Below are 67,583 nucleotides of genomic sequence, written 5' to 3' on the forward strand. Positions count from 1 at the left end.
GTTTTGAGTACATTGAAGCCTTTGGGGTCCGCCATTATGGAATTATGCAAATTAACCCCTTTCCCGGGGTCCGATTTTGGGAGACTTTTTTTCTGGAGATGTCAGTAACCTATAGAGCGACTTAACAAAGCAAAAAAACATTTTGTTGCAATTTTTTGAGGTTATATTGACCCGACTACATACCAGATTTTGGAGAGATTACAAATAAGAGACGCAAAATAATAGAACAGCAGGTAAAGATTTACTTTTCCACAAATATATTATCACGATCCAAAAATTACAAATCAAAAGAAAAAAAGAAAAGAAAAAAAGCTGGATTGGATTGGCATTAAAGACATGTTGTGGTCCTCCTCGACAATCTCTTTGTCACTGCCAACCTTTGTGGTCCTCGGAATCACCACAACCTTTGTTGTTGTTGTTGTTTGTGTTCACCACCAACTTTGGTTGTTGTTGTTGTCGTAGTCCACTTCATGTAACACCTATTAACAAGAAAAAAACGAAAGCTCAAATTGGATTGGGCATTAAACAACATTACATAGAACAAACAAACAGTAAAAACAAACAACAAACAAAAAACGTAGAACAAACAAACAATAAACAAACAAAGGAGAAACGTAGCATAGAACAAACAAACACGAAAAAACTTCAACGATAAATTGAACAACCTTGTTGTGGTCTTCCTCGACAACCTATTTGTTGTTGTGTCCACTGCCAACCTTTGTCGTCCTCCACACCACCACAACCTTTGTTGTTGTTGTTGTTTTTGTTGTTGTGTCCATCACCAACTTTGGTTGTTGTTGTTGTTGTTGTCGTAGTCCACTTCCTGTTACACCTATTAACAAGAAAAAAAGAAAGCTTAAATTGGATTGGGCATTAAACATGAACTAACATACCAAACAAACAACAAACAAACATATCAAACAAACAAAGAACAAACAATCTAAAAACAAACATGAAAAAACTTCAACGATAAATTGAACAAACATGGAACAAACACAACCTTGTTGTGGTCGTCCTCGACAACGTCTTTGTTGTTGTGTCCACTGCCAACCTTTGTGGTCCTCGGCATCACCACAACCTTTGTTGTTGTTGTTGTTTGTATCCACCACCAACTTTGGTTGTCCACTTCACCTATTAACAAGAAAAAAAAAGAAAGCTCAAATTGGATTGGGCATTAAACAACATTACATAAAACAAATAAACAACAAACAAACATTGCCAACCTTTGTGGTCCTATGCATCACCACAACCTTTGTTGTTGCTGTTGTTGTTGTTGTTTGTGTCCACCACCAACTTGGTTGTTGTTGTCGTAGTCCACTTCATGTAACACCTATTAACAAGAAAAAAACGAAAGCTCAAATTGGATTGGGCATTAAACAACATTACATAGAACATACATCAAACAAAAAACAAACAAAAATACACTAAAGGAACAACAAAAAAACATATCAAACAAACAAAGAAGAAACATAACATAGAACAAAGAAACTAAAAACAAACATGATAAAAACTTCAATATTATTGAACAAACATGGAACAAACACAACCTTGTTGTGGTCCTCCTCGACAACGTCTTTGTTGTTGTGTCCACTGCCAACCTTTGTGGTCCTCGGCATCACCACAACCTTTGTTGTTTGTTGTTGTTTGTTGTTGTGTCCACCACCAACTTTTGTTGCCGTTGTTGTTGTTATTGTCAACTTCGTCTTACACCTATTAACAATAAAAAAAGAAAGCTTAATTGGATTGGGCATAAAACAACATTACATAGAACAAACACAGAACAAACAAACAACAAACAAACATATCAAACAGAAGAAACAGAACATTGTAGAACAAACAAACTAAAAACAAACATGAAAAATGATACCAAACACAACCTTGTTCTTTGTTGTTTTCTTCACTGCCAACCTTTCTGGTCCTCGGCTCTACCACAACCTTTGTTGTTGTTTTTGTTGTTGTGTCCATCACCAACTTTGGTTGTTGTTGTTGTTGTCGTAGTCCACTTCCTGTTACACCTATTAACAAGAAAAAAAGAAAGCTTAAATTGGATTGGGCATTAAACAACATTACATAGAACAAACAAACAGTAAAAACAAACAACAAACAAAAAACGTAGAACAAACAAACAATAAACAAACAAAGGAGAAACGTAGCATAGAACAAACAAACACGAAAAAACTTCAACGATAAATTGAACAACCTTGTTGTGGTCTTCCTCGACAACCTATTTGTTGTTGTGTCCACTGCCAACCTTTGTCGTCCTCCACACCACCACAACCTTTGTTGTTGTTGTTGTTTTTGTTGTTGTGTCCATCACCAACTTTGGTTGTTGTTGTTGTTGTTGTCGTAGTCCACTTCCTGTTACACCTATTAACAAGAAAAAAAGAAAGCTTAAATTGGATTGGGCATTAAACATGAACTAACATACCAAACAAACAACAAACAAACATATCAAACAAACAAAGAACAAACAATCTAAAAACAAACATGAAAAAACTTCAACGATAAATTGAACAAACATGGAACAAACACAACCTTGTTGTGGTCGTCCTCGACAACGTCTTTGTTGTTGTGTCCACTGCCAACCTTTGTGGTCCTCGGCATCACCACAACCTTTGTTGTTGTTGTTGTTTGTATCCACCACCAACTTTGGTTGTCATAGTCCACTTCACCTATTAACAAGAAAAAAAAAGAAAGCTCAAATTGGATTGGGCATTAAACAACATTACATAAAACAAATAAACAACAAACAAACATTGCCAACCTTTGTGGTCCTATGCATCACCACAACCTTTGTTGTTTTTGTTGTTGTTGTTGTTTGTGTCCACCACCAACTTGGTTGTTGTTGTCGTAGTCCACTTCATGTAACACCTATTAACAAGAAAAAAACGAAAGCTCAAATTGGATTGGGCATTAAACAACATTACATAGAACATACATCAAACAAAAAACAAACAAAAATACACTAAAGGAACAACAAAAAAACATATCAAACAAACAAAGAAGAAACATAACATAGAACAAAGAAACTAAAAACAAACATGATAAAAACTTCAATAATAAATTGAACAAACATGGAACAAACACAACCTTGTTGTGGTCCTCCTCGACAACGTCTTTGTTGTTGTGTCCACTGCCAACCTTTGTGGTCCTCGGCATCACCACAACCTTTGTTGTTGTTTGTTGTTGTGTCCACCACCAACTTTTGTTGCCGTTGTTGTTGTTATTGTCAACTTCGTCTTACACCTATTAACAATAAAAAAAGAAAGCTTAATTGGATTGGGCATAAAACAACATTACATAGAACAAACACAGAACAAACAAACAACAAACAAACATATCAAACAGAGAAGAAACAGAACATTGTAGAACAAACAAACTAAAAACAAACATGAAAAATGATACCAAACACAACCTTGTTCTTTGTTGTTTTCTTCACTGCCAACCATTCTGGTCCTCGGCTCTACCACAACCTTTGTTGTTGTTTTTGTTGTTGTGTCCATAACCAACTTTGGTTGTTGTTGTTGTTGTCGTAGTCCACTTCCTGTTACACCTATTAACAAGAAAAAAAGAAAGCTTAAATTGGATTGGGCATTAAACAACATTACATAGAACAAACAAACAGTAAAAACAAACAACAAACAAAAAACGTAGAACAAACAAACAATAAACAAACAAAGGAGAAACGTAGCATAGAACAAACAAACACGAAAAAACGATAAATTGAACAACCTTGTTGTGGTCTTCCTCGACAACCTATTTGTTGTTGTGTCCACTGCCAACCTTTGTCGTCCTCCACACCACCACAACCTTTGTTGTTGTTGTTGTTTTTGTTGTGGTGTCCATCACCAACTTTGGTTGTTGTTGTTGTTGTTGTCGTAGTCCACTTCCTGTTACACCTATTAACAAGAAAAAAAGAAAGCTTAAATTGGATTGGGCATTAAACAACATTACATAGAATAAACAAACCAAACAAACATTGAACTAACATACCAAACAAACAACAAACAAACATATCAAACAAACAAAGAACAAACAATCTAAAAACAAACATGAAAAAACTTCAACGATAAATTGAACAAACATGGAACAAACACAACCTTGTTGTGGTCGTCCTCGACAACGTCTTTGTTGTTGTGTCCACTGCCAACCTTTGTGGTCCTCGGCATCACCACAACCTTTGTTGTTGTTGTTGTTTGTATCCACCACCAACTTCGGTTGTCATAGTCCACTTCATGTAACACCTATTAACAAGAAAAAAAAAGAAAGCTCAAATTGGATTGGGCATTAAACAACATTACATAAAACAAATAAACAACAAACAAACATTGCCAACCTTTGTGGTCCTATGCATCACCACAACCTTTGTTGTTTTTGTTGTTGTTGTTGTTGTTGTTTGTGTCCACCACCAACTTGGTTGTTGTTGTCGTAGTCCACTTCATGTAACACCTATTAACAAGAAAAGAACGAAAGCTCAAATTGGATTGGGCATTAAACAACATTACATAGAACATACATCAAACAAAAAACAAACAAAAATACACTAAAGGAACAACAAAAAAACATATCAAACAAACAAAGAAGAAACATAACATAGAACAAAGAAACTAAAAACAAACATGATAAAAACTTCAATAATAAATTGAACAAACATGGAACAAACACAACCTTGTTGTGGTCCTCCTCGACAACGTCTTTGTTGTTGTGTCCACTGCCAACCTTTGTGGTCCTCGGCATCACCACAACCTTTGTTGTTGTTTGTTGTTGTGTCCACCACCAACTTTTGTTGCCGTTGTTGTTGTTATTGTCAACTTCGTCTTACACCTTTAACAATAAAAAAAGAAAGCTTAATTGGATTGGGCATAAAACAACATTACATAGAACAAACACAGAACAAACAAACAACAAACAAACATATCAAACAGAGAAGAAACAGAACATTGTAGAACAAACAAACTAAAAACAAACATGAAAAATGATACCAAACACAACCTTGTTCTTTGTTGTTTTCTTCACTGCCAACCTTTCTGGTCCTCGGCTCTACCACAACCTTTGTTGTTGTTTTTGTTGTTGTGTCCATAACCAACTTTGGTTGTTGTTGTTGTTGTCGTAGTCCACTTCCTGTTACACCTATTAACAAGAAAAAAAGAAAGCTTAAATTGGATTGGGCATTAAACAACATTACATAGAACAAACAAACAGTAAAAACAAACAACAAACAAAAAACGTAGAACAAACAAACAATAAACAAACAAAGGAGAAACGTAGCATAGAACAAACAAACACGAAAAAACGATAAATTGAACAACCTTGTTGTGGTCTTCCTCGACAACCTGTTTGTTGTTGTGTCCACTGCCAACCTTTGTCGTCCTCCACACCACCACAACCTTTGTTGTTGTTGTTGTTTTTGTTGTTGTGTCCATCACCAACTTTGGTTGTTGTTGTTGTTGTTGTCGTAGTCCACTTCCTGTTACACCTATTAACAAGAAAAAAAGAAAGCTTAAATTGGATTGGGCATTAAACAACATTACATAGAATAAACAAACCAAACAAACATTGAACTAACATACCAAACAAACAACAAACAAACATATCAAACAAACAAAGAACAAACAATCTAAAAACAAACATGAAAAAACTTCAACGATAAATTGAACAAACATGGAACAAACACAACCTTGTTGTGGTCGTCCTCGACAACGTCTTTGTTGTTGTGTCCACTGCCAACCTTTGTGGTCCTCGGCATCACCAAAACCTTTGTTGTTGTTGTTGTTTGTATCCACCACCAACTTCGGTTGTCATAGTCCACTTCATGTAACACCTATTAACAAGAAAAAAAAAGAAAGCTCAAATTGGATTGGGCATTAAACAACATTACATAAAACAAATAAACAACAAACAAACATTGCCAACCTTTGTGGTCCTATGCATCACCACAACCTTTGTTGTTTTTGTTGTTGTTGTTGTTGTTGTTTGTGTCCACCACCAACTTGGTTGTTGTTGTCGTAGTCCACTTCATGTAACACCTATTAACAAGAAAAGAACGAAAGCTCAAATTGGATTGGGCATTAAACAACATTACATAGAACATACATCAAACAAAAAACAAACAAAAATACACTAAAGGAACAACAAAAAAACATATCAAACAAACAAAGAAGAAACATAACATAGAACAAAGAAACTAAAAACAAACATGATAAAAACTTCAATAATAAATTGAACAAACATGGAACAAACACAACCTTGTTGTGGTCCTCCTCGACAACGTCTTTGTTGTTGTGTCCACTGCCAACCTTTGTGGTCCTCGGCATCACCACAACCTTTGTTGTTGTTTGTTGTTGTGTCCACCACCAACTTTTGTTGCCGTTGTTGTTGTTATTGTCAACTTCGTCTTACACCTTTAACAATAAAAAAAGAAAGCTTAATTGGATTGGGCATAAAACAACATTACATAGAACAAACACAGAACAAACAAACAACAAACAAACATATCAAACAGAGAAGAAACAGAACATTGTAGAACAAACAAACTAAAAACAAACATGAAAAATGATACCAAACACAACCTTGTTCTTTGTTGTTTTCTTCACTGCCAACCTTTCTGGTCCTCGGCTCTACCACAACCTTTGTTGTTGTTTTTGTTGTTGTGTCCATAACCAACTTTGGTTGTTGTTGTTGTTGTCGTAGTCCACTTCCTGTTACACCTATTAACAAGAAAAAAAGAAAGCTTAAATTGGATTGGGCATTAAACAACATTACATAGAACAAACAAACAGTAAAAACAAACAACAAACAAAAAACGTAGAACAAACAAACAATAAACAAACAAAGGAGAAACGTAGCATAGAACAAACAAACACGAAAAAACGATAAATTGAACAACCTTGTTGTGGTCTTCCTCGACAACCTGTTTGTTGTTGTGTCCACTGCCAACCTTTGTCGTCCTCCACACCACCACAACCTTTGTTGTTGTTGTTGTTTTTGTTGTTGTGTCCATCACCAACTTTGGTTGTTGTTGTTGTTGTTGTCGTAGTCCACTTCCTGTTACACCTATTAACAAGAAAAAAAGAAAGCTTGGATTGGGCATTAAACAACATTACATAGAATAAACAAACCAAACAAACATTGAACTAACATACCAAACAAACAACAAACAAACATATCAAACAAACAAAGAACAAACAATCTAAAAACAAACATGAAAAAACTTCAACGATAAATTGAACAAACATGGAACAAACACAACCTTGTTGTGGTCGTCCTCGACAACGTCTTTGTTGTTGTGTCCACTGCCAACCTTTGTGGTCCTCGGCATCACCACAACCTTTGTTGTTGTTGTTGTTTGTATCCACCACCAACTTCGGTTGTCATAGTCCACTTCATGTAACACCTCTTAACAAGAAAAAAAAAGCTCAAATTGGATTGGGCATTAAACAACATTACGTAAAACAAATAAACAACAAACAAACATTGCCAACCTTTGTGGTCCTATGCATCACCACAACCTTTGTTGTTGTTGTTGTTGTTGTTGTTTGTGTCCACCACCAACTTGGTTGTTGTTGTCGTAGTCCACTTCATGTAACACCTATTAACAAGAAAAAAACGAAAGCTCAAATTGGATTGGGCATTAAACAACATTACATAGAACATACATCAAACAAAAAACAAACAAAAATACACTAAAGGAACAACAAAAAAACATATCAAACAAACAAAGAAGAAACATAACATAGAACAAAGAAACTAAAAGCAAACATGATAAAAACTTCAATATTAAATTGAACAAACATGGAACAAACACAACCTTGTTGTGGTCCTCCTCGACAACGTCTTTGTTGTTGTGTCCACTGCCAACCTTTGTGGTCCTCGGCATCACCACAACCTTTGTTGTTTGTTGTTGTTTGTTGTTGTGTCCACCACCAACTTTTGTTGCCGTTGTTGTTGTTATTGTCAACTTCGTCTTACACCTATTAACAATAAAAAAAGAAAGCTTAATTGGATTGGGCATAAAACAACATTACATAGAACATACATCAAACAAAAAACAAACAAAAATACACTAAAGGAACAACAAAAAAACATATCAAACAAACAAAGAAGAAACATAACATAGAACAAAGAAACTAAAAACAAACATGATAAAAACTTCAATATTAAATTGAACAAACATGGAACAAACACAACCTTGTTGTGGTCCTCCTCGACAACGTCTTTGTTGTTGTGTCCACTGCCAACCTTTGTGGTCCTCGGCATCACCACAACCTTTGTTGTTTGTTGTTGTTTGTTGTTGTGTCCACCACCAACTTTTGTTGCCGTTGTTGTTGTTATTGTCAACTTCGTCTTACACCTATTAACAATAAAAAAAGAAAGCTTAATTGGATTGGGCATAAAACAACATTACATAGAACAAACACAGAACAAACAAACAACAAACAAACATATCAAACAGAAGAAACAGAACATTGTAGAACAAACAAACTAAAAACAAACATGAAAAATGATACCAAACACAACCTTGTTCTTTGTTGTTTTGTTCACTGCCAACCTTTCTGGTCCTCGGCTCTACCACAACCTTTGTTGTTGTTTTTGTTGTTGTGTCCATCACCAACTTTGGTTGTTGTTGTGTCCATCACCAACTTTGGTTGTTGTTGTTGTTGTCGTAGTCCACTTCCTGTTACACCTATTAACAAGAAAAAAAGAAAGCTTAAATTGGATTGGGCATTAAACAACATTACATAGAACAAACAAACAGTAAAAACAAACAACAAACAAAAAACGTAGAACAAACAAACAATAAACAAACAAAGGAGAAACGTAGCATAGAACAAACAAACACGAAAAAACTTCAACGATAAATTGAACAACCTTGTTGTGGTCTTCCTCGACAACCTATTTGTTGTTGTGTCCACTGCCAACCTTTGTCGTCCTCCACACCACCACAACCTTTGTTGTTGTTGTTGTTTTTGTTGTGGTGTCCATCACCAACTTTGGTTGTTGTTGTTGTTGTTGTCGTAGTCCACTTCCTGTTACACCTATTAACAAGAAAAAAAGAAAGCTTAAATTGGATTGGGCATTAAACAACATTACATAGAATAAACAAACCAAACAAACATTGAACTAACATACCAAACAAACAACAAACAAACATATCAAACAAACAAAGAACAAACAATCTAAAAACAAACATGAAAAAACTTCAACGATAAATTGAACAAACATGGAACAAACACAACCTTGTTGTGGTCGTCCTCGACAACGTCTTTGTTGTTGTGTCCACTGCCAACCTTTGTGGTCCTCGGCATCACCAAAACCTTTGTTGTTGTTGTTGTTTGTATCCACCACCAACTTCGGTTGTCATAGTCCACTTCATGTAACACCTATTAACAAGAAAAAAAAAAGAAAGCTCAAATTGGATTGGGCATTAAACAACATTACATAAAACAAATAAACAACAAACAAACATTGCCAACCTTTGTGGTCCTATGCATCACCACAACCTTTGTTGTTGTTGTTGTTGTTTGTGTCCACCACCAACTTGGTTGTTGTTGTCGTAGTCCACTTCATGTAACACCTATTAACAAGAAAAAAACGAAAGCTCAAATTGGATTGGGCATTAAACAACATTACATAGAACATACATCAAACAAAAAACAAACAAAAATACACTAAAGGAACAACAAAAAAACATATCAAACAAACAAAGAAGAAACATAACATAGAACAAAGAAACTAAAAACAAACATGATAAAAACTTCAATATTAAATTGAACAAACATGGAACAAACACAACCTTGTTGTGGTCCTCCTCGACAACGTCTTTGTTGTTGTGTCCACTGCCAACCTTTGTGGTCCTCGGCATCACCACAACCTTTGTTGTTTGTTGTTGTTTGTTGTTGTGTCCACCACCAACTTTTGTTGCCGTTGTTGTTGTTATTGTCAACTTCGTCTTACACCTATTAACAATAAAAAAACGAAAGCTTAATTGGATTGGGCATAAAACAACATAACATAGAACAAAGAAACTAAAAACAAACATGATAAAAACTTCAATATTAAATTGAACAAACATGGAACAAACACAACCTTGTTGTGGTCCTCCTCGACAACGTCTTTGTTGTTGTGTCCACTGCCAACCTTTGTGGTCCTCGGCATCACCACAACCTTTGTTGTTTGTTGTTGTTTGTTGTTGTGTCCACCACCAACTTTTGTTGCCGTTGTTGTTGTTATTGTCAACTTCGTCTTACACCTATTAACAATAAAAAAAGAAAGCTTAATTGGATTGGGCATAAAACAACATTACATAGAACAAACACAGAACAAACAAACAACAAACAAACATATCAAACAGAAGAAACAGAACATTGTAGAACAAACAAACTAAAAACAAACATGAAAAATGATACCAAACACAACCTTGTTCTTTGTTGTTTTGTTCACTGCCAACCTTTCTGGTCCTCGGCTCTACCACAACCTTTGTTGTTGTTTTTGTTGTTGTGTCCATCACCAACTTTGGTTGTTGTTGTGTCCATCACCAACTTTGGTTGTTGTTGTTGTTGTCGTAGTCCACTTCCTGTTACACCTATTAACAAGAAAAAAAGAAAGCTTAAATTGGATTGGGCATTAAACAACATTACATAGAACAAACAAACAGTAAAAACAAACAACAAACAAAAAACGTAGAACAAACAAACAATAAACAAACAAAGGAGAAACGTAGCATAGAACAAACAAACACGAAAAAACTTCAACGATAAATTGAACAACCTTGTTGTGGTCTTCCTCGACAACCTATTTGTTGTTGTGTCCACTGCCAACCTTTGTCGTCCTCCACACCACCACAACCTTTGTTGTTGTTGTTGTTTTTGTTGTGGTGTCCATCACCAACTTTGGTTGTTGTTTGTTGTTGTTGTCGTAGTCCACTTCCTGTTACACCTATTAACAAGAAAAAAAGAAAGCTTAAATTGGATTGGGCATTAAACAACATTACATAGAATAAACAAACCAAACAAACATTGAACTAACATACCAAACAAACAACAAACAAACATATCAAACAAACAAAGAACAAACAATCTAAAAACAAACATGAAAAAACTTCAACGATAAATTGAACAAACATGGAACAAACACAACCTTGTTGTGGTCGTCCTCGACAACGTCTTTGTTGTTGTGTCCACTGCCAACCTTTGTGGTCCTCGGCATCACCACAACCTTTGTTGTTGTTGTTGTTTGTATCCACCACCAACTTCGGTTGTCATAGTCCACTTCATGTAACACCTATTAACAAGAAAAAAAAAGAAAGCTCAAATTGGATTGGGCATTAAACAACATTACATAAAACAAATAAACAACAAACAAACATTGCCAACCTTTGTGGTCCTATGCATCACCACAACCTTTGTTGTTTTTGTTGTTGTTGTTGTTGTTGTTTGTGTCCACCACCAACTTGGTTGTTGTTGTCGTAGTCCACTTCATGTAACACCTATTAACAAGAAAAGAACGAAAGCTCAAATTGGATTGGGCATTAAACAACATTACATAGAACATACAAACAAAAAACAAACAAAAATACACTAAAGGAACAACAAAAAAACATATCAAACAAACAAAGAAGAAACATAACATAGAACAAAGAAACTAAAAACAAACATGATAAAAACTTCAATATTAAATTGAACAAACATGGAACAAACACAACCTTGTTGTGGTCCTCCTCGACAACGTCTTTGTTGTTGTGTCCACTGCCAACCTTTGTGGTCCTCGGCATCACCACAACCTTTGTTGTTTGTTGTTGTTTGTTGTTGTGTCCACCACCAACTTTTGTTGCCGTTGTTGTTGTTATTGTCAACTTCGTCTTACACCTATTAACAATAAAAAAAGAAAGCTTAATTGGATTGGGCATAAAACAACATTACATAGAACAAACACAGAACAAACAAACAACAAACAAACATATCAAACAGAAGAAACAGAACATTGTAGAACAAACAAACTAAAAACAAACATGAAAAATGATACCAAACACAACCTTGTTCTTTGTTGTTTTCTTCACTGCCAACCTTTCTGGTCCTCGGCTCTACCACAACCTTTGTTGTTGTTTTTGTTGTTGTGTCCATCACCAACTTTGGTTGTTGTTGTTGTTGTCGTAGTCCACTTCCTGTTACACCTATTAACAAGAAAAAAAGAAAGCTTAAATTGGATTGGGCATTAAACAACATTACATAGAACAAACAAACAGTAAAAACAAACAACAAACAAAAAACGTAGAACAAACAAACAATAAACAAACAAAGGAGAAACGTAGCATAGAACAAACAAACACGAAAAAACTTCAACGATAAATTGAACAACCTTGTTGTGGTCTTCCTCGACAACCTATTTGTTGTTGTGTCCACTGCCAACCTTTGTCGTCCTCCACACCACCACAACCTTTGTTGTTGTTGTTGTTTTTGTTGTTGTGTCCATCACCAACTTTGGTTGTTGTTGTTGTTGTTGTCGTAGTCCACTTCCTGTTACACCTATTAACAAGAAAAAAAGAAAGCTTAAATTGGATTGGGCATTAAACATGAACTAACATACCAAACAAACAACAAACAAACATATCAAACAAACAAAGAACAAACAATCTAAAAACAAACATGAAAAAACTTCAACGATAAATTGAACAAACATGGAACAAACACAACCTTGTTGTGGTCGTCCTCGACAACGTCTTTGTTGTTGTGTCCACTGCCAACCTTTGTGGTCCTCGGCATCACCACAACCTTTGTTGTTGTTGTTGTTTGTATCCACCACCAACTTTGGTTGTCATAGTCCACTTCACCTATTAACAAGAAAAAAAAAGAAAGCTCAAATTGGATTGGGCATTAAACAACATTACATAAAACAAATAAACAACAAACAAACATTGCCAACCTTTGTGGTCCTATGCATCACCACAACCTTTGTTGTTTTTGTTGTTGTTGTTGTTTGTGTCCACCACCAACTTGGTTGTTGTTGTCGTAGTCCACTTCATGTAACACCTATTAACAAGAAAAAAACGAAAGCTCAAATTGGATTGGGCATTAAACAACATTACATAGAACATACATCAAACAAAAAACAAACAAAAATACACTAAAGGAACAACAAAAAAACATATCAAACAAACAAAGAAGAAACATAACATAGAACAAAGAAACTAAAAACAAACATGATAAAAACTTCAATAATAAATTGAACAAACATGGAACAAACACAACCTTGTTGTGGTCCTCCTCGACAACGTCTTTGTTGTTGTGTCCACTGCCAACCTTTGTGGTCCTCGGCATCACCACAACCTTTGTTGTTGTTTGTTGTTGTGTCCACCACCAACTTTTGTTGCCGTTGTTGTTGTTATTGTCAACTTCGTCTTACACCTATTAACAATAAAAAAAGAAAGCTTAATTGGATTGGGCATAAAACAACATTACATAGAACAAACACAGAACAAACAAACAACAAACAAACATATCAAACAGAGAAGAAACAGAACATTGTAGAACAAACAAACTAAAAACAAACATGAAAAATGATACCAAACACAACCTTGTTCTTTGTTGTTTTCTTCACTGCCAACCATTCTGGTCCTCGGCTCTACCACAACCTTTGTTGTTGTTTTTGTTGTTGTGTCCATAACCAACTTTGGTTGTTGTTGTTGTTGTCGTAGTCCACTTCCTGTTACACCTATTAACAAGAAAAAAAGAAAGCTTAAATTGGATTGGGCATTAAACAACATTACATAGAACAAACAAACAGTAAAAACAAACAACAAACAAAAAACGTAGAACAAACAAACAATAAACAAACAAAGGAGAAACGTAGCATAGAACAAACAAACACGAAAAAACGATAAATTGAACAACCTTGTTGTGGTCTTCCTCGACAACCTATTTGTTGTTGTGTCCACTGCCAACCTTTGTCGTCCTCCACACCACCACAACCTTTGTTGTTGTTGTTGTTTTTGTTGTTGTGTCCATCACCAACTTTGGTTGTTGTTGTTGTTGTTGTCGTAGTCCACTTCCTGTTACACCTATTAACAAGAAAAAAAGAAAGCTTGGATTGGGCATTAAACAACATTACATAGAATAAACAAACCAAACAAACATTGAACTAACATACCAAACAAACAACAAACAAACATATCAAACAAACAAAGAACAAACAATCTAAAAACAAACATGAAAAAACTTCAACGATAAATTGAACAAACATGGAACAAACACAACCTTGTTGTGGTCGTCCTCGACAACGTCTTTGTTGTTGTGTCCACTGCCAACCTTTGTGGTCCTCGGCATCACCACAACCTTTGTTGTTGTTTGTTGTTGTGTCCACCACCAACTTTTGTTGCCGTTGTTGTTGTTATTGTCAACTTCGTCTTACACCTATTAACAATAAAAAAAGAAAGCTTAATTGGATTGGGCATAAAACAACATTACATAGAACAAACACAGAACAAACAAACAACAAACAAACATATCAAACAGAGAAGAAACAGAACATTGTAGAACAAACAAACTAAAAACAAACATGAAAAATGATACCAAACACAACCTTGTTCTTTGTTGTTTTCTTCACTGCCAACCATTCTGGTCCTCGGCTCTACCACAACCTTTGTTGTTGTTTTTGTTGTTGTGTCCATAACCAACTTTGGTTGTTGTTGTTGTTGTCGTAGTCCACTTCCTGTTACACCTATTAACAAGAAAAAAAGAAAGCTTAAATTGGATTGGGCATTAAACAACATTACATAGAACAAACAAACAGTAAAAACAAACAACAAACAAAAAACGTAGAACAAACAAACAATAAACAAACAAAGGAGAAACGTAGCATAGAACAAACAAACACGAAAAAACGATAAATTGAACAACCTTGTTGTGGTCTTCCTCGACAACCTATTTGTTGTTGTGTCCACTGCCAACCTTTGTCGTCCTCCACACCACCACAACCTTTGTTGTTGTTGTTGTTTTTGTTGTTGTGTCCATCACCAACTTTGGTTGTTGTTGTTGTTGTTGTCGTAGTCCACTTCCTGTTACACCTATTAACAAGAAAAAAAGAAAGCTTGGATTGGGCATTAAACAACATTACATAGAATAAACAAACCAAACAAACATTGAACTAACATACCAAACAAACAACAAACAAACATATCAAACAAACAAAGAACAAACAATCTAAAAACAAACATGAAAAAACTTCAACGATAAATTGAACAAACATGGAACAAACACAACCTTGTTGTGGTCGTCCTCGACAACGTCTTTGTTGTTGTGTCCACTGCCAACCTTTGTGGTCCTCGGCATCACCACAACCTTTGTTGTTGTTGTTGTTTGTATCCACCACCAACTTCGGTTGTCATAGTCCACTTCATGTAACACCTATTAACAAGAAATAAAAAGAAAGCTCAAATTGGATTGGGCATTAAACAACATTACGTAAAACAAATAAACAACAAACAAACATTGCCAACCTTTGTGGTCCTATGCATCACCACAACCTTTGTTGTTGTTGTTGTTGTTGTTGTTTGTGTCCACCACCAACTTGGTTGTTGTTGTCGTAGTCCACTTCATGTAACACCTATTAACAAGAAAAAAACGAAAGCTCAAATTGGATTGGGCATTAAACAACATTACATAGAACATACATCAAACAAAAAACAAACAAAAATACACTAAAGGAACAACAAAAAAACATATCAAACAAACAAAGAAGAAACATAACATAGAACAAAGAAACTAAAAACAAACATGATAAAAACTTCAATATTAAATTGAACAAACATGGAACAAACACAACCTTGTTGTGGTCCTCCTCGACAACGTCTTTGTTGTTGTGTCCACTGCCAACCTTTGTGGTCCTCGGCATCACCACAACCTTTGTTGTTTGTTGTTGTTTGTTGTTGTGTCCACCACCAACTTTTGTTGCCGTTGTTGTTGTTATTGTCAACTTCGTCTTACACCTATTAACAATAAAAAAAGAAAGCTTAATTGGATTGGGCATAAAACAACATTACATAGAACAAACACAGAACAAACAAACAACAAACAAACATATCAAACAGAAGAAACAGAACATTGTAGAACAAACAAACTAAAAACAAACATGAAAAATGATACCAAACACAACCTTGTTCTTTGTTGTTTTGTTCACTGCCAACCTTTCTGGTCCTCGGCTCTACCACAACCTTTGTTGTTGTTTTTGTTGTTGTGTCCATCACCAACTTTGGTTGTTGTTGTGTCCATCACCAACTTTGGTTGTTGTTGTTGTTGTCGTAGTCCACTTCCTGTTACACCTATTAACAAGAAAAAAAGAAAGCTTAAATTGGATTGGGCATTAAACAACATTACATAGAACAAACAAACAGTAAAAACAAACAACAAACAAAAAACGTAGAACAAACAAACAATAAACAAACAAAGGAGAAACGTAGCATAGAACAAACAAACACGAAAAAACTTCAACGATAAATTGAACAACCTTGTTGTGGTCTTCCTCGACAACCTATTTGTTGTTGTGTCCACTGCCAACCTTTGTCGTCCTCCACACCACCACAACCTTTGTTGTTGTTGTTGTTTTTGTTGTGGTGTCCATCACCAACTTTGGTTGTTGTTGTTGTTGTTGTCGTAGTCCACTTCCTGTTACACCTATTAACAAGAAAAAAAGAAAGCTTAAATTGGATTGGGCATTAAACAACATTACATAGAATAAACAAACCAAACAAACATTGAACTAACATACCAAACAAACAACAAACAAACATATCAAACAAACAAAGAACAAACAATCTAAAAACAAACATGAAAAAACTTCAACGATAAATTGAACAAACATGGAACAAACACAACCTTGTTGTGGTCGTCCTCGACAACGTCTTTGTTGTTGTGTCCACTGCCAACCTTTGTGGTCCTCGGCATCACCACAACCTTTGTTGTTGTTGTTGTTTGTATCCACCACCAACTTCGGTTGTCATAGTCCACTTCATGTAACACCTATTAACAAGAAAAAAAAAGAAAGCTCAAATTGGATTGGGCATTAAACAACATTACATAAAACAAATAAACAACAAACAAACATTGCCAACCTTTGTGGTCCTATGCATCACCACAACCTTTGTTGTTTTTGTTGTTGTTGTTGTTGTTGTTTGTGTCCACCACCAACTTGGTTGTTGTTGTCGTAGTCCACTTCATGTAACACCTATTAACAAGAAAAGAACGAAAGCTCAAATTGGATTGGGCATTAAACAACATTACATAGAACAAACACAGAACAAACAAACAACAAACAAACATATCAAACAGAGAAGAAACAGAACATTGTAGAACAAACAAACTAAAAACAAACATGAAAAATGATACCAAACACAACCTTGTTCTTTGTTGTTTTCTTCACTGCCAACCTTTCTGGTCCTCGGCTCTACCACAACCTTTGTTGTTGTTTTTGTTGTTGTGTCCATAACCAACTTTGGTTGTTGTTGTTGTTGTCGTAGTCCACTTCCTGTTACACCTATTAACAAGAAAAAAAGAAAGCTTAAATTGGATTGGGCATTAAACAACATTACATAGAACAAACAAACAGTAAAAACAAACAACAAACAAAAAACGTAGAACAAACAAACAATAAACAAACAAAGGAGAAACGTAGCATAGAACAAACAAACACGAAAAAACGATAAATTGAACAACCTTGTTGTGGTCTTCCTCGACAACCTGTTTGTTGTTGTGTCCACTGCCAACCTTTGTCGTCCTCCACACCACCACAACCTTTGTTGTTGTTGTTGTTTTTGTTGTTGTGTCCATCACCAACTTTGGTTGTTGTTGTTGTTGTTGTCGTAGTCCACTTCCTGTTACACCTATTAACAAGAAAAAAAGAAAGCTTGGATTGGGCATTAAACAACATTACATAGAATAAACAAACCAAACAAACATTGAACTAACATACCAAACAAACAACAAACAAACATATCAAACAAACAAAGAACAAACAATCTAAAAACAAACATGAAAAAACTTCAACGATAAATTGAACAAACATGGAACAAACACAACCTTGTTGTGGTCGTCCTCGACAACGTCTTTGTTGTTGTGTCCACTGCCAACCTTTGTGGTCCTCGGCATCACCACAACCTTTGTTGTTGTTGTTGTTTGTATCCACCACCAACTTCGGTTGTCATAGTCCACTTCATGTAACACCTCTTAACAAGAAAAAAAAAGCTCAAATTGGATTGGGCATTAAACAACATTACGTAAAACAAATAAACAACAAACAAACATTGCCAACCTTTGTGGTCCTATGCATCACCACAACCTTTGTTGTTGTTGTTGTTGTTTGTGTCCACCACCAACTTGGTTGTTGTTGTCGTAGTCCACTTCATGTAACACCTATTAACAAGAAAAAAACGAAAGCTCAAATTGGATTGGGCATTAAACAACATTACATAGAACATACATCAAACAAAAAACAAACAAAAATACACTAAAGGAACAACAAAAAAACATATCAAACAAACAAAGAAGAAACATAACATAGAACAAAGAAACTAAAAGCAAACATGATAAAAACTTCAATATTAAATTGAACAAACATGGAACAAACACAACCTTGTTGTGGTCCTCCTCGACAACGTCTTTGTTGTTGTGTCCACTGCCAACCTTTGTGGTCCTCGGCATCACCACAACCTTTGTTGTTTGTTGTTGTTTGTTGTTGTGTCCACCACCAACTTTTGTTGCCGTTGTTGTTGTTATTGTCAACTTCGTCTTACACCTATTAACAATAAAAAAAGAAAGCTTAATTGGATTGGGCATAAAACAACATTACATAGAACATACATCAAACAAAAAACAAACAAAAATACACTAAAGGAACAACAAAAAAACATATCAAACAAACAAAGAAGAAACATAACATAGAACAAAGAAACTAAAAACAAACATGATAAAAACTTCAATATTAAATTGAACAAACATGGAACAAACACAACCTTGTTGTGGTCCTCCTCGACAACGTCTTTGTTGTTGTGTCCACTGCCAACCTTTGTGGTCCTCGGCATCACCACAACCTTTGTTGTTTGTTGTTGTTTGTTGTTGTGTCCACCACCAACTTTTGTTGCCGTTGTTGTTGTTATTGTCAACTTCGTCTTACACCTATTAACAATAAAAAAAGAAAGCTTAATTGGATTGGGCATAAAACAACATTACATAGAACATACATCAAACAAAAAACAAACAAAAATACACTAAAGGAACAACAAAAAAACATATCAAACAAACAAAGAAGAAACATAACATAGAACAAAGAAACTAAAAACAAACATGATAAAAACTTCAATATTAAATTGAACAAACATGGAACAAACACAACCTTGTTGTGGTCCTCCTCGACAACGTCTTTGTTGTTGTGTCCACTGCCAACCTTTGTGGTCCTCGGCATCACCACAACCTTTGTTGTTTGTTGTTGTTTGTTGTTGTGTCCACCACCAACTTTTGTTGCCGTTGTTGTTGTTATTGTCAACTTCGTCTTACACCTATTAACAATAAAAAAAGAAAGCTTAATTGGATTGGGCATAAAACAACATTACATAGAACAAACACAGAACAAACAAACAACAAACAAACATATCAAACAGAAGAAACAGAACATTGTAGAACAAACAAACTAAAAACAAACATGAAAAATGATACCAAACACAACCTTGTTCTTTGTTGTTTTGTTCACTGCCAACCTTTCTGGTCCTCGGCTCTACCACAACCTTTGTTGTTGTTTTTGTTGTTGTGTCCATCACCAACTTTGGTTGTTGTTGTGTCCATCACCAACTTTGGTTGTTGTTGTTGTTGTCGTAGTCCACTTCCTGTTACACCTATTAACAAGAAAAAAAGAAAGCTTAAATTGGATTGGGCATTAAACAACATTACATAGAACAAACAAACAGTAAAAACAAACAACAAACAAAAAACCTAGAACAAACAAACAATAAACAAACAAAGGAGAAACGTAGCATAGAACAAACAAACACGAAAAAACTTCAACGATAAATTGAACAACCTTGTTGTGGTCTTCCTCGACAACCTATTTGTTGTTGTGTCCACTGCCAACCTTTGTCGTCCTCCACACCACCACAACCTTTGTTGTTGTTGTTGTTTTTGTTGTGGTGTCCATCACCAACTTTGGTTGTTGTTGTTGTTGTTGTCGTAGTCCACTTCCTGTTACACCTATTAACAAGAAAAAAAGAAAGCTTAAATTGGATTGGGCATTAAACAACATTACATAGAATAAACAAACCAAACAAACATTGAACTAACATACCAAACAAACAACAAACAAACATATCAAACAAACAAAGAACAAACAATCTAAAAACAAACATGAAAAAACTTCAACGATAAATTGAACAAACATGGAACAAACACAACCTTGTTGTGGTCGTCCTCGACAACGTCTTTGTTGTTGTGTCCACTGCCAACCTTTGTGGTCCTCGGCATCACCAAAACCTTTGTTGTTGTTGTTGTTTGTATCCACCACCAACTTCGGTTGTCATAGTCCACTTCATGTAACACCTATTAACAAGAAAAAAAAAAGAAAGCTCAAATTGGATTGGGCATTAAACAACATTACATAAAACAAATAAACAACAAACAAACATTGCCAACCTTTGTGGTCCTATGCATCACCACAACCTTTGTTGTTGTTGTTGTTGTTTGTGTCCACCACCAACTTGGTTGTTGTTGTCGTAGTCCACTTCATGTAACACCTATTAACAAGAAAAAAACGAAAGCTCAAATTGGATTGGGCATTAAACAACATTACATAGAACATACATCAAACAAAAAACAAACAAAAATACACTAAAGGAACAACAAAAAAACATATCAAACAAACAAAGAAGAAACATAACATAGAACAAAGAAACTAAAAACAAACATGATAAAAACTTCAATATTAAATTGAACAAACATGGAACAAACACAACCTTGTTGTGGTCCTCCTCGACAACGTCTTTGTTGTTGTGTCCACTGCCAACCTTTGTGGTCCTCGGCATCACCACAACCTTTGTTGTTTGTTGTTGTTTGTTGTTGTGTCCACCACCAACTTTTGTTGCCGTTGTTGTTGTTATTGTCAACTTCGTCTTACACCTATTAACAATAAAAAAACGAAAGCTTAATTGGATTGGGCATAAAACAACATAACATAGAACAAAGAAACTAAAAACAAACATGATAAAAACTTCAATATTAAATTGAACAAACATGGAACAAACACAACCTTGTTGTGGTCCTCCTCGACAACGTCTTTGTTGTTGTGTCCACTGCCAACCTTTGTGGTCCTCGGCATCACCACAACCTTTGTTGTTTGTTGTTGTTTGTTGTTGTGTCCACCACCAACTTTTGTTGCCGTTGTTGTTGTTATTGTCAACTTCGTCTTACACCTATTAACAATAAAAAAAGAAAGCTTAATTGGATTGGGCATAAAACAACATTACATAGAACAAACACAGAACAAACAAACAACAAACAAACATATCAAACAGAAGAAACAGAACATTGTAGAACAAACAAACTAAAAACAAACATGAAAAATGATACCAAACACAACCTTGTTCTTTGTTGTTTTGTTCACTGCCAACCTTTCTGGTCCTCGGCTCTACCACAACCTTTGTTGTTGTTTTTGTTGTTGTGTCCATCACCAACTTTGGTTGTTGTTGTGTCCATCACCAACTTTGGTTGTTGTTGTTGTTGTCGTAGTCCACTTCCTGTTACACCTATTAACAAGAAAAAAAGAAAGCTTAAATTGGATTGGGCATTAAACAACATTACATAGAACAAACAAACAGTAAAAACAAACAACAAACAAAAAACGTAGAACAAACAAACAATAAACAAACAAAGGAGAAACGTAGCATAGAACAAACAAACACGAAAAAACTTCAACGATAAATTGAACAACCTTGTTGTGGTCTTCCTCGACAACCTATTTGTTGTTGTGTCCACTGCCAACCTTTGTCGTCCTCCACACCACCACAACCTTTGTTGTTGTTGTTGTTTTTGTTGTGGTGTCCATCACCAACTTTGGTTGTTGTTGTTGTTGTTGTCGTAGTCCACTTCCTGTTACACCTATTAACAAGAAAAAAAGAAAGCTTAAATTGGATTGGGCATTAAACAACATTACATAGAATAAACAAACCAAACAAACATTGAACTAACATACCAAACAAACAACAAACAAACATATCAAACAAACAAAGAACAAACAATCTAAAAACAAACATGAAAAAACTTCAACGATAAATTGAACAAACATGGAACAAACACAACCTTGTTGTGGTCGTCCTCGACAACGTCTTTGTTGTTGTGTCCACTGCCAACCTTTGTGGTCCTCGGCATCACCAAAACCTTTGTTGTTGTTGTTGTTTGTATCCACCACCAACTTCGGTTGTCATAGTCCACTTCATGTAACACCTATTAACAAGAAAAAAAAAGAAAGCTCAAATTGGATTGGGCATTAAACAACATTACATAAAACAAATAAACAACAAACAAACATTGCCAACCTTTGTGGTCCTATGCATCACCACAACCTTTGTTGTTTTTGTTGTTGTTGTTGTTGTTGTTTGTGTCCACCACCAACTTGGTTGTTGTTGTCGTAGTCCACTTCATGTAACACCTATTAACAAGAAAAGAACGAAAGCTCAAATTGGATTGGGCATTAAACAACATTACATAGAACATACATCAAACAAAAAACAAACAAAAATACACTAAAGGAACAACAAAAAAACATATCAAACAAACAAAGAAGAAACATAACATAGAACAAAGAAACTAAAAACAAACATGATAAAAACTTCAATAATAAATTGAACAAACATGGAACAAACACAACCTTGTTGTGGTCCTCCTCGACAACGTCTTTGTTGTTGTGTCCACTGCCAACCTTTGTGGTCCTCGGCATCACCACAACCTTTGTTGTTGTTTGTTGTTGTGTCCACCACCAACTTTTGTTGCCGTTGTTGTTGTTATTGTCAACTTCGTCTTACACCTATTAACAATAAAAAAAGAAAGCTTAATTGGATTGGGCATAAAACAACATTACATAGAACAAACACAGAACAAACAAACAACAAACAAACATATCAAACAGAGAAGAAACAGAACATTGTAGAACAAACAAACTAAAAACAAACATGAAAAATGATACCAAACACAACCTTGTTCTTTGTTGTTTTCTTCACTGCCAACCTTTCTGGTCCTCGGCTCTACCACAACCTTTGTTGTTGTTTTTGTTGTTGTGTCCATAACCAACTTTGGTTGTTGTTGTTGTTGTCGTAGTCCACTTCCTGTTACACCTATTAACAAGAAAAAAAGAAAGCTTAAATTGGATTGGGCATTAAACAACATTACATAGAACAAACAAACAGTAAAAACAAACAACAAACAAAAAACGTAGAACAAACAAACAATAAACAAACAAAGGAGAAACGTAGCATAGAACAAACAAACACGAAAAAACGATAAATTGAACAACCTTGTTGTGGTCTTCCTCGACAACCTGTTTGTTGTTGTGTCCACTGCCAACCTTTGTCGTCCTCCACACCACCACAACCTTTGTTGTTGTTGTTGTTTTTGTTGTTGTGTCCATCACCAACTTTGGTTGTTGTTGTTGTTGTTGTCGTAGTCCACTTCCTGTTACACCTATTAACAAGAAAAAAAGAAAGCTTGGATTGGGCATTAAACAACATTACATAGAATAAACAAACCAAACAAACATTGAACTAACATACCAAACAAACAACAAACAAACATATCAAACAAACAAAGAACAAACAATCTAAAAACAAACATGAAAAAACTTCAACGATAAATTGAACAAACATGGAACAAACACAACCTTGTTGTGGTCGTCCTCGACAACGTCTTTGTTGTTGTGTCCACTGCCAACCTTTGTGGTCCTCGGCATCACCACAACCTTTGTTGTTGTTGTTGTTTGTATCCACCACCAACTTCGGTTGTCATAGTCCACTTCATGTAACACCTCTTAACAAGAAAAAAAAAGCTCAAATTGGATTGGGCATTAAACAACATTACGTAAAACAAATAAACAACAAACAAACATTGCCAACCTTTGTGGTCCTATGCATCACCACAACCTTTGTTGTTGTTGTTGTTGTTGTTGTTTGTGTCCACCACCAACTTGGTTGTTGTTGTCGTAGTCCACTTCATGTAACACCTATTAACAAGAAAAAAACGAAAGCTCAAATTGGATTGGGCATTAAACAACATTACATAAAACAAATAAACAACAAACAAACATTGCCAACCTTTGTGGTCCTATGCATCACCACAACCTTTGTTGTTTTTGTTGTTGTTGTTGTTGTTGTTTGTGTCCACCACCAACTTGGTTGTTGTTGTCGTAGTCCACTTCATGTAACACCTATTAACAAGAAAAGAACGAAAGCTCAAATTGGATTGGGCATTAAACAACATTACATAGAACATACATCAAACAAAAAACAAACAAAAATACACTAAAGGAACAACAAAAAAACATATCAAACAAACAAAGAAGAAACATAACATAGAACAAAGAAACTAAAAACAAACATGATAAAAACTTCAATAATAAATTGAACAAACATGGAACAAACACAACCTTGTTGTGGTCCTCCTCGACAACGTCTTTGTTGTTGTGTCCACTGCCAACCTTTGTGGTCCTCGGCATCACCACAACCTTTGTTGTTGTTTGTTGTTGTGTCCACCACCAACTTTTGTTGCCGTTGTTGTTGTTATTGTCAACTTCGTCTTACACCTATTAACAATAAAAAAAGAAAGCTTAATTGGATTGGGCATAAAACAACATTACATAGAACAAACACAGAACAAACAAACAACAAACAAACATATCAAACAGAGAAGAAACAGAACATTGTAGAACAAACAAACTAAAAACAAACATGAAAAATGATACCAAACACAACCTTGTTCTTTGTTGTTTTCTTCACTGCCAACCTTTCTGGTCCTCGGCTCTACCACAACCTTTGTTGTTGTTTTTGTTGTTGTGTCCATAACCAACTTTGGTTGTTGTTGTTGTTGTCGTAGTCCACTTCCTGTTACACCTATTAACAAGAAAAAAAGAAAGCTTAAATTGGATTGGGCATTAAACAACATTACATAGAACAAACAAACAGTAAAAACAAACAACAAACAAAAAACGTAGAACAAACAAACAATAAACAAACAAAGGAGAAACGTAGCATAGAACAAACAAACACGAAAAAACGATAAATTGAACAACCTTGTTGTGGTCTTCCTCGACAACCTGTTTGTTGTTGTGTCCACTGCCAACCTTTGTCGTCCTCCACACCACCACAACCTTTGTTGTTGTTGTTGTTTTTGTTGTTGTGTCCATCACCAACTTTGGTTGTTGTTGTTGTTGTTGTCGTAGTCCACTTCCTGTTACACCTATTAACAAGAAAAAAAGAAAGCTTGGATTGGGCATTAAACAACATTACATAGAATAAACAAACCAAACAAACATTGAACTAACATACCAAACAAACAACAAACAAACATATCAAACAAACAAAGAACAAACAATCTAAAAACAAACATGAAAAAACTTCAACGATAAATTGAACAAACATGGAACAAACACAACCTTGTTGTGGTCGTCCTCGACAACGTCTTTGTTGTTGTGTCCACTGCCAACCTTTGTGGTCCTCGGCATCACCACAACCTTTGTTGTTGTTGTTGTTTGTATCCACCACCAACTTCGGTTGTCATAGTCCACTTCATGTAACACCTCTTAACAAGAAAAAAAAAGCTCAAATTGGATTGGGCATTAAACAACATTACGTAAAACAAATAAACAACAAACAAACATTGCCAACCTTTGTGGTCCTATGCATCACCACAACCTTTGTTGTTGTTGTTGTTGTTGTTGTTTGTGTCCACCACCAACTTGGTTGTTGTTGTCGTAGTCCACTTCATGTAACACCTATTAACAAGAAAAAAACGAAAGCTCAAATTGGATTGGGCATTAAACAACATTACATAGAACATACATCAAACAAAAAACAAACAAAAATACACTAAAGGAACAACAAAAAAACATATCAAACAAACAAAGAAACATAACATAGAACAAAGAAACTAAAAGCAAACATGATAAAAACTTCAATAATAAATTGAACAAACATGGAACAAACACAACCTTGTTGTGGTCCTCCTCGACAACGTCTTTGTTGTTGTGTCCACTGCCAACCTTTGTGGTCCTCGGCATCACCACAACCTTTGTTGTTTGTTGTTGTTTGTTGTTGTGTCCACCACCAACTTTTGTTGCCGTTGTTGTTGTTATTGTCAACTTCGTCTTACACCTATTAACAATAAAAAAAGAAAGCTTAATTGGATTGGGCATAAAACAACATTACATAGAACATACATCAAACAAAAAACAAACAAAAATACACTAAAGGAACAACAAAAAAACATATCAAACAAACAAAGAAGAAACATAACATAGAACAAAGAAACTAAAAACAAACATGATAAAAACTTCAATATTAAATTGAACAAACATGGAACAAACACAACCTTGTTGTGGTCCTCCTCGACAACGTCTTTGTTGTTGTGTCCACTGCCAACCTTTGTGGTCCTCGGCATCACCACAACCTTTGTTGTTTGTTGTTGTTTGTTGTTGTGTCCACCACCAACTTTTGTTGCCGTTGTTGTTGTTATTGTCAACTTCGTCTTACACCTATTAACAATAAAAAAAGAAAGCTTAATTGGATTGGGCATAAAACAACATTACATAGAACAAACACAGAACAAACAAACAACAAACAAACATATCAAACAGAAGAAACAGAACATTGTAGAACAAACAAACTAAAAACAAACATGAAAAATGATACCAAACACAACCTTGTTCTTTGTTGTTTTGTTCACTGCCAACCTTTCTGGTCCTCGGCTCTACCACAACCTTTGTTGTTGTTTTTGTTGTTGTGTCCATCACCAACTTTGGTTGTTGTTGTGTCCATCACCAACTTTGGTTGTTGTTGTTGTTGTCGTAGTCCACTTCCTGTTACACCTATTAACAAGAAAAAAAGAAAGCTTAAATTGGATTGGGCATTAAACAACATTACATAGAACAAACAAACAGTAAAAACAAACAACAAACAAAAAACGTAGAACAAACAAACAATAAACAAACAAAGGAGAAACGTAGCATAGAACAAACAAACACGAAAAAACTTCAACGATAAATTGAACAACCTTGTTGTGGTCTTCCTCGACAACCTATTTGTTGTTGTGTCCACTGCCAACCTTTGTCGTCCTCCACACCACCACAACCTTTGTTGTTGTTGTTGTTTTTGTTGTGGTGTCCATCACCAACTTTGGTTGTTGTTGTTGTTGTTGTCGTAGTCCACTTCCTGTTACACCTATTAACAAGAAAAAAAGAAAGCTTAAATTGGATTGGGCATTAAACAACATTACATAGAATAAACAAACCAAACAAACATTGAACTAACATACCAAACAAACAACAAACAAACATATCAAACAAACAAAGAACAAACAATCTAAAAACAAACATGAAAAAACTTCAACGATAAATTGAACAAACATGGAACAAACACAACCTTGTTGTGGTCGTCCTCGACAACGTCTTTGTTGTTGTGTCCACTGCCAACCTTTGTGGTCCTCGGGCATCACCACAACCTTTGTTGTTGTTGTTGTTTGTATCCACCACAAACTTCGGTTGTCATAGTCCACTTCATGTAACACCTATTAACAAGAAAAAAAAAGAAAGCTCAAATTGGATTGGGCATTAAACAACATTACATAAAACAAATAAACAACAAACAAACATTGCCAACCTTTGTGGTCCTATGCATCACCACAACCTTTGTTGTTTTTGTTGTTGTTGTTGTTGTTGTTGTTGTTTGTGTCCACCACCAACTTGGTTGTTGTTGTCGTAGTCCACTTCATGTAACACCTATTAACAAGAAAAGAACGAAAGCTCAAATTGGATTGGGCATTAAACAACATTACATAGAACATACATCAAACAAAAAACAAACAAAAATACACTAAAGGAACAACAAAAAAACATATCAAACAAACAAAGAAGAAACATAACATAGAACAAAGAAACTAAAAACAAACATGATAAAAACTTCAATAATAAATTGAACAAACATGGAACAAACACAACCTTGTTGTGGTCCTCCTCGACAACGTCTTTGTTGTTGTGTCCACTGCCAACCTTTGTGGTCCTCGGCATCACCACAACCTTTGTTGTTGTTTGTTGTTGTGTCCACCACCAACTTTTGTTGCCGTTGTTGTTGTTATTGTCAACTTCGTCTTACACCTATTAACAATAAAAAAAGAAAGCTTAATTGGATTGGGCATAAAACAACATTACATAGAACAAACACAGAACAAACAAACAACAAACAAACATATCAAACAGAGAAGAAACAGAACATTGTAGAACAAACAAACTAAAAACAAACATGAAAAATGATACCAAACACAACCTTGTTCTTTGTTGTTTTCTTCACTGCCAACCTTTCTGGTCCTCGGCTCTACCACAACCGTTGTTGTTGTTTTTGTTGTTGTGTCCATAACCAACTTTGGTTGTTGTTGTTGTTGTCGTAGTCCACTTCCTGTTACACCTATTAACAAGAAAAAAAGAAAGCTTAAATTGGATTGGGCATTAAACAACATTACATAGAACAAACAAACAGTAAAAACAAACAACAAACAAAAAACGTAGAACAAACAAACAATAAACAAACAAAGGAGAAACGTAGCATAGAACAAACAAACACGAAAAAACGATAAATTGAACAACCTTGTTGTGGTCTTCCTCGACAACCTGTTTGTTGTTGTGTCCACTGCCAACCTTTGTCGTCCTCCACACCACCACAACCTTTGTTGTTGTTGTTGTTTTTGTTGTTGTGTCCATCACCAACTTTGGTTGTTGTTGTTGTTGTTGTCGTAGTCCACTTCCTGTTACACCTATTAACAAGAAAAAAAGAAAGCTTGGATTGGGCATTAAACAACATTACATAGAATAAACAAACCAAACAAACATTGAACTAACATACCAAACAAACAACAAACAAACATATCAAACAAACAAAGAACAAACAATCTAAAAACAAACATGAAAAAACTTCAACGATAAATTGAACAAACATGGAACAAACACAACCTTGTTGTGGTCGTCCTCGACAACGTCTTTGTTGTTGTGTCCACTGCCAACCTTTGTGGTCCTCGGCATCACCACAACCTTTGTTGTTGTTGTTGTTTGTATCCACCACCAACTTCGGTTGTCATAGTGCACTTCATGTAACACCTCTTAACAAGAAAAAAAAAGAAAGCTCAAATTGGATTGGGCATTAAACAACATTACGTAAAACAAATAAACAACAAACAAACATTGCCAACCTTTGTGGTCCTATGCATCACCACAACCTTTGTTGTTGTTGTTGTTGTTTGTGTCCACCACCAACTTGGTTGTTGTTGTCGTAGTCCACTTCATGTAACACCTATTAACAAGAAAAAAACGAAAGCTCAAATTGGATTGGGCATTAAACAACATTACATAGAACATACATCAAACAAAAAACAAACAAAAATACACTAAAGGAACAACAAAAAAACATATCAAACAAACAAAGAAACATAACATAGAACAAAGAAACTAAAAGCAAACATGATAAAAACTTCAATATTAAATTGAACAAATATGGAACAAACACAACCTTGTTGTGGTCCTCCTCGACAACGTCTTTGTTGTTGTGTCCACTGCCAACCTTTGTGGTCCTCGGCATCACCACAACCTTTGTTGTTTGTTGTTGTTGTGTCCACCACCAACTTTTGTTGCCGTTGTTGTTGTTATTGTCAACTTCGTCTTACACCTATTAACAATAAAAAAAGAAAGCTTAATTGGATTGGGCATAAAACAACATTACATAGAACATACATCAAACAAAAAACAAACAAAAATACACTAAAGGAACAACAAAAAAACATATCAAACAAACAAAGAAGAAACATAACATAGAACAAAGAAACTAAAAACAAACATGATAAAAACTTCAATATTAAATTGAACAAACATGGAACAAACACAACCTTGTTGTGGTCCTCCTCGACAACGTCTTTGTTGTTGTGTCCACTGCCAACCTTTGTGGTCCTCGGCATCACCACAACCTTTGTTGTTTGTTGTTGTTTGTTGTTGTGTCCACCACCAACTTTTGTTGCCGTTGTTGTTGTTATTGTCAACTTCGTCTTACACCTATTAACAATAAAAAAAGAAAGCTTAATTGGATTGGGCATAAAACAACATTACATAGAACAAACACAGAACAAACAAACAACAAACAAACATATCAAACAGAAGAAACAGAACATTGTAGAACAAACAAACTAAAAACAAACATGAAAAATGATACCAAACACAACCTTGTTCTTTGTTGTTTTCTTCACTGCCAACCTTTCTGGTCCTCGGCTCTACCACAACCTTTGTTGTTGTTTTTGTTGTTGTGTCCATCACCAACTTTGGTTGTTGTTGTGTCCATCACCAACTTTGGTTGTTGTTGTTGTTGTCGTAGTCCACTTCCTGTTACACCTATTAACAAGAAAAAAAGAAAGCTTAAATTGGATTGGGCATTAAACAACATTACATAGAACAAACAAACAGTAAAAACAAACAACAAACAAAAAACGTAGAACAAACAAACAATAAACAAACAAAGGAGAAACGTAGCATAGAACAAACAAACACGAAAAAACTTCAACGATAAATTGAACAACCTTGTTGTGGTCTTCCTCGACAACCTATTTGTTGTTGTGTCCACTGCCAACCTTTGTCGTCCTCCACACCACCACAACCTTTGTTGTTGTTGTTGTTTTTGTTGTGGTGTCCATCACCAACTTTGGTTGTTGTTGTTGTTGTTGTCGTAGTCCACTTCCTGTTACACCTATTAACAAGAAAAAAAGAAAGCTTAAATTGGATTGGGCATTAAACAACATTACATAGAATAAACAAACCAAACAAACATTGAACTAACATACCAAACAAACAACAAACAAACATATCAAACAAACAAAGAACAAACAATCTAAAAACAAACATGAAAAAACTTCAACGATAAATTGAACAAACATGGAACAAACACAACCTTGTTGTGGTCGTCCTCGACAACGTCTTTGTTGTTGTGTCCACTGCCAACCTTTGTGGTCCTCGGGCATCACCACAACCTTTGTTGTTGTTGTTGTTTGTATCCACCACAAACTTCGGTTGTCATAGTCCACTTCATGTAACACCTATTAACAAGAAAAAAAAAGAAAGCTCAAATTGGATTGGGCATTAAACAACATTACATAAAACAAATAAACAACAAACAAACATTGCCAACCTTTGTGGTCCTATGCATCACCACAACCTTTGTTGTTTTTGTTGTTGTTGTTGTTGTTGTTTGTGTCCACCACCAACTTGGTTGTTGTTGTCGTAGTCCACTTCATGTAACACCTATTAACAAGAAAAAAACGAAAGCTCAAATTGGATTGGGCATTAAACAACATTACATAGAACATACATCAAACAAAAAACAAACAAAAATACACTAAAGGAACAACAAAAAAACATATCAAACAAACAAAGAAGAAACATAACATAGAACAAAGAAACTAAAAACAAACATGATAAAAACTTCAATAATAAATTGAACAAACATGGAACAAACACAACCTTGTTGTGGTCCTCCTCGACAACGTCTTTGTTGTTGTGTCCACTGCCAACCTTTGTGGTCCTCGGCATCACCACAACCTTTGTTGTTGTTTGTTGTTGTGTCCACCACCAACTTTTGTTGCCGTTGTTGTTGTTATTGTCAACTTCGTCTTACACCTATTAACAATAAAAAAAGAAAGCTTAATTGGATTGGGCATAAAACAACATTACATAGAACAAACACAGAACAAACAAACAACAAACAAACATATCAAACAGAGAAGAAACAGAACATTGTAGAACAAACAAACTAAAAACAAACATGAAAAATGATACCAAACACAACCTTGTTCTTTGTTGTTTTCTTCACTGCCAACCTTTCTGGTCCTCGGCTCTACCACAACCTTTGTTGTTGTTTTTGTTGTTGTGTCCATAACCAACTTTGGTTGTTGTTGTTGTTGTCGTAGTCCACTTCCTGTTACACCTATTAACAAGAAAAAAAGAAAGCTTAAATTGGATTGGGCATTAAACAACATTACATAGAACAAACAAACAGTAAAAACAAACAACAAACAAAAAACGTAGAACAAACAAACAATAAACAAACAAAGGAGAAACGTAGCATAGAACAAACAAACACGAAAAAACGATAAATTGAACAACCTTGTTGTGGTCTTCCTCGACAACCTGTTTGTTGTTGTGTCCACTGCCAACCTTTGTCGTCCTCCACACCACCACAACCTTTGTTGTTGTTGTTGTTTTTGTTGTTGTGTCCATCACCAACTTTGGTTGTTGTTGTTGTTGTTGTCGTAGTCCACTTCCTGTTACACCTATTAACAAGAAAAAAAGAAAGCTTGGATTGGGCATTAAACAACATTACATAGAATAAACAAACCAAACAAACATTGAACTAACATACCAAACAAACAACAAACAAACATATCAAACAAACAAAGAACAAACAATCTAAAAACAAACATGAAAAAACTTCAACGATAAATTGAACAAACATGGAACAAACACAACCTTGTTGTGGTCGTCCTCGACAACGTCTTTGTTGTTGTGTCCACTGCCAACCTTTGTGGTCCTCGGCATCACCACAACCTTTGTTGTTGTTGTTGTTTGTATCCACCACCAACTTCGGTTGTCATAGTCCACTTCATGTAACACCTCTTAACAAGAAAAAAAAAGAAAGCTCAAATTGGATTGGGCATTAAACAACATTACGTAAAACAAATAAACAACAAACAAACATTGCCAACCTTTGTGGTCCTATGCATCACCACAACCTTTGTTGTTGTTGTTGTTGTTTGTGTCCACCACCAACTTGGTTGTTGTTGTCGTAGTCCACTTCATGTAACACCTATTAACAAGAAAAAAACGAAAGCTCAAATTGGATTGGGCATTAAACAACATTACATAGAACATACATCAAACAAAAAACAAACAAAAATACACTAAAGGAACAACAAAAAAACATATCAAACAAACAAAGAAGAAACATAACATAGAACAAAGAAACTAAAAACAAACATGATAAAAACTTCAATAATAAATTGAACAAACATGGAACAAACACAACCTTGTTGTGGTCCTCCTCGACAACGTCTTTGTTGTTGTGTCCACTGCCAACCTTTGTGGTCCTCGGCATCACCACAACCTTTGTTGTTGTTTGTTGTTGTGTCCACCACCAACTTTTGTTGCCGTTGTTGTTGTTATTGTCAACTTCGTCTTACACCTATTAACAATAAAAAAAGAAAGCTTAATTGGATTGGGCATAAAACAACATTACATAGAACAAACACAGAACAAACAAACAACAAACAAACATATCAAACAGAGAAGAAACAGAACATTGTAGAACAAACAAACTAAAAACAAACATGAAAAATGATACCAAACACAACCTTGTTCTTTGTTGTTTTCTTCACTGCCAACCTTTCTGGTCCTCGGCTCTACCACAACCTTTGTTGTTGTTTTTGTTGTTGTGTCCATAACCAACTTTGGTTGTTGTTGTTGTTGTCGTAGTCCACTTCCTGTTACACCTATTAACAAGAAAAAAAGAAAGCTTAAATTGGATTGGGCATTAAACAACATTACATAGAACAAACAAACAGTAAAAACAAACAACAAACAAAAAACGTAGAACAAACAAACAATAAACAAACAAAGGAGAAACGTAGCATAGAACAAACAAACACGAAAAAACGATAAATTGAACAACCTTGTTGTGGTCTTCCTCGACAACCTGTTTGTTGTTGTGTCCACTGCCAACCTTTGTCGTCCTCCACACCACCACAACCTTTGTTGTTGTTGTTGTTTTTGTTGTTGTGTCCATCACCAACTTTGGTTGTTGTTGTTGTTGTTGTCGTAGTCCACTTCCTGTTACACCTATTAACAAGAAAAAAAGAAAGCTTGGATTGGGCATTAAACAACATTACATAGAATAAACAAACCAAACAAACATTGAACTAACATACCAAACAAACAACAAACAAACATATCAAACAAACAAAGAACAAACAATCTAAAAACAAACATGAAAAAACTTCAACGATAAATTGAACAAACATGGAACAAACACAACCTTGTTGTGGTCGTCCTCGACAACGTCTTTGTTGTTGTGTCCACTGCCAACCTTTGTGGTCCTCGGCATCACCACAACCTTTGTTGTTGTTGTTGTTTGTATCCACCACCAACTTCGGTTGTCATAGTCCACTTCATGTAACACCTCTTAACAAGAAAAAAAAAGAAAGCTCAAATTGGATTGGGCATTAAACAACATTACGTAAAACAAATAAACAACAAACAAACATTGCCAACCTTTGTGGTCCTATGCATCACCACAACCTTTGTTGTTGTTGTTGTTGTTTGTGTCCACCACCAACTTGGTTGTTGTTGTCGTAGTCCACTTCATGTAACACCTATTAACAAGAAAAAAACGAAAGCTCAAATTGGATTGGGCATTAAACAACATTACATAGAACATACATCAAACAAAAAACAAACAAAAATACACTAAAGGAACAACAAAAAAACATATCAAACAAACAAAGAAGAAACATAACATAGAACAAAGAAACTAAAAGCAAACATGATAAAAACTTCAATATTAAATTGAACAAATATGGAACAAACACAACCTTGTTGTGGTCCTCCTCGACAACGTCTTTGTTGTTGTGTCCACTGCCAACCTTTGTGGTCCTCGGCATCACCACAACCTTTGTTGTTTGTTGTTGTTGTGTCCACCACCAACTTTTGTTGCCGTTGTTGTTGTTATTGTCAACTTCGTCTTACACCTATTAACAATAAAAAAAGAAAGCTTAATTGGATTGGGCATAAAACAACATTACATAGAACATACATCAAACAAAAAACAAACAAAAATACACTAAAGGAACAACAAAAAAACATATCAAACAAACAAAGAAGAAACATAACATAGAACAAAGAAACTAAAAACAAACATGATAAAAACTTCAATATTAAATTGAACAAACATGGAACAAACACAACCTTGTTGTGGTCCTCCTCGACAACGTCTTTGTTGTTGTGTCCACTGCCAACCTTTGTGGTCCTCGGCATCACCACAACCTTTGTTGTTTGTTGTTGTTTGTTGTTGTGTCCACCACCAACTTTTGTTGCCGTTGTTGTTGTTATTGTCAACTTCGTCTTACACCTATTAACAATAAAAAAAGAAAGCTTAATTGGATTGGGCATAAAACAACATTACATAGAACAAACACAGAACAAACAAACAACAAACAAACATATCAAACAGAACATTGTAGAACAAACAAACTAAAAACAAACATGAAAAATGATACCAAACACAACCTTGTTCTTTGTTGTTTTCTTCACTGCCAACCTTTCTGGTCCTCGGCTCTACCACAACCTTTGTTGTTGTTTTTGTTGTTGTGTCCATCACCAACTTTGGTTGTTGTTGTGTCCATCACCAACTTTGGTTGTTGTTGTTGTTGTCGTAGTCCACTTCCTGTTACACCTATTAACAAGAAAAAAAGAAAGCTTAAATTGGATTGGGCATTAAACAACATTACATAGAACAAACAAACAGTAAAAACAAACAACAAACAAAAAACGTAGAACAAACAAACAATAAACAAACAAAGGAGAAACGTAGCATAGAACAAACAAACACGAAAAAACTTCAACGATAAATTGAACAACCTTGTTGTGGTCTTCCTCGACAACCTATTTGTTGTTGTGTCCACTGCCAACCTTTGTCGTCCTCCACACCACCACAACCTTTGTTGTTGTTGTTGTTTTTGTTGTGGTGTCCATCACCAACTTTGGTTGTTGTTGTTGTTGTTGTCGTAGTCCACTTCCTGTTACACCTATTAACAAGAAAAAAAGAAAGCTTAAATTGGATTGGGCATTAAACAACATTACATAGAATAAACAAACCAAACAAACATTGAACTAACATACCAAACAAACAACAAACAAACATATCAAACAAACAAAGAACAAACAATCTAAAAACAAACATGAAAAAACTTCAACGATAAATTGAACAAACATGGAACAAACACAACCTTGTTGTGGTCGTCCTCGACAACGTCTTTGTTGTTGTGTCCACTGCCAACCTTTGTGGTCCTCGGGCATCACCACAACCTTTGTTGTTGTTGTTGTTTGTATCCACCACAAACTTCGGTTGTCATAGTCCACTTCATGTAACACCTATTAACAAGAAAAAAAAAGAAAGCTCAAATTGGATTGGGCATTAAACAACATTACATAAAACAAATAAACAACAAACAAACATTGCCAACCTTTGTGGTCCTATGCATCACCACAACCTTTGTTGTTTTTGTTGTTGTTGTTGTTTGTGTCCACCACCAACTTGGTTGTTGTTGTCGTAGTCCACTTCATGTAACACCTATTAACAAGAAAAAAACGAAAGCTCAAATTGGATTGGGCATTAAACAACATTACATAGAACATACATCAAACAAAAAACAAACAAAAATACACTAAAGGAACAACAAAAAAACATATCAAACAAACAAAGAAGAAACATAACATAGAACAAAGAAACTAAAAACAAACATGATAAAAACTTCAATAATAAATTGAACAAACATGGAACAAACACAACCTTGTTGTGGTCCTCCTCGACAACGTCTTTGTTGTTGTGTCCACTGCCAACCTTTGTGGTCCTCGGCATCACCACAACCTTTGTTGTTGTTTGTTGTTGTGTCCACCACCAACTTTTGTTGCCGTTGTTGTTGTTATTGTCAACTTCGTCTTACACCTATTAACAATAAAAAAAGAAAGCTTAATTGGATTGGGCATAAAACAACATTACATAGAACAAACACAGAACAAACAAACAACAAACAAACATATCAAACAGAGAAGAAACAGAACATTGTAGAACAAACAAACTAAAAACAAACATGAAAAATGATACCAAACACAACCTTGTTCTTTGTTGTTTTCTTCACTGCCAACCTTTCTGGTCCTCGGCTCTACCACAACCTTTGTTGTTGTTTTTGTTGTTGTGTCCATAACCAACTTTGGTTGTTGTTGTTGTTGTCGTAGTCCACTTCCTGTTACACCTATTAACAAGAAAAAAAGAAAGCTTAAATTGGATTGGGCATTAAACAACATTACATAGAACAAACAAACAGTAAAAACAAACAACAAACAAAAAACGTAGAACAAACAAACAATAAACAAACAAAGGAGAAACGTAGCATAGAACAAACAAACACGAAAAAACGATAAATTGAACAACCTTGTTGTGGTCTTCCTCGACAACCTGTTTGTTGTTGTGTCCACTGCCAACCTTTGTCGTCCTCCACACCACCACAACCTTTGTTGTTGTTGTTGTTTTTGTTGTTGTGTCCATCACCAACTTTGGTTGTTGTTGTTGTTGTCGTAGTCCACTTCCTGTTACACCTATTAACAAGAAAAAAAGAAAGCTTGGATTGGGCATTAAACAACATTACATAGAATAAACAAACCAAACAAACATTGAACTAACATACCAAACAAACAACAAACAAACATATCAAACAAACAAAGAACAAACAATCTAAAAACAAACATGAAAAAACTTCAACGATAAATTGAACAAACATGGAACAAACACAACCTTGTTGTGGTCGTCCTCGACAACGTCTTTGTTGTTGTGTCCACTGCCAACCTTTGTGGTCCTCGGCATCACCACAACCTTTGTTGTTGTTGTTGTTTGTATCCACCACCAACTTCGGTTGTCATAGTCCACTTCATGTAACACCTCTTAACAAGAAAAAAAAAGAAAGCTCAAATTGGATTGGGCATTAAACAACATTACGTAAAACAAATAAACAACAAACAAACATTGCCAACCTTTGTGGTCCTATGCATCACCACAACCTTTGTTGTTGTTGTTGTTGTTTGTGTCCACCACCAACTTGGTTGTTGTTGTCGTAGTCCACTTCATGTAACACCTATTAACAAGAAAAAAACGAAAGCTCAAATTGGATTGGGCATTAAACAACATTACATAGAACATACATCAAACAAAAAACAAACAAAAATACACTAAAGGAACAACAAAAAAACATATCAAACAAACAAAGAAGAAACATAACATAGAACAAAGAAACTAAAAACAAACATGATAAAAACTTCAATAATAAATTGAACAAACATGGAACAAACACAACCTTGTTGTGGTCCTCCTCGACAACGTCTTTGTTGTTGTGTCCACTGCCAACCTTTGTGGTCCTCGGCATCACCACAACCTTTGTTGTTGTTTGTTGTTGTGTCCACCACCAACTTTTGTTGCCGTTGTTGTTGTTATTGTCAACTTCGTCTTACACCTATTAACAATAAAAAAAGAAAGCTTAATTGGATTGGGCATAAAACAACATTACATAGAACAAACACAGAACAAACAAACAACAAACAAACATATCAAACAGAGAAGAAACAGAACATTGTAGAACAAACAAACTAAAAACAAACATGAAAAATGATACCAAACACAACCTTGTTCTTTGTTGTTTTCTTCACTGCCAACCTTTCTGGTCCTCGGCTCTACCACAACCTTTGTTGTTGTTTTTGTTGTTGTGTCCATAACCAACTTTGGTTGTTGTTGTTGTTGTCGTAGTCCACTTCCTGTTACACCTATTAACAAGAAAAAAAGAAAGCTTAAATTGGATTGGGCATTAAACAACATTACATAGAACAAACAAACAGTAAAAACAAACAACAAACAAAAAACGTAGAACAAACAAACAATAAACAAACAAAGGAGAAACGTAGCATAGAACAAACAAACACGAAAAAACGATAAATTGAACAACCTTGTTGTGGTCTTCCTCGACAACCTGTTTGTTGTTGTGTCCACTGCCAACCTTTGTCGTCCTCCACACCACCACAACCTTTGTTGTTGTTGTTGTTTTTGTTGTTGTGTCCATCACCAACTTTGGTTGTTGTTGTTGTTGTTGTCGTAGTCCACTTCCTGTTACACCTATTAACAAGAAAAAAAGAAAGCTTGGATTGGGCATTAAACAACATTACATAGAATAAACAAACCAAACAAACATTGAACTAACATACCAAACAAACAACAAACAAACATATCAAACAAACAAAGAACAAACAATCTAAAAACAAACATGAAAAAACTTCAACGATAAATTGAACAAACATGGAACAAACACAACCTTGTTGTGGTCGTCCTCGACAACGTCTTTGTTGTTGTGTCCACTGCCAACCTTTGTGGTCCTCGGCATCACCACAACCTTTGTTGTTGTTGTTGTTTGTATCCACCACCAACTTCGGTTGTCATAGTCCACTTCATGTAACACCTCTTAACAAGAAAAAAAAAGAAAGCTCAAATTGGATTGGGCATTAAACAACATTACGTAAAACAAATAAACAACAAACAAACATTGCCAACCTTTGTGGTCCTATGCATCACCACAACCTTTGTTGTTGTTGTTGTTGTTTGTGTCCACCACCAACTTGGTTGTTGTTGTCGTAGTCCACTTCATGTAACACCTATTAACAAGAAAAAAACGAAAGCTCAAATTGGATTGGGCATTAAACAACATTACATAGAACATACATCAAACAAAAAACAAACAAAAATACACTAAAGGAACAACAAAAAAACATATCAAACAAACAAAGAAGAAACATAACATAGAACAAAGAAACTAAAAGCAAACATGATAAAAACTTCAATATTAAATTGAACAAACATGGAACAAACACAACCTTGTTGTGGTCCTCCTCGACAACGTCTTTGTTGTTGTGTCCACTGCCAACCTTTGTGGTCCTCGGCATCACCACAACCTTTGTTGTTTGTTGTTGTTGTGTCCACCACCAACTTTTGTTGCCGTTGTTGTTGTTATTGTCAACTTCGTCTTACACCTATTAACAATAAAAAAAGAAAGCTTAATTGGATTGGGCATAAAACAACATTACATAGAACATACATCAAACAAAAAACAAACAAAAATACACTAAAGGAACAACAAAAAAACATATCAAACAAACAAAGAAGAAACATAACATAGAACAAAGAAACTAAAAACAAACATGATAAAAACTTCAATATTAAATTGAACAAACATGGAACAAACACAACCTTGTTGTGGTCCTCCTCGACAACGTCTTTGTTGTTGTGTCCACTGCCAACCTTTGTGGTCCTCGGCATCACCACAACCTTTGTTGTTTGTTGTTGTTTGTTGTTGTGTCCACCACCAACTTTTGTTGCCGTTGTTGTTGTTATTGTCAACTTCGTCTTACACCTATTAACAATAAAAAAAGAAAGCTTAATTGGATTGGGCATAAAACAACATTACATAGAACAAACACAGAACAAACAAACAACAAACAAACATATCAAACAGAAGAAACAGAACATTGTAGAACAAACAAACTAAAAACAAACATGAAAAATGATACCAAACACAACCTTGTTCTTTGTTGTTTTCTTCACTGCCAACCTTTCTGGTCCTCGGCTCTACCACAACCTTTGTTGTTGTTTTTGTTGTTGTGTCCATCACCAACTTTGGTTGTTGTTGTGTCCATCACCAACTTTGGTTGTTGTTGTTGTTGTCGTAGTCCACTTCCTGTTACACCTATTAACAAGAAAAAAAGAAAGCTTAAATTGGATTGGGCATTAAACAACATTACATAGAACAAACAAACAGTAAAAACAAACAACAAACAAAAAACGTAGAACAAACAAACAATAAACAAACAAAGGGGAAACGTAGCATAGAACAAACAAACACGAAAAAACTTCAACGATAAATTGAACAACCTTGTTGTGGTCTTCCTCGACAACCTATTTGTTGTTGTGTCCACTGCCAACCTTTGTCGTCCTCCACACCACCACAACCTTTGTTGTTGTTGTTGTTGTTGTGGTGTCCATCACCAACTTTGGTTGTTGTTGTTGTTGTTGTCGTAGTCCACTTCCTGTTACACCTATTAACAAGAAAAAAAGAAAGCTTAAATTGGATTGGGCATTAAACAACATTACATAGAATAAACAAACCAAACAAACATTGAACTAACATACCAAACAAACAACAAACAAACATATCAAACAAACAAAGAACAAACAATCTAAAAACAAACATGAAAAAACTTCAACGATAAATTGAACAAACATGGAACAAACACAACCTTGTTGTGGTCGTCCTCGACAACGTCTTTGTTGTTGTGTCCACTGCCAACCTTTGTGGTCCTCGGCATCACCACAACCTTTGTTGTTGTTGTTGTTTGTATCCACCACCAACTTCGGTTGTCATAGTCCACTTCATGTAACACCTATTAACAAGAAAAAAAAAGAAAGCTCAAATTGGATTGGGCATTAAACAACATTACATAAAACAAATAAACAACAAACAAACATTGCCAACCTTTGTGGTCCTATGCATCACCACAACCTTTGTTGTTTTTGTTGTTGTTGTTGTTTGTGTCCACCACCAACTTGGTTGTTGTTGTCGTAGTCCACTTCCTGTTACCTATTAACAAGAAAAAAAGAAAGCTTAAATTGGATTGGGCATTAAACAACATTATATGAAACAAACAAACAGTAAAAACAAACAACAAACAAAAAACGTAGAACAAACAAACAATAAACAAACAAAGGAGAAACGTAGCATAGAACAAACACGAAAAAACTTCAACGATAAATTGAACAACTTTGTTGTGGTCTTCCTCGACAACCTATTTGTTGTTGTGTCCACTGCCAACCTTTGTCGTCCTCCACACCACCACAACCTTTGTTGTTGTTGTTGTTTATGTTGTTGTGTCCACCACCAACTTTGGTTGTTGTTGTCGTAGTCCACTTCCTGTTACACCTATTAACAAGAAAAAAACGAAAGCTCAAATTGGATTGGGCATTAAACAACATTACATAGAACATACATCAAACAAAAAACAAACAAAAATACACTAAAGGAACAACAAAAAAACATATCAAACAAACAAAGAAGAAACATAACATAGAACAAAGAAACTAAAAACAAACATGATAAAAACTTCAATAATAAATTGAACAAATATGGAACAAACACAACCTTGTTGTGGTCCTCCTCGACAACGTTTGTTGTTGTGTCCACTGCCAACCTTTGTGGTCCTCGGCATCACCACAACCTTTGTTGTTGTTTGTTGTTGTGTCCACCACCAACTTTTGTTGCCGTTGTTGTTGTTATTGTCAACTTCGTCTTACACCTATTAACAATAAAAAAAGAAAGCTTAATTGGATTGGGCATAAAACAACATTACATAGAACAAACACAGAACAAACAAACAACAAAGAAACATATCAAACAGAAGAAACAGAACATTGTAGAACAAACAAACTAAAAACAAACATGAAAAATGATACCAAACACAACCTTGTTCTTTGTTGTTTTGTTCACTGCAAAACTTTCTGGTCCTCGGCTCTACCACAACCTTTGTTGTTGTTTTTGTTGTTGTGTCCATCACCAACTTTGGTTGTTGTTGTTGTTGTCGTAGTCCACTTCCTGTTACCTATTAACAAGAAAAAAAGAAAGCTTAAATTGGATTGGGCATTAAACAACATTATATAAAACAAACAAACAGTAAAAACAAACAACAAACAAAACGTAGAACAAACAAACAATAAACAAACAAAGGAGAAACGTAGCATAGAACAAACACGAAAAAACTTCAACGATAAATTGAACAACTTTGTTGTGGTCTTCCTCGACAACCTATTTGTTGTTGTGTCCACTGCCAACCTTTGTCGTCCTCCACACCACCACAACCTTTGTTGTTGTTGTTGTTTTTGTTGTTGTGTCCACCACCAACTTTGGTTGTTGTTGTTGTCGTAGTCCACTTCCTGTTACACCTATTAACAAGAAAAAAACGAAAGCTCAAATTGGATTGGGCATTAAACAACATTACATAGAACATACATCAAACAAAAAACAAACAAAAATACACTAAAGGAACAACAAAAAAACATATCAAACAAACAAAGAAGAAACATAACATAGAACAAAGAAACTAAAAACAAACATGATAAAAACTTCAATAATAAATTGAACAAACATGGAACAAACACAACCTTGTTGTGGTCCTCCTCGACAACGTCTTTGTTGTTGTGTCCACTGCCAACCTTTGTGGTCCTCGGCATCACCACAACCTTTGTTGTTGTTTGTTGTTGTGTCCACCACCAACTTTTGTTGCCGTTGTTGTTGTTATTGTCAACTTCGTCTTACACCTATTAACAATAAAAAAAGAAAGCTTAATTGGATTGGGCATAAAACAACATTACATAGAACAAACACAGAACAAACAAACAACAAACAAACATATCAAACAGAGAAGAAACAGAACATTGTAGAACAAACAAACTAAAAACAAACATGAAAAATGATACCAAACACAACCTTGTTCTTTGTTGCTTTCTTCACTGCCAACCTTTCTGGTCCTCGGCTCTACCACAACCTTTGTTGTTGTTTTTGTTGTTGTGTCCATAACCAACTTTGGTTGTTGTTGTTGTTGTCGTAGTCCACTTCCTGTTACACCTATTAACAAGAAAAAAAGAAAGCTTAAATTGGATTGGGCATTAAACAACATTACATAGAACAAACAAACAGTAAAAACAAACAACAAACAAAAAACGTAGAACAAACAAACAATAAACAAACAAAGGAGAAACGTAGCATAGAACAAACAAACACGAAAAAACGATAAATTGAACAACCTTGTTGTGGTCTTCCTCGACAACCTCTTTGTTGTTGTGTCCACTGCCAACCTTTGTCGTCCTCCACACCACCACAACCTTTGTTGTTGTTGTTGTCGTAGTCCACTTCCTGTTACACCTATTAACAAGAAAAAAAGAAAGCTTGGATTGGGCATTAAACAACATTACATAGAATAAACAAACCAAACAAACATTGAACTAACATACCAAACAAACAACAAACAAACATATCAACCAAACAAACAACAAACAAACATATCAAACAAACAAAGAACAAACAATCTAAAAACAAACATGAAAAAACTTCAACGATAAATTGAAAAACATGGAACAAACACAACCTTGTTGTGGTCGTCCTCGACAAGGTCTTTGTTGTTGTGTCCACTGCCAACCTTTGTGGTCCTCGGCATCACCAAAACCTTTGTTGTTGTTGTTGTTTGTATCCACCACCAACTTCGGTTGTCATAGTCCACTTCATGTAACACCTATTAACAAGAAAAAAAAAGAAAGCTCAAATTGGATTGGGCATTAAACAACATTACGTAAAACAAATAAACAACAAACAAACATTGCCAACCTTTGTGGTCCTATGCATCACCAAAACCTTTGTTGTTGTTGTTTGTGTCCACCACCAACTTGGTTGTTGTTGTCGTAGTCCACTTCATGTAACACCTATTAACAAGAAAAAAACGAAAGCTCAAATTGGATTGGGCATTAAACAACATTACATAGAACATACATCAAACAAAAAACAAACAAAAATACACTAAAGGAACAACAAAAAAACATATCAAACAAACAAAGAAGAAACATAACATAGAACAAAGAAACTAAAAACAAACATGATAAAAACTTCAATATTAAATTGAACAAACATGGAACAAACACAACCTTGTTGTGGTCCTCCTCGACAACGTCTTTGTTGTTGTGTCCACTGCCAACCTTTGTGGTCCTAGGCATCACCACAACCTTTGTTGTTTGTTGTTGTTTGTTGTTGTGTCCACCACCAACTTTTGTTGCCGTTGTTGTTGTTATTGTCAACTTCGTCTTACACCTATTAACAATAAAAAAAGAAAGCTTAATTGGATTGGGCATAAAACAACATTACATAGAACAAACACAGAACAAACAAACAACAAACAAACATATCAAACAGAAGAAACAGAACATTGTAGAACAAACAAACTAAAAACAAACATGAAAAATGATACCAAACACAACCTTGTTCTTTGTTGTTTTCTTCACTGCCAACCTTTCTGGTCCTCGGCTCTACCACAACCTTTGTTGTTGTTTTTGTTGTTGTGTCCATCACCAACTTTGGTTGTTGTTGTTGTTGTCGTAGTCCACTTCCTGTTACACCTATTAACAAGAAAAAAAGAAAGCTTAAATTGGATTGGGCATTAAACAACATTACATAGAACAAACAAACAGTAAAAACAAACAACAAACAAAAAACGTAGAACAAACAAACAATAAACAAACAAAGGAGAAACGTAGCATAGAACAAACAAACACGAAAAAACTTCAACGATAAATTGAACAACCTTGTTGTGGTCTTCCTCGACAACCTATTTGTTGTTGTGTCCACTGCCAACCTTTGTCGTCCTCCACACCACCACAACCTTTGTTGTTGTTGTTGTTGTTTTTGTTGTGGTGTCCATCACCAACTTTGGTTGTTGTTGTTGTTGTTGTCGTAGTCCACTTCCTGTTACACCTATTAACAAGAAAAAAAGAAAGCTTAAATTGGATTGGGCATTAAACAACATTACATAGAATAAACAAACCAAACAAACATTGAACTAACATACCAAACAAACAACAAACAAACATATCAAACAAACAAAGAACAAACAATCTAAAAACAAACATGAAAAAACTTCAACGATAAATTGAACAAACATGGAACAAACACAACCTTGTTGTGGTCGTCCTCGACAACGTCTTTGTTGTTGTGTCCACTGCCAATCTTTGTGGTCCTCGGCATCACCACAACCTTTGTTGTTGTTGTTGTTTGTATCCACCACCAACTTCGGTTGTCATAGTCCACTTCACCTATTAACAAGAAAAAAAAAGAAAGCTCAAATTGGATTGGGCATTAAACAACATTACATAAAACAAATAAACAACAAACAAACATTGCCAACCTTTGTGGTCCTATGCATCACCACAACCTTTGTTGTTTTTGTTGTTGTTGTTGTTTGTGTCCACCACCAACTTGGTTGTTGTTGTCGTAGTCCACTTCATGTAACACCTATTAACAAGAAAAAAACGAAAGCTCAAATTGGATTGGGCATTAATTAACATTACATAGAACATACATCAAACAAAAAACAACAAAAATACACTAAAGGAACAACAAAAAAACATATCAAACAAACAAAGAAGAAACATAACATAGAACAAAGAAACTAAAAACAAACATGATAAAAACTTCAATATTAAATTGAACAAACATGGAACAAACACAACCTTGTTGTGGTCCTCCTCGACAACGTCTTTGTTGTTGTGTCCACTGCCAACCTTTGTGGTCCTCGGCATCACCACAACCTTTGTTGTTTGTCGTTGTGTCCACCACCAACTTTTGTTGCCGTTGTTGTTGTTATTGTCAACTTCGTCTTACACCTATTAACAATAAAAAAAGAAAGCTTAATTGGATTGGGCATAAAACAACATTACATAGAACAAACACAGAACAAACACAGAACAAACAAACAAACAAACAAACAAACAAACAAACATATCAAACAGAAGAAACAGAACATTGTAGAACAAACAAACTAAAAACAAACATGAAAAATGATACTAAACACAACCTTGTTCTTTGTTGTTTTGTTCACTGCCAACCTTTCTGGTCCTCGGCTCTACCACAACCTTTGTTGTTGTTTTTGTTGTTGTGTCCATCACCAACTTTGGTTGTTGTTGTTGTTGTCGTAGTCCACTTCCTGTTACACCTATTAACAAGAAAAAAAGAAAGCTTAAATTGGATTGGGCATTAAACAACATTACATAGAACAAACAAACAGTAAAAACAAACAAACAAAAAACGTAGAACAAACAAACAATAAACAAACAAAGGAGAAACGTAGCATAGAACAAACAAACACGAAAACACTTCAACGATAAATTGAACAACCTTGTTGTGGTCTTCCTCGACAACCTATTTGTTGTTGTGTCCACTGCCAACCTTTGTGGTCCTCGGCATCACCACAACCTTTGTTGTTGTTGTTGTTTGTATCCACCACCAACTTCGGTTGTCATAGTCCACTTCATGTAACACCTATTAACAAGAAAAAAACGAAAGCTCAAATTGGATTGGGCATTAAACAACATTACATAGAACATACATTAAACAAAAAACAAACAAAAATACACTAAAGGAACAACAAAAAAACATATCAAACAAACAAAGAAGAAACATAACATAGAACAAAGAAACTAAAAGCAAACATGATAAAAACTTCAATAATATATTGAACAAACATGGAACAAACACAACCTTGTTGTGGTCCTCCTCGACAACGTCTTTGTCCACCACCAACTTTTGTTGTTGTTGTTGTTGTATCCAACTTCGTCTTAGACCTATTAACAAGAAAAAAAAAAGCTTAATGGATTGGGCATAAAACAACATTACATAGAACAAACAAACAACAAACAAACATTAAACAAACCTTGTTGTGGTCCTCCTCGACAACCTCTTTGTTGTTGTGACCACTGCCAACCTTCTGTCTTCCTCCGCATCACCACAACCTTTGATGTTGTTGTTGTTTTTGTTGATGTGTCCACCACCTCACTTTGTTGTTGTTGTGTCCACCACCAACTTTTGTTGTTGTTGTTTTTGTGTTCACTGCTGACCTTTGTTGTCCTTGTCCTCTTTCATCACCATCACCACCACCAACATTGTTGTTGTAGTCATCTTTGTCTTATTCCTATTAACAAAAAAAAGAAAGCTTGATTGGATTTAACATATTAAACTACACAAGACAGAACAAACAAACATACATCAAACAAACAACGTACAAAAATACAAGCAATGCTGGTGGTAAAAGACTGGCTGGTGTGGTTGTTGGTTTGTTTGGTGGTTGTAACATGGTAGAATGCCAAGACAGTTGCAGTGGATGCTGGCTAGGGAAAGACTGCAATAGAAAAACACAGAAAAGAGTAATCAAACTGTCTTTTCAAATGACAACAATATCTAATTTAAAATTTTCTAGAAAACAAAGCATATACAACATCCAAATCATTTGTTAATGTTGGAAGATGTTTAATAAATTTATTATAGAAACAATCTAAATGATAATACATAAAAGAACAAGGCAGGTGAGTTGGTTCAGGGAGTTGTTATGGAACCATAACAACTCCCTGGTTGGTTTGTTGTTGGTGGCTGCAGGATTCTTTTTTGGATGTTAGTTGCTGGAGAAAACCTGCAAATTTTGCAAAACGTATCAAGTACTAGAAAGTTTGATGAAATGTCATATCAAATGATGTAATAGTATAAAATATAAAACAATAAGAGAGATATCTGAATGACTCAAGGTATTCATTGTCACGAAACGTACATTCTAGTACATTAACATCATATGATTGTTGTAAAGGTACAGCAATTTAGAAAAGGATTTTGGCATATTTCTCATAAACTTAGCTATAAAGGTGTGCAAAGCACTATCCAACTGACATTGCTTGAGATCAGCTCTACATTACCCGCACTATCTGAATTGTTGCATCTGCCAAAGTATCCCCAACAAGATGGCTCATGAATATTAAGAATAAGAGATACGTTTGCATTTGCTTGTTTTTAAAAGTGTTGTAGTCTAGCTGGGTACATCTCATCCCAGCCAGAGAAATGGCATCTACCTTAGGACTAACTTAGGAACCATTCAAGTTAGGGACTAGCCCATGTACAGTTGCCTTTTAGCGCTAATACTACTAGTACTTCTTGAGCTAGTAGTAGTAGTGTGTTATGAGTATAGGCTAGCAACACCTTTCTTAGGCAAGCCAAGACCTAGGCCAAGTTGACATGAAAAAAATCTCTCACAATAATAAAGTTGGTGTGATTACTATCAGAAATGTTTAAAAGGATAATTTCTAACCAATATGGGGATTTTTCAAGCCACATCAGAGCAAAGTTATGGTTTAATCAAGTGTAGAAAAACCATATCCCAGCGTTTGTGAAAGGCATGCGTTACAAACTGTTTCACCTCCAAAGTGTCCCGGATGTTAAAAAGCCTCCCTGATTTTGTTCGTAGTATGCATAGCTATAATAAAACTGTCCACTTAAAAAAGTCGTTAAGAACACACTTGGTCCCCTAATAAAATTCTTAATATAATTAAGTCTAGGAGAAAACAAAGAATTAGAATTTTGGAAAAGTTAAAGCGATCCTCAACCCTATTAAAACGCCAACTAAGGTACGAGAACTAATTACTAATAGATAATTAAAGGTCTAGATGACAGAACTCACCTTTTCGCATCCACCTTCAAAAATATTTTTACAATCCCCTGCGATGCAATTTTCAATACCCTTTTCAAACAAGAAATTGATAAATTTGTCCATACGAACGCTTTTCATCTTAACGGTACCCTAAATGACCAATTTCCTCTCACTAAGCCCATCAACTGTAACGAGTGGAAACTAGCATTTAACTTGTCAAAAACTACATCTTCCTCTGGCAAAAATGGTTTAATGTATATGCTAAAAAAACTGTCCCGACAATCTTATTAAACTTAGTGTACAGCTCTTAACGAAATTCTCAGAACTGGCTATTTCCCACAACCACCATGCTTATCCCCAAACCTAACAAAATTCTCACAAACCCTGAAAATTACAGGCCGAATAGTCTCCTCTCAGCTCTCGGAAGTCTTTGAAAAGGTTCTAGATAATATATTAAGAAGCCACATCGAGAGCCAAAATCATTTCAATCCATCTCAGGCTGGAGATTCAGAACCAGCAATTCAACAATAAATCCAAAAGCTCGACTAACTGAAGGAACGAAAATCGGCTCTAAACACAAATTCCACTCAGCGGCAGTCCTCCTTGACGCCGAAAAAGCCTTTGACAAAACATGCCATAATGGTCTCCGGTATAAACTCTTTCAAGTGCAACTTCCCAACTAACATTATCAGGCTCCTCTGTTGGTATTTAAACGATCGGTATATGCAAATTGTCTATAATACTAAGCATTCCAATCCTTTTATTCTGGAAGCCGGAACCCCCCAAGGTTTAATTCTGTACAAAGCTATCTTTTATACTCTTTATATATGAACGACTTCCAAACAATAGCATCTCCAGTTCAAAAGTTAGCCAATTTGCCGATGACATTGCCATGTGGAACACCTGTAAAACCATGAACAAAGTCGTAAAATACCTTCAGAAATTCAATTTTGGTTTTAGAAGAATGGTGAAGTTGCTACATAGTTGGCTATATGCCAATATAATACTTGTTAACTACTGTACCGTACCGCGCGCTGGCACAGAACCAATGACATTGCTTCAGCCAATACGTGCTTATACATTTGCATAATCCCCGCCCATGTGTTCTAGTGCCAAACGTTGACACCGCCCATTCGTATGCTGTTCGCATGGTTATAACCTATATTATACAACACCTAATTATATTCTGGCCATTTGATTGGTCAATTGCTCGTCTTTCAACTCATGAAATATTTGCACTATTGCACTCATAACCATTATGTGTATAATATGCACTCGCCGAACTTGACAAAATTATACGCAGAGCCGTATGCGATACCACTTACAGGCCTATGATGATTACAGGAAAATATATATATAAGTTATTATTGTACATATGTTTTGGAAAATATAAATAGGTAATGCATAACCTTTACATAATTGAGTGGTTTCGGTCTAATATTGTCTTCTTCAATCTAAATTGGACTTTATATGGGATGAATCTAGCCACCCTCTCGATGATCAACTGCATGACAGTCAAATGACAAGAGGCATTGGTAGACTGAGTCTTCCGGGACTAAAAACCAACAGACACCGGGATTATTTTATTCCTCGTGCAATGAAGCTATTTAAAGATACTCTGTTAAGTTAATTTTTATTATCCTTTCTATCGTATTATGTACACCCACATTTTTACATAATAATTATTTACATTTGATATCCGTTTTATTGTTTTGTAGTGAGAGTACACAAATTTCCTTTTTGGAGAAATAAAGTTTTACTTACTTAATATTGGTATTGGTAACATATACATATTACGGAATAGCTATTATATATGAGAAGTTATAACCAATATATTCGGTGTATAATTTTGTCACACACAGCGCCCGATACAATACACCTACATGTAAAACGGTAGCTACCACAACCAGCACAAAATTGTCACAGAGTGTTAGCGCCAATGAAAATAGATTTCAGCCAATCACAGGCATTTCCTGGATAAACAACATGTCTGCGTCCTTGTGTAAACTTATGCCGGCCCCAGTTTCAGGTAACATTCGCCCATTGAAAGCCCATGAGTAACACACCAAGTCACAAAAGAAATAGGACCCTAAGACTTGATAGAATTTCTTACTAGCAAAACGCTACACATCACCGGATAGCTGACAAGTTGGCCTTTCATGGCACCATCCATTTTCCGTATCATGACCATGTAGTGCTTTTGCTATCCGAGACGGAAGTTTCGGTTTCTTGTAAACAAACCTCTTCACTCAACTCAATTTTCGTACACAGCCCCGGGAGGCCTAAAATCGTCTCAATTTTGACACCATATGTACTATCGTTCGTGCTCTCCAACATGCAAGCCACAAGAAACTAGATCATGATTGCTAATGTATAAAAAAGATGTTCTCCTACTGCATTTTTGCAATTTTCCTGAAGGAGAACATCCGGGCAGATTAAAATAGACTCTAATAGGAGTTCAGTGCCACCTTCGGTGGTGTACAAGAAATTACGTTAGTATTAGTATAATAGTAATAGCCAAGGCCGATACCTTACACTTTATTATGTTGAACCAAAGTGAATCCTTCAGTTCCTATTTTTTAATATGAACGCAATGCATGTGCGCCGGGTGACTGTGCTGAGGAATACAAAGTAAAAGCGGTCGGATTTGCACAGAACAATGTCGGCCTAAGTTATATTGACTTCAAGTTCAAGGTAGACACTGAGATGTGAGAAGGCTAGGCCCTAACTTAAGAACAAATTAGGCAAAGGCCTAACACTTAATGTTAACGTTTACAGCTCGTTAGGCACCTGGACCTAATTATCTGAAAAGGAAACTCATGATGAGGGACTTGTTGAAGATTCGTGTGGATCTTTCAGGCAGGCCTGTAGGTCTAGGCTATACATGTTCTTCTCCAGCCCTGTTTGTTCAAAAAGAGGTCATTAATTGGTCCTATTCCCCCAGGATATTTCAGAAATATGGTAGATTTGAAGACAAACAATGGTCTGTTTGAGATGTTGAAATATAATGGTCTCCAACTGTAAACTCATGAACCTCAATAGGCCTACATGTTATAATATTCGTTGCAAATTTGTGGTTGGCCATGAATAACATTGTCTGCAAAAAAAAAAACATTTTTACAGGTTGCACAAGATTATCCTTCCCCTAATGAAGTCTTCTCAAACTCTGTGGGCTGTAAATGTATATTCCAAAAAGTGGAGATTTACTCTATATCCATGATTGATTTATCATATTCTGATGTTTCTCCATAGGTTCATTCCCTATGTGTGGTAATTGTATTGAGGGACGATTTGATTTTGGACTTTCAACTCCAAAATTGGACTTCATTTTTAAAATTGCAAGTGTTTAGTAACAGAACAAATTGATTTTCTTTCTTTTTGGAAATTTGTTAGGCAATTATATAATCTGTTCTGGTGATGCAGAATTAGTTCAGCAGGTGGTTCAATTCCATCAACAGATATCATACAGCCAAACAGTTTCCAAGAAGGTCAAGAAGGCACCATAATGAGGCATTATAGGAGCTTTCAGTGGCAAAGCTCTTGTTGAACTTTCTCACATTGTCTACATAGGAATTTCTCTGTGATAATCTCGCTTTTTAGTGTCCATCACTATACACAGCAATGGTAATGGTAGGGGTAATCTTAAAGTAATCATGACTTCATTATAGCCCATCCATTTGTGTTCCAATGAAAAACTCCAAATGAGTTGTTAGCTTGGCAGCTAACTACAACAACAAAAAATATTAAAAGGAAACATGTTTGGAAGGTGCCATCTCATACTTTGGAACTACTGGAACAGATAACTAATAAAGGAAAGAACAGTTTTAGCAAACTGGTTATCCACCATAAGCATAGGCGTATGAGGCGGGGGGCAAACTGCCCCCCAAATTTCCAGAGGACAAGAAATTCGGGCACAAGTCCTGAAAAATTCGGGCAGCCTAAGAGGAGAAAAAAAAAAAAAAATATATATATATATATATTTTTTCTCCTCTTAGGCTGCCCGAATTTTCAGGACTTTTTTTTTATCCTCTTAGGCTGCCCGAATTTTTCAGGACTTTTGCCCGAATTTCTTGTCCTCAAGTAATATATATATTATATATATATATATATATATATCTATATATAAATATGCAGTAGCTTGCCCGAATCTTTTTCAAATTTTTGCCCGACAATTCTATGTTTTTCTTTATTTAGCATCATGATGCCCGAATATTTCCGTGTAACACCACCGTAAGCGCAGTTCATCTGGGCTACCACGCTTTTTGCATGATCAATTATTTTCTAAGTAGTCAATTGTTTACCTGGCCCAAGGGTGGCGGAACCGGGGGGGGGAGGGCACGTGCCCCCCTCAGGTTTAAAATGTGCCTTTTTTCTACATAAAAATTGAGGTGCCTCAAGTTAGCAAGAGGCCAGGGAACCATAATGAACACTCGGGAAGGGCCGTTTCCAGCCATCTGAGGGGTTTGTAAAACCAAAAATTTTCTAGTACGCTCTGCGCCAACCGATGGTGGTACTCCGCTCAGATAGTCGTGCATACAACTTTGCAAATCCTGGCTAAGCCCGTGACTTTTAATGAATTTCTGTGGGGCAAACTCAAAGCTATTTCGAATGGAAAAAATTTGTTAAGATATTAACAAGAAAAAAAACTCTAATTCGGAAGATTCCTACATTAGCAACTAGCATGATTTCACCTCATTTTGTCTCAAAAGAAAAAATTGTTCTTGGTTTCCCAATTTGCGCATTGGATATTGCAGTGCTAGTATGCATATTTTCCTTTGGGGGGGGGGGGGGCATTGATGGAGTGATGTGTATACACAAATATGATAATGCAATAAGAGTACTAAATATAAGGCTGCATCAGTCCAATCGAATTTCTGCAAAGTGCCCTTTGATGTCGGTGCCCCCCCCCAGATTAAAAGTGCTTCCGCCGCCCTTGACCTGGAGATCCCCAACATGAGTGTTTATAAGAAACATTTTCTTTTTCATGGATGGTGGGGGGGAGTGCAGGTTTATCATATTCTTTGTTATATTTTATACTTTATTGTGAGACAAATTGCAGTCTCACCCGACACAGCGACATTATCCAGCCTACGTGTCGTTGAACAATGTATGTTTTCCTGGAAGTAGCTGAGTACTGTGTTAAAATAATAAATAAGGTAACTAAATAGGAGCTTAAAAAATATACTGTCCCATTTTTCCCCTTCAAAGTGATGTTACCATTTTTTCTTCTTCTAATTTACCAAATTTTTGGGGAAGTGTAAATTTCTAAAACGTGAGATTATAAAATAAAGAATGTTTATATGCAACTTGCAAGGCCTCAGAAGTGCCGTTTCCGGCAATCTGAGAGGCATTGTTTGCCAAAAATTTTCTTGTACGCTACGCGCCAACCGATGGTGGCGCTCCGCTTAGATAGTGTCACGGAACTTTCAGGCACAAAAAGTTCGGCCCCCCAAACTGAAATGTTCTGTACGCCTATGACCATAAGCCATGTGTATGGAAATGTCTCTAGTAAGTGGACCTGAAGTTTCCCACCGGATGCTCTGTAGGCCCATAAGTTTAAAATGAAATCTTTATTACACACATAGGCATACGTTTCTCATCAGACACAAAAAAGTTGTGCATATTGTTGAACTAAGCAAATATTACAGCATGTTGGTATGGCTTAGCTAACAATGGATGATGTCGAGCACATCTTGTACAGTAGAGCCAAAGTGTTCGTAAATACCATTAGATGACTGGAAATAAACCCATATCTTCCCTTGTAATCCTTTGTGCTTAACTTTACAAGCTCACCACCCCAAATAAAGTTATCATGAACAATGTGCATCTTGTATAATGTCCTCCATAATTTCTCCCACTTATTATTTGCTATTCTGTGTTTCCCAGTTTTCAATTGAGGACATGCATTAGTCACTGAATCATGTTTATCATCTGTCCATATTTTGTCCATTTTCGGGCACTGTACCACCCCAGAAGTGTTTAATGCTGAAACTGATAAATGGAAAGTGGTGGACACAGCATACATGAGCCTGTGGAGGAACATTACCTCAAAAAGTGCAGGTACTTTATGAATAATTTGATTCATATTCACATACTGTATGGTATATGTTGTGCATAGTAAGTGAGTCTGTAATACTTCTGTAAATGGTGAGTATGATGTTGTCCAGTAAAAAGGAGACTTCAACTTCAATTATCACTTGGTAATTTAATAGAAAATGACAATATGTGATAAGGGAGTGGGGTGGGAATTGGGTACAGCATAATAAACATATAAAATGGTATCCCTGTTCCTGTGGCTATGTAAAGGTCTCTTGGAATTTCCTTATATTCTTGCAAGGAAAAAGTTAATAGGTGAATTGTTTTGGCAATGCAGAGGCCCGGTATAAAAAGTAGACATGCATTGAGAGGGTTTCAAGTAAATCACTAATGCCAGGTGGGTTTCCTCTTAAAGGTATGCTGTATTGGTCCCAAATATGCTAGATATTCAAATATGGTCACCTTTGGTCAAAATTCTTAAACTGTTTTAGTTACAACCCTTGTTTTTCCTAACTGGGACAATCAGTTGTCTTGTGTGTTCCTTAACAATTTCTGAGAACAATTTGGAGAGTACCAATCTCCAGGAATGTACTTTTTGAAAATTTTTAAGCCAAAAGTTTTACTAATCTCTGTGCCAAAATACCCCCAAAAGTATGGACAAGTATTGTTATTCTATAGTAGCTGACACTGGGAACCACCACCTGTCAGTCAGCAGTTTTTAGTACTTAGGGTGGAGGTGGAGGGGGTATCTGACTAAACCTGAGAGGTGTTGCCAATTAGAAGCATTAACACAGTATGTCTTCTGGGAAACAATGTTCTTGATAGGGTTACAAGCAAATCACAAAACAAAGATGAAATGCAAAAATAGAGACTTAATTTACACATGAAGGTAATATATCCATGGATTTCCTCTCCTGACCAACACAGTAAGTACAAGGCATCTCTCAGTATGTGAAATGATCGTGTTTATGTCATGATTTTAATTTGTTCCTTGCTAATTGACAACAAGCCATCCATCACAGCATCCTCATAGCATATAAGAGCATAAACTTCTAGAAATAATTAAAATCCATTGAATTCAATACTTCATACTCATGATTTCATGGGTAATGTTTGGCAAAATTTGTGTAATACCCTGAAGCAGGAGTCACGAAAAAAGCCAAAACATGAGAAATGATCTCAGAGCATGTGAATGACTTGTGAATGTTCATATGGCTACCCTGATTAAAGTTCAGGAATATCCAGAACCGTATGGCTGTTCAGGATGATAATCCGGATTACCTACGCGATAACCAAACTGGTTGTTTCAGTCGAATGGACCTAATACCCAATATTCCAGACAGCAACATATTTGCCTGCTGGGTAAGCAATCAGAAGGATGCAGGGGGAAGGGAGAGGGGGCAGGTATGCCCTTATTGTAACTGATATCACCCACAGTGGTTTAATGGATATTGTAACCATATAATTAACCTATCAATTTCATGAAACAAATTCTGTGGAAAGAAAAGACCAAGGTGAAAAGACGTTTGCAATTTATAACATCAAAGTCAAATAGATTTGTTGAAATCCAGGTCATATGCAATATTGTGATGACTGGTTTATTTATTAAGTTGGCTAATAAGCAACTGGTAGCATGTACAGTAGTGTCATGGTATCACTTCCTTCAGTGGCTCCATGTGTAATTTGACTGATGAAGAATGCTGGCTGCTTGGTATCACAATCACTTGAAATGTAACCATATGCTTAATACATTGGAAAGAAATGTACATCTTAAACAGTATGAGCTAATGACCCCCCCCCCTTCCCAGAAAACAACCCTTCCTGAGTGACATATTTTGAGGATAGCTTTTTACAATTCAGGTTAGTTTTCTATTAGGATAGAGTACTGTAACTCTATAAAACAGTTTCAGTTATTTTCAATATGATCATTAGTTGACGTGAAATATAGCATGTTCATCATTGTGAAAAAGAGTGGTGAGATATTACCAAATGTTTCATTTAAGCATTTGCACTGTTTTGAGAACTTGATTAGTTTAGTATTCTATTTTTTCATGAGTAGCACCTTAAAGCCATATGATCATGGATTAACCATGAGGACATCCAGGAGAACTTTTAATATTATCCAATCTTGCTCCCATAGATATTATTTCACATAGGCCTACCCACAGCAAGAACACCAATGAAATTCTCAACCTTTAGCCTTTTGACTTACAGTAACTGTTCATATCACGGTCATAGGCGAAGGAGGCGGGGGGGGGGGGGGCTGCAGCCCCTCCCAACCAAAATTGTTGGTGAAAATTCGGGCAATATGCTGATATTTTTTCGGGCACCTACTGAAAGAAGAAAAATTTGCAGTGTGTTTTTATTTCTTTGGTGAAAATTCGGGCAATATGCTGAGAATTTTTCGGGCACCTACTGAAAAAAGAAAAATCTGCCGTGTGTTTGTCATTTTTTTTGGTGAAAATTCAGGCAATATGCTGAGAAATTTTCGGGCACCTAATGAAAGAAGAATAATTTGTAATGTGTTTTTCAATGGTTAAACTGATATTATTGTTATCCTTTTTAATGTAACGACTTCCCCAATAATTGTAACCAATATGGAAGTGAAATAACACAGAAAATATAAGCAAAATTTTTGCATGTTGCATGTGATGTAATAACCAATGAATGCCTATATGATATGAACATTAAGATGTTGAGCCTGCGGGGCGCGAAAAATTTTGCTTATATTTTACGGGCAAGTCGTTACAGCCCCCCAATTCAAAATGAGGCACCTACGCCTATGATCACCATGTACGTTTCTTTGTTAAGAGAGAACTGATTGTGTTTTTAAACCCATATCCGATCGCCTTGCTCTGTTGACCATTTATAGAACTTATAATAAAAAAGTCCACCCACTACATATTATTAATGCATATGACCCTACATCAATAATAACTTATAAGAATCCTGAAGAAACCGAACAATTTTACCAAAATTTTGAAGATCTACTAAATACCGTCAATAAAAAAGAAGTTATTATGTGGTGATTTCAATGCAAAAGTTGGCTCATCAAATCCTTTCTTTCCTAAACATATTAGAAATACACCAATGGCAATATGAATACTAATGGTGAATTCTTAACAGACCTAATTGTGCGTAACAATCTATACGTATGTAATACATTCTACAAACACAAACTTGAGCATATCAACACCTATACAAGTAATTTTATACCTAATATTTACAGAAACCCTATCAGAAGCCAAATTGACTATATCATAGCCCCATTAAACTTCAAATTTATTAATATCGATGCTCGAGCCTATAATGGCCTTCATGTTAACACTGATCACAAAATCATTGTAAGTAGTTTCACCCTAAATAGCTCAACAAGAAGACAAATTTATCCAGTCAATAAGACTGTTGACAGGAGTAATTCCGGCCATCTTAAATCAAACAAAATTGACTATAATCATTATGTATGTAAGACATTAAACCAAACCAATTTTCCCAATCACCTGCTACTTATTGGAATAAGCTGTCAACAATTTGTTTAGACAATGCACAAAACTTAAATCCAACCACAAAAAAAGTATGTTTTAATAATACTAAAATAGCAAGCTTAACCAAGAAACAAAAAGACCTTAGACTCGAAATTGACAACTGTCAAGGGCGTAGGAACCGGGGGGGCTGGGGGGCGCCAGCCCCCAGTGAAAAATATGGGGGGGCGGAAGTATCGTTCCGCCCCCCCCCGCTCAGCAAGTCAGAAAACCCCTTTATCATTTCCAAATGAGAAAAAAAATCTCATTTGAAGCACCAAATTGCATATAAGGCTAGGTGAAAATGCAAAATTATTTACAAAATGGAGTGGGTGTTGAAGTGTGCTATATTGCACCAAATTGCATCTGAGGCCACCTGGAAATGCAAAAAAATTCCAAAGGGGAGGGGGACACCCCCTCCCCTTAGACCCCTCCCCCAGGCCGGCCATTAGTCTTCAGCCCCCCCACTCAAAAGTACCTTCCTACGCCACTGACAACTGTAAAGATATTGATCAAAAGAGAGAATTAAAAACTGAAAGGAACAAAATAATTAAACAACAACATTTTCTAGTCATAACTGCCCATGAACAAAAATTAAACTTAAAAAACAAAACTTAAATCCACCAACACAAAAGTATGTTTTAATAATACTAAAATAGCAAGCTTATCCAAGAGACAAAAGACCTTAGAGTCCAAATTGACAACTGTAAAGATATTGATCAAAAGAGAGAATTAAAAAACTAAAAGGAACAACATAATTAAACAACAACATTTTCTAGTCAAAAATGCCCATGAACAAAAATTAATTGACGAAATTGAATACTGTAAGGTTGACTCCCACCGTTTCTTTAAAGCAATAAGAAAAATACAACAAAAAGTAAAGAGAGACCCCATTACAGTTAAAATTGGCGATAAACACATAGGAGATACCGACGCAAAAATTAAAGAAATCAGCAAACATTTTGAAAGGACTTTTAACTGCAATATCCCAGATCCCAAACCAAACGTGTTTCCAGAAAACCTAAACATGATGAAAATTAAGCAAGCAGTCTCATCCTTAAAATTAATAGGACCCCAGGTTGTGACAAGGTCACAGCCGAACATCTCAAATATGCCCCATGTACCCACAAACACATAGCAAATATCTTTAATAGTATAGCCGAATCAGGAGATTTCCCAATTGAAATTAAACAATGAATCCTCCTCCTATCCAAAAACCTGGAAAGACCAAAGGTCCACCAGAAAACCTAAGACCAGTCATTTTATTATCAACACTAAGGAAAATTCTTGCAGTTTGTGTGGCCAGGAGGTTTCGTCCGTCAATTGATGAGCATATCCTCCCCATTACCCAAACTGCCTACACTTCAGGACGTTGCACAGCTGAACTCCTCTTCGCTTTTAAAGAGGATCCTTGCTTAATGACCTAGAAAAGATTCTTGACAACAACGAACTTCACCTGATATCACTGCTAATCAATAACGTCTCCTACACCGTCAAACTAGAGGGCAAACTCGGACTTTCTTTAAACACTAACATTGGTTCACCACAAGGACACAGTGCAAGCGCACTATTTTAACCATATTAACCAAAGAATTGGTATAACCAACGGTGCTTTCAACACACTGTCAAGTATTTTCAAGAGCAAAAAGCCGAAACATTAAGCTTATGATTTTCGAGGTTTTATTAAAGGGTATTTTTTTTTACAATTGCTAACTGTGGGGCACAACGAAGGATCTTGATCGCAAAATTGACACTTTACAAAAGAGACTACTTCGTAATATACTCAACATTAAATGGACCAGTAATAATTGGTTATCAAACGATGAGCTCTACAATGAAACCAACCGAACACCTTGGTCATCCATAGTCGCACATGAAGATTGAGATTTTTCGGTCATGTAGCAAGACATCCGGAGGACGCTCCAGCAAAGGTTGCTTTAAGAGAAGCACTGAGACATACTGCTTAACCAGTAGGAAGGCCTGTGACTACATTGCTTGGAAAGATAAAGTCGCAATTAAAGGACGTTAACATTAACAATTTCGAGGAAGCAATAAACCTTGCGCAAGATCTTGATACGTGGCGGAGGTTAATCATTGAGCATGTCGGATAGACGAGACTCAACTTACTACTACTACTACTAACTGCTGGGAGAGTCCCAAAAACCTCAGGTCGATTTTCTTTCAGTAAGGGAACTGAGAGCATCATCCCTGCATGACAGCCTTTGACAGGCAATCATCAAAGAATAATTGGAAAGTGAACTTCAACCTCTTTAGTACAAGCTGTCATTCATCCTATTGCCAATGTGACTACCGTTGTGTATCTGGTATGTAATGTGAATTCCTTATGAGTTAGATACCACTAATTCAATAAGATGATCCAAGGCAGTTAACAATTTACAGCACCTAGTTATGTCTGCTATCAATCTGTGAACCTTTTCTTTTATCTTTCAGTCACTGTTCAAGAATGAGCAATAATTTATAGTTTGCCACCCGTTTAAAACTTCACTTGTAAATGAGACATGTAAGTAGTTATGAATGTTCAATGAGTTCTTAGCTCACGCATTATTCTTGTGTGTGTGTGTGTTTCTTTTCTATTGAAGAGTGGTGGGAGTGGGACACATTCAGTAACCTTGTGCTTTGCAGAGTTGTACTTAACCGACAGCATGTATAGAGCAAACCTGAGGGGTGTTGGCTGTTGGACTTGGATTATGAAAAAACATCAAAATGGAAAATGATAAGTTGTATGATTTTCATATATGTACCATCATTCTTACACTCATGACAATTACTAGTCGCAAAACAGCAGCATTATTGAAATTCGCCATATTTGAGGCAACAGCCTGCTTTGTGAAAAAAATCATGTCATGGTCGAACCGTCATCTAAAGGGGATTTAGGCTTTAGTACCTGTACCAACCTTGTCCAACCTTTTGCAGAAGAGGGCCACTGAGGAGGGCCACATGAGGAGGGCCACATGGAATGATTATGATGAAGGAGGGGCCGCATGAACCCTATGCCCAAGGCAACAAAATGTGAGCACTGCGCGTGGAGCGCACTGATATATTTTCCTTCCTGATAAAACAGATGAATAAAGTTCAGCCGCCCCGCTACCTCCGCTGAGAGAGTGTCACACAAACTGACCTGTATGCACATATTTTGGACCCAGAAGGTTCGAATGACTGATTATATAGCTTCAAATTGCTATCAATAAATCTGCTCACTAAAATTTCGCACCGTAGAGCATCTATGGCAGGCCGGACGCAACCCTGCGGCGGGCCGGACTGTGGCCCGCGGGCCGTAGGTTGGACAACCCTGCTCTAGTACATGTCAACCAAAGTGAAAAAAGTTGTTTTCCATGTATCTTCATGATTTTATCATATGAAATTGAATGCAGAAATTATGAACATTTGTTGATTTTCTTGTTTTGTAACTTAGTGAAACGTACAAAATATATTGTATTGCTTCCTAACTATTTGTTTATTTTATTCATGAAGGCAAGAATTCAATGCAAAGTGTATTACTTCCAATCCATTAGCAACTTATGTATAAATGCCTTTTATTATTATTATAATTATTCATCGTCATCATTCTTATTGTTATTAATGTGGTTGCTGTTGTTGTTATTACTATTATTATTATCGTGAGTCATCATTCTTATTTTTATTGTTGTTGTTGTTACTATTATTATTGCCGTGGTACTATTATCATTATCACAATTATTATTAGTATGATCATCGTCATCTCCGTCATCATCATTATTACTATTATTAAGTCTTCTGAGGTGGGTGGAGTGCATAGGCAGCTGGGATTGTAATGACTCTTACAGTGCATTTCAATCAAGTTTCTTTCAAGCTCCTTATCACATTTTTTCTCTTACCCAATATATTCATACTTTGTGTACCTCATGTATTTTTACCTATATACTATATTTTTGGTTTGATATTAAAAGAAAAGAAAAGAGAAAAGTGTGTGTCATTGTATTCCAGTTGTTGTAGTTCTCTTGCGTATTATATCCAGAAACAAGCCTCTTTTTCATTCCTTGCCGAAGGCTGAAGAAATCAGTGGGATGGATGATTGTGTGGGTTTGGGTGTATGCGTGTGTGTGTTTGTGAAACTTTCTTGTAAACACGATTTCTCAATAATTGAAGCTTGTATTAAACTCATACTCTACATGTGGGTAACCCATATTGGGAAGTCTCCTATTGCTTTGGTGGAGGTCAACGGTCATTTGAGGTCAAACTAAAAGCCATGTAAACTGCTTATAGGAAGGGATAATTTGGAGGGATTTCAAACTTGGTATGTAGATGGCCCATATTTTGTAGAAGATCCCAATTAAATTGGACGCGTTTCAAAGGTCATTTGAGGTGAATGTCTGAAAATCTTGCAAAAAAATAGGTGAAATTTTGTTGATGTACAAACATGTAAACTGCTTATAGGAAGGGATAATTTGGAGGGATTTCAAACTTGGTATGTAGATGGCCCATATTTTTTAGAAGATCCCAATTATATTGGACACGTTTCAAAGGTCATTTGAGGTGAATGTCTGAAAATCTTGTAAAAAAATAGGTGAAATTTTGTTGATGTACAAACTAAGCACTTATATTGCCTTTGGCGAGAACAGAATCGTGTGAAGTGGAAGTGCAATTTCATGCGTGTCAACTTTCCTTTGAGGTCAAGAGAGGTAGTTTTCTGAAAACCCATTCTACGGTACCCAACATCGACCTACTGTCACACATATATGTTTTTGCACTCTGATCATGATGCACAAGCCTATATCATTTCATTGTGCAGATCAGACATCTGTACAAAACTGTCGATACGAAACCGATGTACGTGCTGCATTCCGTGTTGCTGAGTTCCAATAGTTCTCTCAGTCCAGTGCATTTGTAGAAAGCACTAATATTTTGATATGCCAGTATGATCCTGCTAAAAGCCCCCAGAACATGTCAGCAAGATTTTAGCGTTTTGGCGACGAAAATTGATAAATTCATAAAGCCACTGCAAGCACAGTTGGCAGATCTGTTGAGCTAAAATCGTATAGCTTTAACAGAATAAGCGATACCAAAAGGAACTGATCAAGCAAGTCCAAAGGTTACAGGAGTCTGCACTACGTGCAAAACATTTGCTCTGTTCTACTAGATATTGACGGGCGTGGATAATTTTCAGTTAACTTAAAGAGTGAGAATTACCCCTGTGACGGTTGGTGTGTATGTATGGGATGATGGTTATTACTTTCAGGAAACTTGTACTTGGTAGGTTGATGATCAATATCAATAACAATACCCTATTTTTTTTGGTGAAGGTCGAAACTAATTTGAGGTCAAAACAGCCCAAACTGTGAATAACCTACAAATATTATATATCCAAAACTCTCAATTTGAAATCAAAGCCCTAACAAAATATCTACTATGGCCAAGGAATCGCTAAGTCTTTGACTTTCTGGTTTCTTATTTGCTCATTACTAGGCTGATCATTGCCCTTTTGTAAATGATGTACTCATCCTTAAAGAAAAGTGAATAATAAAGAAAAATACACAGTTGCACGGTTTATAAATGAGCAGTGATGTAAGATGTTTGATAGCTTACTACCCGAACAAAGTTCACCAGGCTGATTTGAAAGTATAACAATAACAGAGAACAATCTGCGGAAGGAAGGAGTGCTTCCGCATCTACTCCCAATGAACCAGAAGTGTTGCATTTCTTTACGTGCGATTATGAAGTACTTAATTAACATGGTTTGCGCTTAAAGGGTGTGAAGACTCGTGCACAAAGAAACGGCTCATTCCAGTAATCTGACCTAGTTTCGACTGAGGTGTAACAGAAGTGTTAGACACCACCATGGATCCCAGAAAATACACACACAGCTTGCTACTGTTGGTATCAAGACACTAGTGTACAGTCAAAACATACAGCTACGGTCAATACCCACAACACAGTGTTCATAGCATCGATGAACATCTCAGGTCTAGATAAAAGATAACGAGGTATCACATGTCATTACTGTCTGCATTTTGTAGCGACAAGAAAAAAACTTTCCTTGCAAGCAATGGAAGTTAACTTTTCCAGACAAAAGCTTGTGAACTCACTGCCAAACTAAGACTGTTTTACACAATTATTTTGCATTGAGATTTGTCATAGTAAAAAATTTAACTAGACGAACTGTTAAGTTTCATAAACGCTGCCTGTTCACAACGAAACTACATCCAACCTGAAATAAATACGACGGAAAACATCCAATGAAACCACTGTACTACAGTTAATCTTCCTGCACGCAAAATAAGGCTTCGGAGCGGCATGTTGAAGCCAATGCAAATATGTTCATATTTTCAGTTTAGATTCTACGGATGCCCATAAGCTCATTCCCAAATGTTCAAAACATTGCACAGCCTTAGCCTGGGCAATGCATGGTTTTGTGTGACTGATGTAAAGCAAGACTAGATCCCATTTGAAAATTCATTGTTTACTGGTATTTGATTAAAAGCAAAACTTTCTGTGCTTTCGAAAGAAATGGATTTTTTTTGGGGGGGGGTGGGGTGGAAGCTGTATGGATTCACCTTGAACACATTGTTAATGCACTTATCCCAGAAACTCATTGCATTAGTGTCAATTACTCCCCATTCCCCTAATTGAAAACGACATTGACGATTGAAGTTATAAGAACTCTTTCAAAATTATCTTTAGACAGTAAATAACAACTCCCTGAAAATGTCAGCACTTTGTTTACAATTCAAAGGTGACATGTGCTCTGAAGAAAAATTCCTCACTGGCCTCCACCACCTTAAGCAAGTATGTATCTACTATGCTCACAGTGTATCTCTTTGCTGAGATGATAATACAGGGTACCAGCCTGTAAGTTGGCTAACTGTAGGAAATGTCCACCCCCTAAATGAACTTATGCCAAACAATTTGCATCATTTGCTTGTGGCTTTTAGGCTCACTTTGAAGATCAATTTAAGATTGATCAAGCTACTGAGAGGAAGAAATTAAGGATAGGGGCTGTACCAACAATTTTCAGGCACGGGCCTAACCCCAAAAAGCAAAGAGCCCCAAAGGAAACTAGCACGGTCCTTGATAAGGTTCATTTGGAATCGCGGAAGCAAATGGTGCTCATTGACCACCCGTATGCTTCCCTATCACATAATAAGCCACAGTTAGCAGATTGTGATAAAGATGAACATAGGCGTAGGAGCCTCATTTGATTTGGGGGGGGGCTGTAATGACTTCCCCGAAAAATATAAGCAAAATTTTTTGCGCCACCGCGCGTCCAACGTCTTAATGTGCATATCATTTAGGCATTCATCTGTTATTACATCACATGCAAATAACCGATAAAAGCCTATATGATATGCGCATTAAGAAGTTGGATGCGCGCAGAGCGAGCCAAAAAATTTGCTTATATATTCTGTGTTATTACCCTCCCATATTGATTATAATTATTGGGAAGTTAAGAGTATAAGAACTCTATTGTTTTTGGTGGAAGTCAAAGGTAATTTGGAGACAATAGGGATCAAAATATGAAAATCTCAACAAGCAACATCTACACAAAACAACAAGAGAGATTGTACATGGAGAATAGCAAAACATCCCCAATTGATGTTAAGGTTTTTCTAAGAGAAATTTTTCTCAAGGTTGAAGAAGATTTGGTCTGTAATATCTCTGAAATGTGTTTTGTAAGATAATGACTAGAACAATAGGTGTATGTAGGCATAGCAACAATTCTGATTACATTTTAAGTAAAATATTGATATATGGTTAAGAGGTGCTACTTAACCATATAGCTGTCACTCGATCAATGGGTCTGGCCCCTGGACCCTCAGGCATGGCTATGTTAACAAAACACCTATGTCGGCAAACTTATTCCTAGGCCTGTGTTTAAACATGCAATAACGGCTTATGATAATCCAAACCAAACAAGTTATTTTCACCAAAATTATCCATGTATCTTCACCCACATCATATATAGTCTATCAGAATGCCCAATCATGTTTTCATGTCTAGGTATTAACATTACAAGTATTACCAATGCGTACATATTTTTCGTTTTTAAATATTGTAAATATCTAAAACATGATATCTCAAAGTAAACAATGTTTAGATGCAGCTGCCAAAAGGTAGTTTTTTACCCAATTTTTCTTTCTGCGAAACTAAGCCAAAACTATGGTTTCACTCTCCGCATAACAATACCTTTGCTATAAGCCATTACGGTCTATACCATTGTGTACATAGGGTATTGAAAAATAAATTTAATTTAATATGGTAGCTATATTCGCAATCATCACCCATAAAAAATAGTTTGCTTCTACATAAATGCTAATGTATCTCTATTCATGTAATTTACAATGCATAAATAGCGAAAGCAAGGCTTTTAAGCAGACAACTGCTTCTTTTTACCCATAAAGAATAGTTTGCTTCTACATAAATGCTATTTTATCTCTATTCATGTAATTTACAATGCATAAATAGCGAAAGCAAGGCTTTTAAACGGACAACGCTTCTCCTACATGTTGAGTGTAAGGTTCGCATACCGGTTTCGCGAATAACAATCGTATCTGAATTCATATATTTCTACTAACTTTCCTAATGAAATACACAGGCCCATCTGGGCCATCTGAACGTTATAGGATATGCTCAAACTCC

At 35.8% G+C, this 67,583-nt stretch overlaps 1 protein-coding gene across 6 annotated transcripts; it reads right to left on the bottom strand.

Moving 5' to 3' along the window:
* Positions 1-240: 240 nt before the first annotated feature.
* Positions 241-50,411, bottom strand: LOC139976271 (uncharacterized). 6 transcript variants are annotated; one of them, XR_011796060.1, is made up of 5 exons: positions 49,423-50,411; positions 47,984-48,099; positions 47,635-47,892; positions 47,463-47,545; positions 241-479 (listed from the first exon to the last, which is right to left on the bottom strand). XR_011796060.1 is itself a non-coding variant. In XM_071984915.1 (4 exons), exons 2-4 carry the CDS (start codon positions 47,702-47,704, stop codon positions 46,128-46,130), a joined length of 243 nt encoding a protein of 80 aa, XP_071841016.1. In that variant the 5' UTR covers positions 47,705-47,892; positions 49,776-50,395; the 3' UTR covers positions 46,113-46,127. The 6 variants fall into 6 exon arrangements, 1 of the variants encoding a protein (XP_071841016.1); XR_011796059.1 differs by lacking the exon at positions 241-479 and adding an exon at positions 46,199-46,217; XR_011796058.1 differs by lacking the exon at positions 241-479 and adding an exon at positions 47,167-47,243.
* Positions 50,412-67,583: the final 17,172 nt, after the last annotated feature.

This window comes from Apostichopus japonicus, chromosome 11 (genome assembly GCF_037975245.1).
Source record: "Apostichopus japonicus isolate 1M-3 chromosome 11, ASM3797524v1, whole genome shotgun sequence".
Lineage (NCBI taxonomy): Eukaryota > Metazoa > Echinodermata > Holothuroidea > Aspidochirotida > Stichopodidae > Apostichopus > Apostichopus japonicus.

Bases quoted from the DNA above. Each gene is read 5' to 3' on its own strand.
- LOC139976271 (XM_071984915.1), bottom strand. From the start codon at position 47,704: ATGCGGAGGAAGACAGAAGGTTGGCAGTGGTCACAACAACAAAGAGGT. The intron at 47,546-47,634 runs GTTTGTTTAATG...TCTTGTTAATAG, and splicing joins TCGAGGAGGACCACAACAAG to GTCTAAGACGAAGTTGGATA. The intron at 46,218-47,462 runs GTTGTGTTTGTT...TCTTGTTAATAG, and splicing joins TCGAGGAGGACCACAACAAG to GTGTTACATGAAGTGGACTA.